Genomic DNA, 72,089 nt, shown 5'->3' with positions numbered 1-72,089 from the left:
GAGTCATCCACACCTAGACAACAGCCAAACGCTGTTTTCCCCTATGTCCTCGGGATGCCAGTTTTGCTTGCTTGTCCTTGGTGTCTGGGGACATCCCTTAAATGCTGAGTGCAGGCTGTGAGCAGGCACTGAGCATCCTTCCCTCAGACGGAGGAGGGTGTGACTCTGTGCTGCTCATTAAACCGCAGATCTCTCAGAGATGTTAGGAACACCTGGACCGCTGACGAGGCATCAGGCAGGTGAGTATTCCAGGCATCTCTCTGTCATCTGCTAGTCTGACAGCTGGAGAACATGGCATGGGGATCATCTAACAACTGCAAGTGAAGCGCTCTTAAGAGCCTCCCTTCAAGCTGCCATGTTGCTGCTACTGATGGAAGGTCAGTCTGCCAGTTGTCCGTCATCTAGCTATAATGCATGTATCTATGTATGTGTGTATGTACATATGTATTATGTATGTATGTATTATGTATGTACGTATGTATCTATCATCATCTATCTACCCACCCACCCATTAATCCATGTACCTACCTACCCATCAATCCATCTCTCCACCCACCCATTTATCCATCTCTCTTGTCCATGCATCCATGCATCCATCCATCCATTTATTCAACCATCCATTCATCTACCTGTCCATCCAACTACCTACCCATCTATCCATCTATCCACCTTCTTATCTATCCATCTACCTACCCAACTATCCATCTATCTATTCACCCATTAATGCATCTATCCATCCATCCATCCATCCATCCATCCATCCATCCATTCACCTATCCACCCATCCATCTCTATTTCTGTATTTTCTTACATCTTTACCATAGGTTAAAAAATCTTACAACAGAGCTGCACCCTACAGCCCCCATCCAAACACAAGCACACCATCTCTGGGAAATGACACCTCAGTGTTACTCTCTCCCTGTGAAAGAATCTTAACGGAACTTATAGTTTGTGCCAAGAACCATGCAACATGTTCATCCAACATGGCGACCGCTAATCCCCATAGGATTTACATAATTGTCACCAGGGAGTTCAGACTGGAGAGGTTGATACGTGGGTATGTGGAGGCATGAGAACACGAATGAACTCACTACGCCGTGGAGCTTTATACTGCGGGGGTAGCCTGAGCTACAGCAGAACCGCCACATGATAACCCTGACTGACATTTGGACCAGATGTTTAGATGTTGTGAGGTGAGATGTTCAGTGGGATGCTGAGCCACATGCCAGGCCTCTGAGAACCCATAACCTGTCTGTTCTTGTCATTTTTCACAACCAGACATATCTCCATCCATTCCCAGATGTTTTCAGGGGACAAAAGCACCTTTACTGAAAATCGAAACTATACTCTAAAGTTAGAAATAAATGGTATCTCCCACAGACACTGGTGCTCTATTTTCTGATATAAGAGATTTTGTTTCCACATTTACTGTGGCTGCCACGGAACTCAGAAACAAGTTTACCTTTCAACAATAACAAACAGGCATGCCAGAAGTCTTAAGCAAAGGCAAGCCTGCATGCCTTCCTTCCTTTTCCTTCCTTCTTGCCTTTCTTTTTTTAAACAAGGTCTCAGGTAGCCCAAGCTGGTTTAAAACTCACAAGGACTCCAAGAAAGACTCAGGCCTCCACCTCCCAGTGCTGGGATCATAAATGTCACCACCATTATTAGTCTATGCCACACTGAAGCTCAAAACCTGGGCTTCCTGCATCTTTAGAGAGCTCTACCCACTGAGAAACATCTTCAAATCCATCCGTCATTTTTTTTTAAATCCAGGTTGTACATTTTCCCCACCCACCCCTCTTTCTTCTTGACTTCTATTTTCCCCAGTATAGAATGTCTCCCTCTATTTAAAGTCATTTGAAATATTTCACACAGGAAGCCAGGTATAAACATTTTATACTGGTTTTAAAGTTGACTTCAAACATAATTATTTGATCAAAGCTGAACCTCTCAAGAAATGTTAAGTCTTCCTGTTTCTTTTTAACTCTTTTCAATGATTCCCTCTGATGTTACAAAACATGAAAGTTGAATTAAGAAACTGAACTTCAGTGAGATTTCCTAGTTTTCCAGAGTCTCGTGTTAAAATGAGTGCAGACAGAGTAGAGAACCAGGGAGAATGAAACAAAAGACCAGAGAGTCCACAGCTCTTCCTGGCTGTCAAGGAAGTGGGGATGGGCCTGGGGCATGTGAGACCCTGTCTCAGAGAACAAGGGAGAGAGATGGAGAGAGACAGAGAGACAGAGGAGAGAGAGGAAGGAGGAGGAAAAGGAGAAGGAGAAAAGGAGGGAGGGAGAAAGGGAGAGAGGGAGGGAAGGAGGGAGGGAGGGAAAATGCATAATTCTTTGGAAATAGTAGGTTTGCTGTTTGATGCATTCCCTTGAAACGAGAAATGTTCATTTTTAAGAAGAACTTTTATGAAGTGTGTTAGGAGAATACATCGGACACACCTCTGAGGTGCCTTCCTGAGAGTCCCCATCCCCCCTTCTCCAAGCTGATGGCCAGGTTCCTTCTGTCACTGGAGAGGAGCCATTTTAAGAATTCGACCACATGCCTTCCTGATGAATTTTCCAGTCTGCCAATTACTGGGGAGATAAAAACTAGGTCCAGAACAAGGGGTGAATCAGAGGCTTATTTGGAAATTTGGGGTTTCTGGCTTTGCTTTGACAGATTTGAGAGGAGAGGCAAACATTTCCTGTAAATACCATCCCTGGGGCAGATCGGTCCTCTCTCATCCTCCCATCAAACAGAAATCTACATTGTGCCTTGAGATGAGCCCCAGAGAAATTATCAATATTCACACATCTGGCACAAATCTGTTGGAAGGAGAGGGGGAAGCATTATGCCATCTGTATCTCCTCAGTCGTTTTGCTGTGTGGCTCTGGTCTCTCGAAGTCATTTTGTCACACAGTCCTGTGAATACAAACTTATTTTCTTGGCTTCTCTGAGGACACTGTTCATGGTGGGGGAGGGGAGGAGATGATGTCACTGCCAGGAAAAAAAAGAAAGCTTGCCTTTCCCAATCCCCCACCTTCCCTAGAGTATGAAGGAGCCAAACTTCATCAAGTTTGGCACAGTTGTAGGCATTAACATGACTGAAGTGTATGCCAGATTTCAAAACAATCCCTAACAGTTTCTGCGAGCCCGTGTAAGCAACTGAAAATTGACATGTTGTGTTGTGCCCAAGTCAGCCAACTGCTGTCACTGCATAATTAGATTTTCCTGCATGAGAGGAAAAGAGTTTCCTTTTTTTAAAAAAAATTATGAAACAAGGCCGAAGTGAACATAAAGCAGGAGTGGGCCCCGAGTGGGCCCCGGAGTCGCAGAGAGGAAGCCTTCTGCTCTGGAAGGACTTTGGCCCGGAGTGCGTGTGATCACGCTAGAAGTTCTCTCATAACCCACACCGGAGACAGTGGTTCTGCATTTGAAGTGCCCGATTCTGAGAGGAATAGCAACAGAGGCCAGATGGAAGAGAACCCATTTGGCTGCCCAAGGAATTGTGGAAACCCAAAATCAAGAAGAGTTTGGGAGCAAACGTATAGGAACGTGCATTAGTTTCCTTCACATATGGGCTCATAGATACAACAGGATATCGCCCCTTCTTCAGCAGCACTAGTAAAAAAAATTAGCACATGTCATTAATTAAAGACAACACCTCGCAGGCTTCCTTGGGCCTTGGTGTGACCATGTAACCAGGCCCCCTCCAATGGGGGTCCCAGAATAAAGATGGAAGTTTCCAAATTCTCCAACCTTGAAAGGATTAAAAAATACAGCCTAACTCTCTAATGACCCCGCTCTTTGTTAGGAACTAGGCAAAAGGGCCTTGAGTACGTGATTCTGGCCCTGTAAGGCAACGGGAAATGAGCTAAGTAGCTGTATCTTTGGATGTCCAAGAAAATAGGAAACTGATTGATCCACAGAATGTTGGCTAGGATAATCCAAACTGATTGGCCTAAAAACTATGGAGTGGTACACATCGATTGGCTCACACTACACAGGCTCTTGATGCTTAGGAATGATTGGTTTGTGATTCGTGGGCTTTGTTGCAAACCCATAAAAAGCTGTCCCGATTCTGCACTCGGGGTTCCACAGTCCTCTACCCCTGCATGGTGTACGACTGTGGACCCCAGAGCCTCTGACATAAAAATCCTCTTGCTATTGCATCAAGACCATTTCTCGAGAGTGATATGGGTGTCGCCTTCCAAGGTGTGGGGCACTGGGACTCTCTTAGTTTTTTTGGGTCTTACAGCCTTAGTGGGAAAGGGGGCGGGGTAATCTCCTTGATTTTTTTTTCTTTCTTTTCAAGGGTGATGATTTAGGCATAGTCACCTCATTCTTTGATTCTAAGATAGATTTATTACAGCTAACAGGATGAAGGAGACCATACGGGTGGCAGAAAGCAACAAGGTAAAAAGCCATGTCCTTGTTAATTTGTGTTGCAGCCCCATGGGCTGCTGGGAAGGAAAAGTCAGGTGATGCTTTGTCTGACCATCCCAGCCAATAGCGAGCCTTGGAAATGACTTTCAGATTCTGAGAAGACATTGAATAATTTTCGAAACTGCAACTTCTTACACCAGGATCGCTTTTCTATACCCAGCAACAGGAAGCTTTATTTGGACTGGCTGATTATTAATGAGCACCGATTGGGTGTTGTAACTGAAAAGTATACAGGCAGGACCCAGCTCGATTTGGGCTTATCATGGACTTGGAAAAATGTACCCAGAATGCTCTTCCTGCCATCTCCCCTGTCTCCAAGCTGGCATGATTCCCAGGTTCTTCACGATGCCAAGGTGGCTGCCGGCCTCTCTAAACCTGTGCCCCATGCCGTTTAATTCTTATATGCTTTAGGTTAACTGCATTAAGGCCCCCTGTTTGTCAACTCATAACCATATCCTAGAAGGTTGAGGACTCTGATAGGCCAGGCCAATGGCTCTAAGAAGAAAGACGGTGGTTCTCAAGAGAACAAACCTACTGCTCACTTAAGATGAACAGAAAGCTAGGGGAGGATGAACAATGAAAGCAAGTGTCCAGAGCCAGGCATCCCACATTCCCAGAGTCCACATCATCTAAATCTCCGCTACTTAGGCATCAACTCCTGCACTTCATTAGAACTACTATTGAATCTCTACAGAATCCACCATGATTTGCAGTTCTAGACTCTTATTCATGCACACACACACACACACACACACACACACACACACACACACACACCTGCAATGCTTTATCAACCTCCCTGCACAGCACTCTCCTCTCAGGAGAAGCTTTTCAGGGGCAAGGCTTCTTCTCAAGGCTGGCTTCACATCACCAGCCTCTTGGAGCCTCCATGTGCCAAAAACTGACTGTGTCGTCTCAGGGAGGAAATGTAGCTTTCGTAGCCCTGGTTATCTTCATCTGATCATGAGATCACTATGGTTGTTCACCAAACTGTTGTGTGGCAGAAGTGCATGGTGTGCTGAACACTCTAACTTCAAAGTGAATTCATGAATACATAACCATAGGTCATTAAGGTCCCAAATGCCGGATCCTCCTTGAAAGACTCCAAGGTCTTCTTGGCAATGTGGCCTGAACCTCCTATCTGTAGGCTTCTGTTTTACTGAAATTGATGCCAGGGTTCCCGGCTCTGAAGCTGTCCCTCTCTGTATCTGTTATCTGTCTTCTTAGTCGGCCAGTTTCAGGATAGGAGCTGTCTGAGCAGACAGCATCAGCCAAGACCAGCTCCCTACTCACATCCTAGCTAAGAGATAATGTACAAAGGGCCAATGGGAACTTCAAATTACATTGTGAGCTCTAGTGGTCTCTAAAAGCTAGAGACGATGTCAATCCTTAAGGGGATGTATACAATGGGCTGGTGTGGCTGCAGGCATTGCACGAGTACTTAAACAAAGCCATTGTTGTATTTGATCTGTATTTTTATTTTGAGAAGGGAATCTCACTATGTAGCCTTGACTGGCCTATAGCTAACAGAGATACACCTGCCTCTGCTGGGATTAAAGGTACATGCCATGACAGCTGCCGTGACTCCTGCCATGACAGCTGCCATGACTCCTGCCATGACACCTGCCTTGACATGTGCCATGATACCTGCCTTGACACGTGCCATGACAGCTGCCATGACACCTGCCATGACACACCTGCCTTGACACCTGCCTTGACAGCTGCCATGACTCCTGCCATGACACCTGCCTTGACACCTGCCATGACAGCTGCCATGACTCCTGCCATGACACCTGCCTTGACACCTGCCATGACAGCTGCCATGACTCCTGCCATGACACCTGCCTTGACACACCTGCCTTGACAGCTGCCATGACTCCTGCCATGACTCCTGCCATGACACCTGCCTTGACACGTGCCATGACACCTGCCATGACAGCTGCCATGACACCTGCTATGACACCTGCCATGACACACCTGCCATGACACCTGCCATGACACCTGCCATGACACACCTGCCTTGACACCTGCCATGACTCCAGCCATGACTCCTGCCATGGCACACCTGCCTTGACACCTGCCATGACTCCTGCCATGACACACCTGCCATGACACCTGCCATGACACACCTGCCATGACTCTTGCCTTGACACCTGCCGTGACACCTGCCATGACACACCTGCCTTGACACCTGCCATGACACACCTGCCTTGACACCTGCCATGACACCTGTCATGACACACCTGCCATGACACCTGCCATGACACCTGCCATGACACACCTGCCTTGACACCTGCCGTGACCTATATTTTAAACCTCTTTTTCACTTTGACTTTCTACCTTACTTACCTCAAGAAAGAATCATTAAATAAACTTAATTGAGCCAGAGTCTCCCTTCTTCTGCATCTGACTGGATCAACCCCAGGTGTGTTGTGCAAATGACATTAGACCACATGGGCACATCAGAGCACATAGAACACTCAGATTCTTACCTTAAGAAAATGTTACCAGTCCATTTCAGAGACTTGCAGAATAGCTTGTATGGACTAAAGATGTTCTTCATGCCAAGTGGATCTCATCTGGTTTCCCATGCACCATCCCTGAGTTCTAGTGACAATGTGACAGTCCCATGATCCAATGATATAGTCTTATGGTTTTCTCTGTTGCCCATCTAAATGCATCACATGGGCAGGTGCACTGCGGGATCAATCTTGGTTTTGTTCATCTGTCCTGCCCTGTCTGGTTCTCCAGGTTCAGCCACACTGGCTTTTGTACAGCATCACAGTCCTGGAATGGAATTCTGGAGGGGCAACATCATGAGCTAGGGCTGAGTGCAGTCTTCATGACTCCACAGTGGACAGCACCAGTCTATTCGGCAAAGGGAGTACCACGGCAAAGCCCAGAGTTAATCTGGATGAACACTAGACTCTGCCTTGCCAAGAGAGATGTGACCAGAATTGATGGCTCCTTGTCATCTATGCCAAAGTGTTTAAACAAACGAATGGCAGAGTCTGGAATCAAAGTCAAGTGTGAACATTCCTGTAATACTTCGACAATATTTACATTATCATCGTCATGATCAACGCCAGAGGGAAAGAGCAGAGATGGGCAATGAGTTACTTTTCAATCACAATTGTAACATTTTTGGAATGAGACCCTGGCTCCACTGATCAAGAGGTAGAAGTCCGTGATGACAGAGGCAGGTGGCAGGGGTAGGTGGCAGAGGCAGGTGGCAGGGGCAGGTGACAGGGGTTGGGAAGCAGGTGGCAGGGGCAGGTGGCAGGGGCAGGTGGCAAGAAGTTGCCCAAAGGTGGACAACAGAGTTGGGAGATTGTTAAGGATCCTCCCTCGAGGGACCTGCTTCGAATGACTACTCTCTCTAGCTGGATCCCACCTTCTAAACCTTCCAAAACCTTCTAAACCCCCCCATTTGCCGAGGACAGGCCATCTCACACATGAGTCTTCCAAAGAGATTCTTTCCCCTACCCATAACCACTGTGTCCCAGGATAGACCCAAGATGGCAGTTACTAGATACACATTTCCTTCTTGTTAGAGATCCTCCCATTTCATAGACATCATCACGCCAACCCTGGGTGGGGGAAGGGGAGATTTTCAGGAAAAATGGGAAGTCCAGCCTTTGGTCTGGGAATGTGGTCAGATGCGTGGGATGGGAGTCTAGGGGGAGAGGGGGTTTGCACTGATAGAATAGAAAATCGGTCTCCAAAGAGGTGCAAAGCAAGTATGGAGGGGCAGCTGGAAGGACAGTTTAATCAAAGTGTCTAACACATGTAAATTCTCCACAGCGAGAAGAGCTTGGGTGTTGGAGGGACAGAAATAAACCTGCTTGACTGGTGCACGTGAATCAAGGAAATTAAAGAATGAGGGACAAGAGGCAGAATGGAGACATCATGGGGCCTTGGATGTCACAGACAGGGGTTAGATTTTACTGTAACTGGAAAAGAAAGACGTTAGGGGTGTGCTGAAGCCAGGACTGGCCTAGTTTACATTTGATTTGGAAAAGAGATGGTAAGACATCATCATCTTCCCTGTTCTGGACCTCACGGAGATTGCCAAAAGGGAAGGGAAGCTGGCATCTGTTGAGGCTAAGTGCTGACTGCAGCCATGGGCACGGAGAGAAAAGTGTTCTCTTCTGTGGTGTGTGTTGGAATAAGGCTAACGTGTTACGAGACAGACGTTAGTAGGGATGGAATACCAGGCGAAGAAATGCTCCCTCCCCCCACCCCACCCTGGGCTCACATCACAGGTCACCAAGCAAGGGCAAGTCTACTTGATGATGAAACCAAATCTTTGTTTTTACCTAATTGCTGAACAACATGTATTGATGTCCTTTTTACTAATTTTCTTTATTAGACATAGATTTTTTTCATACAATATATTCTGATTACAGTTTCTCCTCCCCCAACTCCTCTGAGATCCTCCTGCCCCTCCCCTCCCATCGGAATCCACGCCCTGTCTTTTGTTAGAAAACAAATTTGGCATCTAAATAATAATAAAATAACCTGAAAACAAAATAAAAACAGAATAAAACAAAAAACAAACAGAAGAAAACACATAAGAATTTCAGATAGACAGAGAGACACCTGTGTCTATATAAATGAGAATCCCATAAAAACACAAAACTAGAAAATGCTTGACTACAAGAAGAGGTACACAGTTTTTAATTATGTATGTGTGGAGCTATATGTATGTAAGGGCAGGTGCCTATGGAGGCCATACAATGGCATCAGTCCCCTGGGGTTAGTTAGAAACTGTCTCAAGCCACTTGATGTTGGTGCTGGCAACTGAACTCAGATCCTCTGGAAGAGCAGCTTGGACTTGTAACTTCTGAGGCATCTTTCCAGCTAATGAACAGGAGCTCTTTGTATTCTTTTCAAGTTCGTCTAGAGCAGGCTGGTGGGAATATCATCAGACCTGCTTTGGTGACGTACAAAGGTGGCAGCTGAGCCTGAGATGTGCCTTCTTCCTGGGCCCTGCAAATGCTTCCCGTCCCACCCAGGGTTCCCAGTTGTATTTTCTGATTAGAATATGGCCATTCACCTAGGAACTAAAAGCCAGTCAGTCTTGGTATGGAAGAATAAGGAAATTCATATTGTCCGGGCTGTCTCCCACTGTCCATACAGGCACTCGGCTGACAATAATTCCTGAGGTAGAAAAATCATCATGACAATTTATTCAAATGAAATCTAGATGGTGGGTTTAGCATCTTCATCACTGACCTTCGTCGTGGCTCTGCAGACCATGATCTCTCTAAAATCACCCTTGTGTGCTCAGGCCAGAAGAGCAAGTGTAAGCGTGGGGTCTTTTACACGCACCTCTGCGATTCAGCACGCTCAACCAAGCACATTCAGGACGCAGCCAACATGGCAAAGCAAAAGGCCCACATCCCCGAGCATCTACTAGATTACACCCAGATACTCGGCAACCTGTTGTCTACGTCTTTTTCTCTGCATAAATCTTCCCAAACAATAAATCAGCTTCCTGTCTTGCCGTTATGTAGAAACTCATCACTTCACACATCATAATTATAATCAATGAACGAAACTCAAGTAAGAAACTCTGAACAATGAAACAGTACTTCCTTCCCTTAACACTAGTACGACATTGTATGATCAAAGCCTGGAATAATGCAAACGAGTGACTCTGATGATCTCAAGGTAGTTCTTTTACATTTTGAAGCAGTTTTTTTTTTTTTAAACAGGTCCGACTTCCTTGGGGAGGGGGTTGCAAAAAGCTCGGCTGCCTTTAAGTCTTCTAAGTCTGATTTCTTAAGTGCGCAGATAACTCGAATAACTAAATTGAAAAATGAGAAGAATATCCATGGGGAAAAGGGGGGCTCACCGCAGCCTCCCCGAAGTTCATCAAATGTTGTCACATATTTCTCTAACGTTTTTGACTTGGTTAAGTGCAAATTTAGGTGAACACACTCTTCTTTTCCAGGGTTCACAGCAACAGAAATGTAATATATGTAGTTCCATATTAATGAGTACAGCTCTCCAGCCTTGAGCAATCCAAGACAAATGGCACTCCTCGGAGGCAGAGGGCTGGACAAAATGACCCTACGTCTCCATTACTTCATGATTCAATTGTCGCTCACGTCTTTAACAGCCACTTCAAATTCCTTCGTAGGTGTAAATCCATTCTCTAAATATAAATCCTAGACATGAGTACAGATTAATTTCTTCCATAAATGTGTAGAAAAGTAGATGATCAAACAAATGAGTTTAAAAAAAGCTCACCTTTAGCCTCACCAATTACCTTATTACATCATTCAATGAATAGGTGGATTATATTTCAGATGACTGGTAAAACCCAGCCATGTATGGAAGTCCAAATCTTTACTCCATGTGTACTCTTGACATCAAGGCCTGATTTGTTGATGACAGACTCAGATCTGGTGGTTACATTTTTGCTTACTGAAGTTGATGTCATTCACTTTATGGGGGGAGGGCAGGCTATCTTCACTTGCAGTGTCAAAGTTTTCTACTATGGTCAGCTGGTCATATTGGTCTGGGAAGTCACAGAAGAGTCAACTGCTGTTATAGCTAATCTCAATGGTCAGTTTGACTGCATCTGGAACCAACTAGAAACCAAGATGCTGGGCACACCTGTGAAGGAAGTTCTTAATCAGATTATCTGAAGCAAAAGACCCATCTCAAATCCAGGTCACACCTTCTGGTGGCAGCCCACGTAAAAGGACAATGGGATAAGAAACGTTTGCTGTGTGCCTGCTTCCTCTTGCCCTTGCTAGCAAATCTGTCTGTTCGGTTGCTGCAGCCAGCACAGAATCCAGTTTCTTCTGGATTCCAAAGTAGAATGAAGGTCAGTAGCTCTCCAGGAATTCTCCTGGACTCTAATATAAGACTTGGAGTGCTGAGACACCAGACCTGAATACTGAGCAACTACTGGATTTTAAAAATTTTTTCTTTTCTGTTATGAAACAGCCATTGTTGGCCTACATGGACAATAACCTGTAAGCTGGTCTAATAAACTAATAAACCCATTTTTAATATATATTCATCCTATGCTTCTGCTACTTTAAGGAACCTGGCTAGCCAGATACTCACCTTATGAGTACAAGAAAGCAGAAAGAAAAAGAGGGAGGCGGGTCCCACTACCTTTTACAAGGGCACACCCCCAATTATCTAACTGCATCCTACTGAGCCCTGTCCCATACAGACGCCAGAGGCTGGTGACCATGGTCAAGTCATGGTCTCTTGGGAGTTGTCCCAGTTTTACATTGAAGCAGGTGACCAAATGCAGTTAAATAGGAAGGATGGATTCTGGAATTCTATTTCACAGTAAGGTAACTGTGGCTAAGAACAACTCACTGCATGTTTTATAAAGACCTAGAACACAGTGGTCAAAAGTTCCCAATACAAGCAATAAATGTATAAAGGGCTAGGATGTTAGTTGCTCTGATTTGAGTGTCTCACAAACCATGACACTGTCCACAATCATGCACAATTGCTGTGTCACATGGATGAAAATCCTACTGTCATGCCTTTGAACGAAGGCTCCAGACACACAGAACACAGGAACACCTGTGGCAAGAAAACATTAATTGTGGGATCTAGGCAGTGGTGGTGAAGGGTTCTTGTTTCATCATCGAATGGAGTGGATTCATCCTCGCTGTCAGAACTGAGGGTACTCTCCTCTGAGAAGCAATCTGGACTTTTGAGTCCCGTGGGGAAGTCAGTCATCTTGTATTCTGAAGCCCCCCCCCTTTGTGCCCTAAAGAAATTTGATGATATTCAGAGACTCGTACCAGATCAAAGTGTTGAGAAGAAGTGGTCGTTGAATGCTCAGCCCTAGGAAGCACATCTGTACTACTTCTTCCAAGCTCCCAGGAACATCACAGAAACGGCACAGAAAGAGCCTATGACAGGGAGGAGTGCTGAGAAACTGAATGCAATGTGGCTGCTCCCATCATGAACCCCAGAGTGATGGTGACCTGAGCCAGACCTGCACCAGCAGAAGACATGGAAGTAGAAAGGCACCGATTAGGAGGTAGAAGGGGGAGAGCACGTGCAAGAGAAGAAGAAATGAGAGCGGGTGAGAGAGGAGCGTGCCATCCATTGCAGTGCATGCATGTATAGAATGGGCAAACATTCAAATATAAATTAGTCATGTTCGTCTTATCATAATGATCAATGGTGCCCAAAGCTCCTGTACTGGAGAAAGATGTACTGAGCAGTGCTTTACTTATGGAGAATCATGGAGAAGAAGGGGACAGGACAATAGAGTCTGAAGTGCTTCTTAAGCGCGGCATGGCATTGTGAACTCTTGGCCAACTTAAATGCTGGAGGAATAGGAAGTGTCTTAGTTACTTCTCTATTACTGTGAAGAGACACTCTGACCAAGGCAACTTATAAAAGAAACCATTTAATTTAGGGCTCATGGTTACAGAGGATGGTAGAATCCATGATCATCATGGTGGGGAGCATGGCAGCAGTCAGACAAGTGTGATGCAGGAGCAATGGCTGAGAACTCACATTTTATTTACAAGAGAGAAAGGAAATAGAGGAAGGAAGGGAGGGACAAAGGAAGGGAGGGAGGGAGAGGGAGGAATAGCATGGACTTTGAAACCTCAAACCCACTCCCAGTGATACACCTTCTCCAATAAGGCCACACCTCCTCATCCTTCCCAAACAGTTCTACCAACGGAGGACCAAGTATTCAAACATATAAACCTAGGAGGCCATCCTCATCCAAGCCCTCATAGAAAGAAAGAGATAATGCCCATGAGGAGTGGGGCGGCAAGGGTGTGTGACAAAGGAAATTAAGAGGGAAGGTAAGACAGAGTCACAGGGACTCTGCAACAACCTGAGGGAGGACTCAGTGTGGGATCTTTGCCAAGGTGGACTCATTAGAAATGAAGGTAAGATTTGTGTTTGCCAGATTTTTTTCAAAGGGGGTGATATGAGAGCTCAGGCTGGAAAAATACTTAAGTGACTTTAGCAGTAGTACGGTTTGCCATCCAGCTATATCGTTAGCTCACAGACGTGTGGAAGGAGCCAGGGTTTGTGCAGGAGCCAAGAAATACAGATGGTGTAAAAACCCATTCAATTCTCCACTTAAGCAAGATCAGCTGGCTCTCCATTCAGGAATGTCACCATAATCAGGGGACAGAAGCAGATGACCACTGAGAGGAGCATGGCGTATGTGTAAAGGAGTTGGGAAGGCAGGTCAAGGGAGGAACTGCTGTCCCTGAGAGGAGCATGGCATATGTGTAAAGGAGTTGGGAAGTAAGGTCAAGGGAGGAACTGATGTCACTGAGAGGAGCATGGCGCATGTGTAAAGGAGTTGGGAAGGCAGGTTCTTGAGACAAACTATGTTCTCAGTAAAGTGCTCATCCTTTCTTAGTTTAAGGCTGAAGGGCAGGGGCAGAAACCAAGAGTGAAACAGGCAATTACATAAACAGGCCATCTAGTAAGTTATTTATGAGAGCAGGAAAGTGGAGACAAAGCCAGGAACTTTCACCTCAAAGAAGAGCTACTGGCTAGTCATAAGACTGAAAGATTATCTTTGAAGATCTATTTATTAAATACCTGGTATCAACAGGCACATAAGTCCAAGCTACAGGGTCAACAAGTTTCACCACTCTTTACTTCTATCTCCAGCAAATATACACCTTTTTAATTGTTTGTTGGGAAGGTCTTGCTGTATAGCTCCGGATGTTGTGGTACTTGCTTTGTAGTCTTAGACTGAGGTAATCCTCCTGCCTCAGCCTTTCAAGTGTAGGATTGCAGGTGCACAGCAACATACCTAGGAAACGCACACCTTATGCAAAAAAAAAAGAGAGAGAGAGAGAGAGAGAGATGGTGTAGATGTTGGGAGTGCTTTCTTTTCTCTTTCTACTTCTATACAACATCTCTGGTACCACTTAGGCGAGGACCTGGTGAAGGTGAGAATACATATGTCATTTGGGATGTGTGTATTGTCATATCAGCTATGTTGCAATTAATTTAGAACATCAAAAGATATGGGGGGGTGTTAGAAAACAATCTCCTCCTTGGGGAAGAGGTCAGTGAACCTTCTTCCCCCAGTTCCATCAAAAGTCCCAGAAGCCTGCTCTCACCTCTGTTAGCCACAGCCCCACCCACCGAATCCACATACCTCCACGACAAAAGATCAAGAACGTGTCAGACACACATGGTGGCAGTGCTGCTGACTTCTCAATAGAGGGAGAAGGGGACCTAAATTAGACTTCTATAAAAAGAATATTGCATATTTATTTTCACAATAACACCCAGGGGGGAAAAAGCGTGAGTCAAGACGCAAGCAATTGGGTGGATAAATAAAGCTTGTCTTTGTTCTCATCAATTAGGTTATTACATCAGTTGGGAAACCGGTGAATTATAATACAGATGTTTAATGAAACACTGCTGAGCCTATAAGTCAAACCACTATTTTGTGGTGTGATTTTGGCTGCATAGTTTTGTGTGTGTTAAACCGTATTTATTAGCTGATACCCATTATTATTTTGAGCAAGGTATAATTCAGTTGTCAAGCTCCATCGCAGGCAAGGAGATTTAATCAGTAAGAGCCGCTTTGCTACCGAGTATAAAACAATGTGGGTTTCTTGAGCAGTCACAGCAGTGTGAAAAAATGGGATTAATTAGTATTGTACAAGAACAGGCAGCGTGCTCATTAAAACCTTGTGAGGTGGCTCTTGATAAACTGCCATTTGATAGGGCTGCCTTAATGTGACACGACAAAGACTTTATTTCCAAATTCTTCCTGATGGTATCTCACTTCTAAGTCACCTGAAATGACCTACCTTGGTGTTGGGAACACAAAGATCAAGATGACTGCCTGGAACCAGGGAGCCACAGGGACTGGGGGAGCAGAACAGGGGTGGGGGAGCTTCAAAGACAGTTTCTTCAGAGCCCTCCCTCAAGCATTGATCAATACCTGCAAATGGGACTGCACCAGAGGTGGCCGATTTGCATTCACACCCAGCTGACTGGTCAGAAAGTGATCTGACAGGGGGCAACCCACCTCAGCGAAGGTCCCCCATACAAACCCAGTTTGCTCCATTCTGTGTGTGGGTGTGCTTGGAAACCACACAAGATGCTGTGCTGTCTCTGGAGAGAAGGAAGGGGGCAGAGACTCTGAGGGACATTCAGTTTCTGAGGACCCACTGTGAGCAATCAGTACACAGTCTAGGCATGTCCTGAACATCCCTTAGATCCTAAAATGAATGTATTAGCTTATGAGATGGATTAGTGGAAAAATCACTTGCAGCTACGTCTGAAGGCCCGAGTTCCATTCCTGGGACTCCTGGGACGTGATGTGAGATGCACGTGAGGGAGGAGAGAGCTGGCTCCTCCAAGATGTCCTCGTCTTCCCACATGTACCATGAATGTTGTGATACTCGTGTACATGTGCACACACACACACACACACACACACTAATGATAATTAATAGTAATAAATTCTTAAAATAATGTTTCAAATAAATAGCAATTACTTTGTTTTGTCTGATTAGAAAAAAACACATCTGAAAAAAAAATCCCTTAGAAAGATGACTCTGCTTTGGGTGGACATATTTTGGATGTACCCTCCTTGGGCACGTGATTTCACCATCTTTCAAGGGTGGGATAGTTTAGATTTCTTCCCCACACTGCAGTGGTGACAGGTGCCCTCAGATTAATGTCTTTACAGATGCCTTCTCACTAGTTGGCCAAATCTAGTTTCCTCATAGGCTTTTTTTTCTCTCACCTGCATGGTCCCACTGACCTTGGAAGCTTTACCTAAAAGGACACACAAAGAGACTGCACACACGTTGGCTTACTGGAGTGCAGGTAAGGGTGAGGTTTCTAGGAGTAGAAAATGCTACATCTAAATCTCAAAGTCCCTGCTCTTCATCCACCCAACTGTTTTATTACAAAAGAAATCCAAGCTTCTTCTATCCCCGCAGCATATTAAATCAATGCTTTCTCCCATGAAGCCCCGGTAAGTACTCGGCTCACAATTATAGGTAGTTTGCCATTAAACTCGGGTTATTCCACTACCGTTTGCAGATTCCAGGCGCCTGGCCAGTCTGGCTACCTGGGCCATTCAGACGGGATTAAGCACACGGCATTAAGAGATATGCAATAACACTTCATTTAAACCTAACATCTCATTGTGATGATCTGAGGCACGTGATGAATGCGGCGTGACAACCATTGAATTAACAGAAAATGGAATTCATCTCTCAAAATTTCACACAAAACAAAGTCATGGAGACAGACAAAAATAAAGGGAGAAAGACAGACAGCAAAAGTGCCTTCAATACTTCAGCTCCTGTTGGAATGATACTGTCTGTCTCTGGTTACCTGGTTACCTGTGGTCTTTGTTTGAACAGAGTCCCTACTATTTTTTTTTCTTTTTTGTGTGTTCCTCCATTATGCAAAGTGGTGAATTTGTTCCCATTTTGTTTCTTTGATTTTAGCAAGTGAATTGCACAGAGGTAATGTGCTGTAAGTGGGGCTTTGAGCATTTCCATTTATGCACGACATGGTAATAGGAAATTTTCTGCCCCTCTTGGCTTGATGAGAACCTTCCTCAGAGCCCTACAACTCCTTCGGTGGTAGCCACCTACTTGATTTATAATCTAACAGTGGCGGAAGAGGTTAGCTGGGTAATTTAAGTCACTAGATTTCGCTAATGAACTAGGGCCAGGGAGAAAGTGCATTAGATTGTAAAGTCTCCGTTTCGCCTTCTCTATCCCTCACATACTTTATTGCTAAAATTCTACATTATTTATGTAAAAGGGGAAATGGTTCTTTCCCAGGAAGATGAGCTAGCAAAGCTGCTTCACCTGGATTGTCTCCTACAAGTCAAGGGGAGTCAGACCCTCTCAGGGTAACCTGAGAGGATGAGTAGCCGTAGCCAATAGGAAGACAAGATGCTCAGTCAAATTTGCATATCAGATGAGCAATCCACAATGCCATCTTTGGGAAGAACATCTCTTCAATGCTATGTATCGATTGTCTAAAATTCAGCTGTGAGAGAGTAACTGGCATCCTAAGATAGAAGGCAGGCACATTTGACCCTGTGGTGCCAGGAGAAAACCCCCAGCAAAGCTTAGGAAAATTAACTGCAGAAAGAAGCCTTCTGACTCTTTGTCCATCGGTGGATTTTTATTTAGCATATTGCTGTGGGCTTCACTGGGCTTTGATTTAAACTATTGGTCAGTTCTCTCCGACGTGGATAAACAAGTCCTCAGTGGTGTTTCTTCACAGTAACCACAAAGAGAGCACTCCATTTTATGTAAAGAAAATACACAGGAGGTAAAACCTGAGAGCTTTCTGAAGACATCATCGTCTTGGTTGCAAAGATTGCTTTGTTTCTCCACTGACTGCAGCTTCAAAAACACTGATTGCATAGGTAAACACCCAAGAGAGCTGAAAACAGGCGTGTCAACAAATATACCGACGGGCTTGGCCACACCAGTGTTGCTGTTGTAGGTCTGCAAGTTGGGCAGGAGCCTCCAGGGACACAATTTTTGGGGTGAGCTCTTGGTGATCAGCTGCATTGTAGTCGTCCATAGTCCAGTAGGTGACCCCAATACACCCTCTAGTTCACAAAACCAGACTTGGGCAGAATCATTTCTTGGGCCTGTTGTCACGGCCCCCTTTGGGTTGATTGACCTATCTACATCTCAGGAAATGTGAACACACACAGGGTCTGTAACCAGCTATATGACATGGGCAGTTCCTCAGTCCCTGGCCACAACAGTCTCTGTGCTTCTAGAACATGGATGTAGGCTGAGTATCCCTTACCCTAAATGCATATAGTCGACCATGTTTGAGTTCAGACTTTGTGTGTAGACATAATAAAGATGGTACCCACTTTTAAACAATCCATTCACATTTCTCACTTGCCTCCTGTGTATATAATATCTAGATGGCACTTTAATACAATATTATTAATTTTGGGTGGAAACAAAGTTTTACAATGTAGCAGTGCCAAGTGGTGATGTCCTATTTATTGATTACTCAAAGTTTCTGGTCTGGGAGTTCTGGGAATTTTAGATATTCAGGCTGAGAATGCTGAAGATTTGAAAATGTCTACATGCAAAGGAAGCTGGGGCTTAGGCTAACTAGTTCAAGCCGCATGAAGAGAGGTGCTGTGCAGATCTGTGGGAATTAATGTTGGGACAGACAGTGCTGCTGAGAATCTCCACTGAGTGATTCTTCACACTGACTTGACAGGTCAACACCCCATGTCTTCACCACAGACATCCATCCAGAACTTTCTTAGAAACTAAAACCCCACCTATCTTGTGATTCAACCAACCCATATCTTAATCTTTATCCTGAAGAAATTAAAACATACTTAGAAAGCCACTGTACAAGAAGATTCCTGGGGGCTTTAGTCACACAAGGAAAAAAAAGTAAAAAAAACCTAGGTTCTCATCATTGCTAGTAGATATCAATTGTTTGTTCATAACTGGAATAGTACTCAGACATGAAAATGGATTAAACATATGCAAGTCAATGCAAGTGCATTTGAAAGCACTGTGTTTGTTTGGCCAAAGGTTCAAACTCTTGAAGAGGGCATCTTACAGGTTCTGTTTTTAAGAATGTCAAAACAGACAAACATGAAGATATACATTAGAAAAGAGTTTTTATGATTAGAAAAGAGTTACCAGATGCTAAGTCTCTGAGAACCATAAGTCCTGGGGTGTACTTATATTTTTATTTTTCCCTTCAAATAACCTGGTAAAAACTCCATGACCCTCTCCCCCAGACCCCACCCCAACCCACTCAAAGGCTGTAGTTGGCCCCTCCATACTAGCTTTCTATTCTGTGCTTGGATGTTGTGTTTTTCATGTATAGATGTACACCTCCCCCAGAGTCACTGAACAACATGCCCTGGACTCTGCCTTCTACACACATCTTGAAAACTTGTGGAATATCGAGGCCAAGTTACTGATCCTATAAATGTTGGCTAACACAGTTTTGCCTTCACATAAATGGCATACTTATTAATTTTCAATAATAAAAAATTATCATTGTTGCACATAACCAAACAAATTCAACCCATAGATAAATCTTAAGGTCTCCTTTCTGATTCACTCACCACCACCCCCATTACAATCTACCCCCACACACTACACCCTTCCCACAAAAAAAAAAAAGAATTTTTCATTCATGATGGCAGCATTACAAGCCGGCAAACTCTCCAATGCAGAGGGAGCAATCTCAGAGTTCCGGGAGCCTGGGGCAGCTCTCAGATAAATAGATGGCATCTATACCCGGTCATGCCACTGTGTGCAAGAGCCAGCCCTGCTTCCGAAACAAGATGATAGATAGTGCCTTTGATTAGTGAGTTTCCCGGTTCCCTTGGGGACCACCATTCCTACCAGCAGTCAGTGTTGATGGGAGACTGATAGTGCTTCAGGTCTTTAAACTATTCAGTTAACAATTTGTAACATTTGCAGAGGGATGCTGTATTGAGGATTTCTCCACCGCTCTACCTTACTTTTTATTCTTTACTGTGAACAACACTCTGACATGAAGGATCTTAAAGGAGGGGAGGTTTACAGTGCCTCACAGTCTGAGGGACTATAGTTTACCTTGGTGGTGAAGGAACCCAGCTGGTAGCACTATACCTGCAGCCGGGAAGCAGAGAGAACAGACAGACAGGAAGTAGCAGACAGGAAGCAGAGAGCAGACAGACAGGAAATAACAGACAGGAAGCAGAGAGCTGACAGACAGGAAATAACAGACGGGAAGCAGAGAGCTGACAGAAAGCAGAGAACAGACAGGAAGTGGAGCACATCTATAAATCCTCAAGGCCTGCCCCCAGAAACCTACTTCCTCTGGGTGGACTCCTTCCCCTTCCTCTCCCCCTCCCTCTCCCCCTCCTCAAGGTTTTACAACCTTCTAAAACAGCTCCAGAGGTTGGGGACTGTGTTCAAATGCTTGCACATGAGAATCCACATTCAAACCACAGCCACCACACACACACACACACACACACACACACACTTTGCTTATAGACACATTTGCTTCCCTTTGCACCCACACTGAGGGTACGCGGTAGGGAACCAGCTCTTCAGCTTCGGAGCAAGGTAGGCATGAGAGGGGGAATGAAGAGAGCTCAGTACAGCAGGACAGGAAGTTCTCACCTTCCCAGCCCCAGTGCTGGTGGGAGTTGGAGCATCTTCTTAGGAGAGGCCAGAGGGAGCGTAGTTTCACTTCCACGTACCAAATTAAATAACCACGCCTTAAAACCCCATCAGAACCCCCGAGGTTTCCTTGCCTTGGTTATTATAGTGTGTGTGTGTAGCACAACAGCCTGTTGGGGGGGGTGTCAAAGGATGGCTTATGGAGCCTGTCGCAGGGGTGGGCACAGGTGCACAGGCTCCCGTGGCGAGAGCTTTCGCCTGCTGCGCCATCTCATCAACCTGGAACCTTCAAGTTTCGAGCTGCAGTGAACCCAGCATCCTTAGCTAGAGCATCCTAAGATTTAATTACCCACCTCTTTTTTTCCTCTTTACTTCTCTCAACGGAGGAAGAAAGAAATAGCTTAAAGTAATGAAGCTAATGTAATTTTGTGGAAGATTCTTCTTAATGTCAGCTGTGTCTGGTGTTGCCACGTGCTCAGGAGTGGGGAGAAAGAATGAAGAGTTAGTGACCGCCACTCCCTAGGAGCCTTTAACCCTGTAAGGCAGGTAAGATGGACTGCCCGCCAGCGTTGCATGATGGGTAATGCCTGGTCAGAGGTATGTATGCTCTTTGGATTCCCTGACTCAATCACCACCATAATTGTGAGAAATAGATACAGTCTCCATTTACAATGAGGCCACTGAAACTCATTAAGGACTCTGGTGGACTAAGATGAGACCCCCCCCCCAGACAATGAGAAATGGGAGTGGGTGTAGCTTGCATCAGAACCCAGTTCCAAGGACTCCGGATTCTTTTCTCAGCTGAAACCTCTTCCTTCTGCCCCAAACAGGATTGAGAATATAAGAAACAATGGGCCAGAGGGCAGCGGAACTCCGGACCAGCATTCAAGATGGCAGGAACGGTGTAAGTTAAGAACGACTTTCATGTCACCCCAAAACAGGAATCATTTCGAAGTCTGAAAAGATAGGAGAGGCTGTCATTTCATAAGGAAGTCTCGAATTATCTGGGATGGATTCCTGGAAATGTCAATAAAAAAATTAAATTCTCACAAGGGAACTTCATTCCAATTAAAAGCGCTTCAATTCATTTGCTGTCAAGCATTATCTTTTTACAGATACCCTGATCTGTTCAAATTGATCAGAACATGATGAATATTTCAAAAAAAAATCACTCTTCCTAAGAGAGGGAAGAGTGAGTAGTCAGTGGTAGAATTTGGGGCTCCTATGACAGCATACAGGGAACACTACAAGTTTTCCTGGTAAACAGAGTCAGGCACCGTGTCTCAAATGCATCCGGATGTGTATTTTATATTCCAGAAATTGTCAAGGCGGGAACAGGCAAGGAAGAAAGGCAAAATATTTCCAAAGGAGTATCTGGTCTGGAGCTGTGAACTACACTCATTCTGTCTTCTGTCCTTAGTAACCAAGGGCGAAACAGCTTTCCTGAGCTGCAGGAAGGAGGTAAGGGAGCCCAGAGCGTGAGAAGTGCCCCCCCCCACACACACACACAGGGCATGACCACTGGCAGGATCCTCTTATGGCTGAGGGAATCTCAGAGCCTTCCCCTAGAGAGAGGGATTCAGAACAGGAGGAGGAGATGCTTGCCATGGTTCCTGGTGGCCTCTGTTACTATGACAACCATCCCCTTTGTTTCCCTGAATCCAAAGCTGCTGCCTCATTTAGCGAATGGCATTCAGGTGAGACAGCTGTGTGAAGACATTAGGAGAATGAGGAGCTGGGAAAACAAAACTGCCTCGGTGCACGTGTGTGTGCACACTACGTGGATACACACATACATGAATACATGCACACACATGCATACACACATCTATACATGTGTGCACATGTACATGAACACATACACACATGCATACACACATCTATACATGTGTGCACACATACACGAACACATGCACACATGTGCATACATACATCTATACATGTATATGCACATACATGAACACGTATGTGTGCATACACACACATACACGTGCTGGAAGCATGAAGCCACTAGGATGTTTTTAGTCCTCCTGCTGTTCTGTCTATAAGCAGGTCACAGCTGTGCCTGCAGTGGCATAAATGTTTGGGGTCTGTACCCTTTCTGGAGCTGTCACTTAAGTAGTTGTTTCGTGTGGTCTTTCAAGTTCTACAATGCATTTCTTTGCCTATGGAGAGTCCAACTCCACTACCTGGCTTCCCTGACCACTCTCTCTCATTCTATCCCCAAATTTCAGGGCCATGACCACAATTCACATTATCTCATTGATTATCTATTCTTTGATCAAGACATCCCCACCAAGATACAAAGCTCCAGGAGAGCAGAGAGGCTGTGTTCTTGTGCAGTATTATCAAATGCAGTGTCTGTGCAATAAATGCATATGATGACAGCTTTGAAAACATGACTTATGGAGGGGAGACACTGAGCTCTGGTCCTGTGCCTTAGAATCTCTTAAATCAACAGCAAACAAGAGTCACATTAAACTCGAAGATCGTGAAGCTGCAGAGTTAGCTCAGTAGATTCTGCACAAGTGTTAGAACCCAAGCTCAATCCCTAAAAGCCATGTAGAAAAACTGGGCATAACTCAACACTGTAGAATCAGACACCTCTGATCCCGAGACTCACTGGTCAGCCAGTTTGTCCTATCCAGGAAGACCCAGGTCCCACTGAGGAAATGTTTCATAAAATGATATGGCCAGCATGAAGAATAATACCTGAGGTTGACCTTTGGCTTTTCCACACCCATACACACACCCACAGATAGAGGCATGTATGTGCTTGTACACACATGTACCCCCACACACATATGCACACACACACATACCACACACACACACAGCATACACACAAAGCATAGCTCATGTCTCAACTCTATGTCGCTCTCCCTATCCTGCCTCATTTCAGGCTCCTCCTACGTCTTCTCCTGCATTTAATGACCAGGGAATGCAGGGTGTGGGACAGCATCAAGATGTCCTTCAAGGAATGGGGACTGTTGAGTGCTTAGGGAAAACTACACCAGGAAGCCTTTACCAGTCTGAGACATCGTGAAAGGGGGAACCCTGGGTCTTCAATATTCTAAATGCCGAGTGGGTGGGTCCCAGGAGGAAATGTCTATCCCACCGAGAGAGGGCCCTTACTGTGTGCTCTTCTCCTTGGGCTGCTGGTGCGTGGGTGGCGGGGGGAGCATGAAGAGCAGTGTGCCAAGAGAACTCGCTGGGAAAGCTCGCCTCCTGGAGAGCCTTAGCGGGCAGCAGCCTTCCTGTAGCTGTAGCTACTTGCCCGGGGTTACGATTTGCCATTCGCCAAGTCTGCCCTGGGAGAGGCCATGGCATTCATTCCCATGGTTCCGTGGGTGTCGGGCACTGGCTGTGTGTGTGTGTGTGTGTGTGTGTGTATCTATATGTGTGTCTCTGTGTGTGATGTGTGGATGTGTGTCTATATGTGTATCTTGGCATGGCTGTGCTCACTCAGGTCATAGATGCTTATTGTAGGGGTTCTCCCTCTGTCTCTGTGTCTCGGTGTCTCTGAGTCTCGCCTCTCTGTCTCTGTTTCTGTGTGTCTCTGTCTCTTTCTCTCTGTCTCTCTGTCTCTCTCACTGTCTGTCTGTCTGTCTGTCTGTCTGTCTGTCTCTCTCTCTCTCTCCACATCCCCCCATTTGGCTTCTTAATTTCCCCCAGTGCAACATGATTCCTAGAACAGCAGTAACTCTGCATGGTCTCCACAACCCAACTGAGAGGAGAAAGAAAAGCACTGCAGGCCCTAGTCCAGTTTCACCACTGGGCCATCCTGATGTAAAAACAAACAAACAAACAAACTCCAGAACCAGGAGCCCCCCTTCTTCCAACACACACACACCCACACACACCCACACCCACACACCCACACACACACACACACACACACTGCATCTCTGCCAGGGTTGCTTGCAAAGAACCTGTTGCTAACACAAGCTTTCATGTTTGAAAGGGCTCTCCGGGGTGGGGGCAGCCTCTGGATGGCTTTCACTAGTGCAGCCCCACCCTCATTGGCTCCAGGGTCAGCCAAAGACCAAGATGCCCAGAGGCCTGCTCAAGCTGACTATTTTGTGTGAGTCTCACAAAGTGTCGCAGAAGGGCCTGCATCCCCCTTGGATGCAATTCTAACCCAGAATTTCATCTCTCAGATTCTTCAGAGCCCAGAGCACTGAACCCTAAGAGCAGGTTCTGAGGCAGAGGAATTATGCTTTTCCTTAGGAACAGGATGGTGCTCTAGGCAACCTTAGATCATCCACTACAGGCCCAGAGTAAAACTAGGCATCCACTGGGCCTTTGGCTGTGTGTGTGTGTGTGTGTGTGTGTGTGTGTGTGCACGCGCGCGCGTGCGCTCGCGCGAGTGTGTCTGGGTGTGATGTGTGTATGTGTGTCTATATGTGTGTCTGTGTGTGTATGTATGAACACGCGAGTGCACACATGCCCTGCCTTCTCACTCTTTCTCAAGCCTTATTCCAGGAACTTAGTTCATAACTCCTCTTGGGGAAGCCAGGAACAAGTCCTTTCTTCTAGACCCAGTTTGCCCTCTACCTGTAAACGTCCCATAAATCTTGTGTGCTTCACCCCGGGCTTCTGTGCCTGCCTGGTGGCAGCTCCCCAGAGTAAGTCCCTGTTCTGGCCTCCTTTGACTGGGACCTGTGTGGCTTTGGGACCAACCTAACAGGGTGATGGGAAGTGAAGAAATGACAGACAGACAGACAGACAGACAGACAGACAGACAAACAGAACCCTTGTACCAAGTGGGTCGTATGCTCCCTGGAGACACAGTAAGGAGCCAGCTCCTTCATTTATACCAGCAGCATAAGCTAAGAGAGTCAGCTGATCTCAGTAGCCGGTCTCTGCAGGAGCAGTCTCAGGCTGCTGTCACCTGGGATAAGGGAGCAGCGTTAGGCACTTTCTCCACAAAATGGTTTTAGCTTACAGTCAACCTCTCATTAACTTCTGTACTCAGGGCAGAAACGCCTTTGTCATTTCCTGAGCCTGTCCCAGGGAAGGCTTTATTATTCCCAAGGGTGTGAGTCACTAGTAGCCTCTATTTGGCTGTTTTCCTGTCCTCAATGCTAATTCATACAAGGGTACAACCCGCTCCCCAGAAACCAAGCCATCAAAAACTACCCAGATTACTCAAAATAATCCACAAATTGTTTCATTTGTTTGTTTTATATTTTTCCAGATAGCATTTAGCTATGTAGTCTAGGCTGACCTCAAATTCTTGATCCTTCTGCCTCAGTCAGTCCTCACTTACAGACTTCTAGGGATTGCACTTGATGTGTTAGTTATGTCTCTGCTGCTGTAACAAAACATCATGGTCAGAGCAACCTGTGGAAGGAAGAAGTGTCTGGAGCTTATGATTCCAGAGGGACGCGAGTCTACGAAAGTGGAGCCAGGCAACAAGCAGCAGATGCAGGGCCAAAGGCCAACTCCAGTGACGCGCTTCCCCCAGCAAAGTCACTCTTAACAAAACATCACAAACAGTACCTCCAGTCGGGGAGCAGCTCTTCCAACCCTGAGACGGTGAAGAACATCTCCAGTCAGACCAGCACACTTGACTTTTGGTTCTTCGCTTCTTAAAATTAAATTGCTTGATGGTCTTTCTCAAAGGTTCCATAGAGAGCATGGGCTTTCTTAGTTATTCAAGGTAATGAACAAGCACAAACGGAGCATTAATCGAGCCGTTCCTGCATGTAAGCCTTTATTCTCTTGGGATACACCAGTAGGCAACACCAGGTATTCCCAGTGGTACATCACAGTATAGACTACATTTCTCACAAATCTCAAATGCTACTAGAAAGACACCAAAAGAAAAAAAAATCTTGAACAATGAGAAAAAGAAAGAAAAGAAGGGAGGGAAGAAGGGAGGAAGATTAGATTATACATCAAAATTTCAAACACTGAGTTCTCTTAAAAAGAAAATATTGGTAACTGTGACCCGTAGTCCATTTCTGTCAATAAAGTTTTATTAGTCCACCTCTGTACATATTTGTTTACACATCATCTATAGCTGCTCTGGGGCTTTAACATGATTCAACAGACATCTTGCAGACCCAAAAGCCTAAACCATCTTCCCTGTGGCTCTGGTCAGAATGTCTGTTGACCTTTATAAAGTAACATTGTAACCATACTGAAGTATCCTTCTCGAGACCTGAATGTATAGCCAAGGAAGGACTCATGCAAACGGTCCCATTCCCTCTAAAAGCTGTGTACTCGGGAACCAGGCACGGAGAGCAAAATGCTTCAGAAAAACAGAACAATGTCATAGTTCTGCTAGGTTCTATTTGTTTATAGAGGGAAAATGCTTTTTAGGCATGATAAACAAGTTGCTGGGCTATTACATGAAGGAAAAGACTAACAGTGAAGGAAACAACCCCCAAACTTTCATCTTGTTCCTTGTGCAAGGTGCTAAAAGCATTTTTGAACCTCGTTTGTATTCTCATTGTGCAGATGGGCAGGGTGAGCTCTGCTCTGTTCAGTAAACAACATGACAAAGAAGGATTGTGTGGCGTGGTCCTAGACATGTGGTCCTGGTCAGGGGTGAAAGCCACACCCCTCCTCCAGGAAGGGCTGCCCTTGGCCTGCCTGGGATACATTCATCCTCCTTGATGATGAGTTAGCCCCAGACCTTTCTCTTCCCATCATGCCTTTGTGCTAAGTCAACACTTGAGCATGGCTGAGCTATCTTTTTCTAGAAACAACATGGCGGAATCCGTTTGAGGAACAGAGGGATCAAAGAGAACGACAGGGCGGGCAGTGCTCTCTTCCCCCGAGAAAACTCCTGTTGCCGATGCCACACAGAACATGAAGCCCTCTGCTTTCCTAGATGGGCATGATGCTGGAACGGAAGATGAGAACCCCCCTCCAGCGTGGACCACTCCCCAGGAAAATGTTCAAATGCACCTTGTCTTTTGTGGGATGTCTCATGCCAATCTCGCTTTCTCTTGCTCTTCCCACTTGAACTCTACCCTCTGAGACGCCATAGCCAGCCAACTTTGCCCCCTGTTAAATCCCTCCAGCTCCAGGCTCAGGTTCTCTGATGATACTTGTGGTGGTCCTGGGTGGAGAGATTAGTTCTGCTTCTGCTGTGGATGCCTGGCCACTGCCTTTTGTAACTTTACTTTGTATTCCTTCCTGTTCGATACTTCTCAAAGTACTGAGACTTTAAAGGGGTGCAATAAATCCCGGATCGGGTTTTAATGACCACAGTAAGCCTGCTTGTAATATGTCAGTGAGCTGAACCCGAAAGCCAATGGGGACTAGGCCATTTCTGCCTTAGTAATTGTCTCCACAGAAAGATTTATAATGTCATTATCTGAATCTATAAGAAATAACTCATGGCGCTGAAATACCCTAAAAAAATATTACAATTCTCTTAAAATCTAGTCATTCATAAATGCTAAATCATAAAACTTTTTTCAAGATGTTTTATGTTAAAAGTAAAAACTAGTAAAAATATAAATGCTCACTTCTTAATCAGACTCCTCATTCTTTATGTGTATGTTTATAGCTTTTCCATTTTCTGGGATATATTTACAAACCTTACACTGAGCTACCCTATTCCTCGGGGATCACAAGCAGCTACGGTGTCTGAAAAGGCCATTTCTCCTCACCCTCTCATCCCTGCACGATTACCATATAGCAAGGGATATTTAGCCTGGCAATAAAATTTGCCTCAGTGATGAGAGTCCCCTTTTACCTAAATTCTCTATGGGGAAAAAAATAAACAAAAATCAACACACACTAAACTTCCTGCTAAATGTACCACAGGGCTGTTTTTAGACGTTTCTGTAAACTCCTTTTCCCCACAAAGACCAGCCACTCTTTCCAAATAGCGGGAAGCCGCCTCCCGCTTTATCCAAGTTTCATAAGCCCTGGGATTGCCACATCTCCCGGTCTGACTCCTATGCCGTGAGGTTGAGCAACCTGCGTGCTTTCTGCAGCTAAAATCCTCTTGGGGATCCAGAGTCCATTACACTCTTAACACGCCCCTCAAGATGTTTTTCATAATTCGGAAGGCTTTTTTTTTTTTTTTGGTTTTGTTGTTTGTTTCTTTCATTCCTTAAACACATTAATTTGCCATAAGCCAAAGCCTGGTATTTGGGCTCCGTCTACCCATCCTCCCTTCCTCCACCAGCCTCAGAGCTCACATTTGCTCTCTGGTTTGCACACCTGGGATTGCAGCTGAGCTTCTGGGGATGGAGCACAGAGTTGTCTGAAAGGGTTTGGAAAAAAAAAACTAATAGTCTATTCCTCTTCCTCTTCCTCTTCCTCCTCCTTTTCTTCCTCCTCGTCCTCTTCCTCCTCCTTTTCCTCCTCCTCTTCCTCTTCTTCCTCCCCTTCCTCCTCCCATTTCTCTTTCTCCTCCTCTTTCTCCTCCTCTTCCTCCTCCTCTTCCTCTTCCCCTTTCTCTTCATCCTCCTCTTCCTTTTCCCCTTCCTCTTCCTTTTCCTCTTCCTCCTCCCCTTCCTCTTACTTTTCCTCTTCCTCCTCCCCTTCCTTTTCTTCCTCCTCTTCATCTTCCTCCTCCCCTTCCTCTTACTTTTCCTCTTCCTCTTCCTCCTCCCCTTCCTTTTCTTTCTCCTCTTCCTCTTCCTCCTCCCCTTCCTCTTCCACCTCCTCTTCTCCTTTTTCTCCTCCTCTTCCCCTTCCCCTTCCTCTTCCTCTTCCTCCTCCCTTCCTCTTTCTCTTCCCCTTCCTCTTCCTCCTCCTCTTCCTCTTCCTCCTCCTCTTCCACTTCCTCCTTCTCCTTATCCTCCTCCTTCAGCTGCCTCTCCATGTTTTCCCTCCCATACTTTCTCCTTCCTCTCTAGAGTTTGCCACCTCATCATGTTGACCGACTTTCCCCAGGTCTTCGCTTTTACTTTCCATGTGACAGCTCTGCAAATAGTAACATCCAAGTACTTTGTTTCAATACATGTAAAACTGTGTTCACCATCCTTTCAGGAATATACCTGGTGAGCCATAGACCCACCCATCATTCCCTACAAGCCAGAGACTCTGGAAGAAGCACCGTGTCTCTACTCTCCTTGTCTTGCTGCCCACATCCAAAGGATCACCAAGAAACCTGCCTCTCAGCGACCTTCAATGTGATTGTTATTTCTATGGCTATTACCCTAAGACCCACAGTGCTGCTTCACCTGCAGGGCAGCAGCTGCCTCCCAGTGATGACCCCCATGGAAATCTAATAATTCATGCTGACTTGCTAGTGAAGTGTATAAATAGGCTAATTCTAAGCAGTGCTAAGAACTATGCAGAACACACCCCAACTGTGTCATGACACTTCCAGGAGGTGGAAGGAGCTGAGATCCTCGTGTAGACAATGGAGGATGTCAAGAATCAAAGTCAGAGGTTGAGCAAAACCAGGAGCTTGTGTCAGAAACAAGATCCAGCTCTGACTTGGACCAGGTCATTCTTCAGTGGGAGGTGTCAGGAGACGAAAAGGATAAGGAAGATAGAGCCGGGGTTGGGGGTCTTGCACAAGCTATGTCTTGTGCCAAGCATGTTCCTGGTCTTAGAGAAGGAGCTACATTCCTTCTTCATAGTCAGGGAAAGCCTCAGCAGATCTGGCCCTCAACTGGTATTCAAGAGAGAAAACTGATTTAGGAACAAAGACACCTACACTCAGAAAGGGGCTATATCACCCAAGGTCCTATGATGACTGAAGACACTCATGTAACTTGTACAATACCACGCTGGGTGTCTGTGAGAGGGGCTCCATGTGATTAGCACTGATATCTAGGGACCCAGTGGAGGAAAACATCTTTGCCAATGTGTGTCAGCATTAGGAAGGCCACCAGTGGTGCAGGCAAACGATGCTCGAGGCTTGTCACTCCTCTCTCTCCCAAACATGCCGCCCGTGCTCCGGCTTTCAGAGATCAGAACCCCAGATTTCTGGACTCAAGGACCCACAGCTTCCACTCACCTCATTCAAAATCCCTTACAATGGCACCACCAGTGTGCCTGGGGTCTGAAGCTACAGGTGTCAGATGATAGATCTTCACGGCTTCTGCAATTATGTAGGTCAATTTTCACCGTAAACAAATGAATACACCTCTGTATATAGCTCTGTGTCAGTCATGTGTCTTTTCTATTTGCCTCATCTAGAGAGGGAAGCAACAGACCAAAGCAAGTGGTGCTGGCCAAGTTTATGGTGAACCTATGAGCTGACTGAAATTACTAAAAGGCAACTTGTGTAACCTGGGCATCCACTCCACGGATTAATGAGTCTCCCTCTTCCAACAGTTGTTACCCACTTCCACAGTCTCAGGGAAGTAAGTGGGCTTGTGAAGGCTATGGGCCCTTCCCTCTTTTCCTCAGGGAATTGGTCCAACTTTGTGAGGCACATGCCACTGCTCTGATTTCAGAACAACAACAGCTATGCTCAGATGCTGAATTCCATCAGAGCGTCTACACTACCATAATATTCCATACAGAACCTAATTCTTACACACATGTTGTCTTACTCAGGGTTTCTATTCCTGCACAAACATCATGACCAAGAAGCAAGTTGGGGAGGAAAGGGTTTATTCAGCTCACACTTCCACAGTGCTGTTTGTCACCAAAGGAGGTCAGGACTGAACTCAAGCAGGTCAGGAAGCAGGAGCTGATGCAGAGGCCTTGGAGGGATGTTCCTTACTGGCTTGCTTCCCCTGCCTTGCTCAGTCTTCTTTCTTATAGAACCCAAGAGCACCAGCCCAGGGATGGCACCACCCACAAGGGGCCCCTTCCCCCTTGATCACTAATTGAGAAAATGCCTTGCAACTGGATCTCATGGTGGCATTTCCTCAAGGGAAGCTCTTTTCTCTGTGATAACTCCAGCCTGTGTCTAGTGGACACACCCAACCAGCCAGTACACACGTGTTATAGCTATAAAGATGGTGTCAGTGTCCTCTACTTTGGCTCTATCCCTGTCTTACACACACTAAACCCTATAGCATAAAATGCAGAGGTTCAATTCCTCAGAAAGGTATCTAATGGTTTAAAATGAAGGGACTCCACTATCACGTGACTTTTCTTTCAGGGAAGTCTGTCTGCCATAGGGAGCTCGCATGAGAGGCTCGGGTGAGAGCTGTGACTGAAGGCCCAGGCCGGCAGGAAGTTGTATAATTTGGCATAAAGGCACCAACAACTCCTTGCTGCCTGTGGAATAGAGTTCAAATTCCACGTGGGACGTTTCAATCTAAATCACAGTCCCATCCTTGCATGCTGCACTCTGAAGCTCACCTCTGCCTGTGTGGCCACCGTCCTCACGCTGACGCCTCACACACACACACACACACACACACACACACACACACACACCTACACACACACACATACATACACATACACATACACACACATACATACACATACACACATACACACATACACACACATACACACACATACACACACACATACACACACATACACACATACACATACATACATACATACACATACACATACACACATACATACACATACACACATACATACACATACATGCGCATACACACATACACGCACACACATACACATGCATAAACACACATACATGGAAATACACACACATAAACACATACACACATACACACATACACACACACATGCGTGTGCACGCGTACACTGAGCCACCAGAAGCACCTGTCATCCAAATGTTAATGTTCCCACTTCTCTTAAGATACATTGCTGTTCTCCAATCCCATCTTTTACACGAAGACATCTGAATGTACTTGACTACAGAGATGTCTTCTTCACGAGCAGTGGACTGAATATTAAAAACATTTTTAAAAGACCCTTCTTATGTTCTGCGTTTACTGTGTCCTCCTGTCACCCTCCTGATTTAAGCCTCCTTCACAGTTTCTCTCCTTACAATATTCTATTTCCCTTTTCTTGGAAGATCCCACCCCCAGTCCCTGACTAGCTCTGTAACCTCTGCCATCTTTTGGATTGTGGCACCCATACCTAACGCTAAGCATCCACATGCAAGAGGAGGCAGGTGATGCTTGTCTCTTTGTGTCTGGGCTACCTCACTCATGCTCGGTTCTAGTGCCTCTCATTACCAGAAAACTTGGTACCATGTGATGCACACGCATGCGCACACACACACACACACACCACACACACAGAGTGAATAAATACGTGTACATATTTTGAAAAATCAGCCTTACCTCTTGCATTTATTGCTTCCTGTGCTGCTTTCCCTCTCTGTATTAAGATTCTTTATCTATTTATTAAGATTATTTCACGTTCCAAGTGTGTGCATATGTCCCATTTCCCTAAACGCAGGGTAAAGTCTCTGAGGGAAGAGTCTGCCCTTATGTTTCTGTGGCTCCTCAGAGACGCCTGGCACCACACCATCCCCACAGCATGGAGCTCTCTTGGTGCCGATCTGCAACAGAGGTCACACGTGTGTTTCTCAGAACCTGGAGAGACACCCAGCTGCTTCATGGGGGAGGATTCAGAACTCAGATCTCTTAAAGGACGCCGTGTGCTGCTGCTTCCTCGACAGCATCCTTCTCGGAGGGCCTGCTGTGTTGGAGGAGAAGCAGACACAGGACAGGTCCTGAAAGTCTCGGGTAGTGGAAGTGAGAGCTTTCGATTCTACCCCTCCCAGAAGGACAGCCCCCAAGATGACCACCAGGAAAATGGCCACAGACTTGCTCTGCCCGCGCCCCCCCCCCCAGATAAAGAAGGTGCTCATTCAAGAGAAGTTTAAAGGTAAATAAGGAAATTGGACTTGAGGCTGAAGACAGTCATAGGGAGGTAGACAACAGACATTAACACGGTATTGGCACTGATGGGGGACCCTCTGTCACAAGCACTCATTGGGTTTGGAGAAAGCTGATTGTACTTGCTGTGTGTCTTGTAAGTAGGAAATTCTACTGACAGAACAAGACTGCCTTGGGATAGCAGGAAGATGGAGGAGCCTGCTGCCTTGAACCACACCCTGGACATGGCCACTTTCTGATGGAAGCTTCCTGTTTGTCAGGTTGAAATTCCACCAGGATAACCATGGAGACCCACTGACACAGAGAATGCAGAACAGGTGGCCACAGGGAAAATGACGTCAGCTTTGAGTTCATGTGTCTGTGTAGCACAGGCTTGTACACGTGTTGACCCCACGGGGAAGTCTCAGGGTCCCTTAGGCTCGGTCCACTTGGTCTTTGAGATGGGGGTCTCTCATTGGGCTAGAACTTGCTGACTAGGCTAGGCCGGCAGGCCACTGAGTCCTAAGCATCCACCTGCCTCTGCATTCCTCATGATCGAGCCCCGCCATGCCCAACTTCTAATTACATGGATCTGCGGTTTAAGCTCAGGTCTTTGATCGCAAAACAAGCACTTTACTGACTGAGCCTTGTCCACAGCCATTAGGTAAGACTTCCCAAAGGAAGACAACTGAGGAGGATGTATGGATGGAGCCAGAGACCTCTGTCCAGGATGAGGAAGAAGCTAGACCCTCTCTGTAATCCTGCATGGTGTGAAACAGGGTCTCTTAAACCATGAGCTGTTGACACTGAGGACAGGAGTCTAGTCACTGCCTTGTCGTTTGTAAGGTATTAGTACACTGCTCACAGATGGCTGTGGCTGCTTCTCACACATTCAACCTGAGATGTACCCACCCACTGCTAAGAGTCCCCCGAGTCTGGGGATGGAGGAGGCAAAAATCATCATAACTGAAACCCACTGGCTGGTATTATAGTAGAATTGAGTGTAACAGTCTATCCCTCACTGGCTCATCCAGAAAGGTGAGGATTAGCGAAGGGTCAGCAAGAACACTCGGTGGGTGAAACCAGTTGCCACCAAACCCGATGACCTAGGAGGCCCCGTACGGTAGAAGGAGAGAACTGACTCTCACGAACTCCCTCTGGCCTCCACACACTCATTGTAGGGCCCAAAATAAATAAATAAAATATAAAAAGAGAACGGAGGTTTAAAAAAAAAGAATTGGGAGAAAATGTTTAACGGTAAGGCACATAAATCACGAGCACAGTTTGGAGTCATCGGGTATCGCAGTTATTACTATTTCTATTACTATTTATTGACCATTGCCTGGGCAGCTATTCTTCCTGCTGAAGAGTGGAGGATCTGTTTGTTGGCTAATTTATTTATTTTTTCCTATTGAGGCAGGGTTTGACTAGGAAGTCCAGGCTGAGCTGGAACTCCCTCTATAGACCAGGCTGGCCTCGATCCAGTGACTTCCTGTCTCATCTTCCCAAGGGCAGGGATTTAAGATTTGTGCCACCACATTGCCTCTGCTTCTTGAATGCTAGTTTACAAATTCTTTTAAACAATTTAAAGAAAAATCTGTTTGTCTCCAAGCGATAAAGAAGACTCAATTATCTCCTACCATGTAGGTTCCTGCAGATGAGTTTAAGGCCCCCAATTCCCTGCACCTCATCCTACAAAGAACTTGAGTATAAATGTAATAATCCGACAGCTGCCCGATTTCATTTCCATATAACTATTTACCTTGACAAGGGGGAGGGGGCTTGCTTTCTTTTTTCCTCTCACCATCAAGTAGAGTTTCAGCTGAAACAGCAGAACACCGTGCCCGCCATGATGTCACTCTGATCACTGTTAGGCACCCGAGGCGACAGAAGTTTTAGCTTTAAAAAATTACATTCTCATTTTTCAGTTTTGGGAAAATCACATCAAGTCCACCAAGGCTGACCCTCTGTGTGGGTGGACCTGGGCAGTCCCGAACCTGCCTGTCAGGGCTGCTGGCTGTGTGGTGATCTCAGCAGGAGAGTGCAAAGGTTGGCTGGAGTCTCGGGTCTATGCCTGATTTTGTTATACTCTGCTTTTTGAAAACTTTTTTTCATATATTTATTTTGTGTGTATAGGCACGCATGCATATTCATGGCATGTCCCTCATGTAACAATCATACAAGCATTCACACACACACACACACACACACACACACACAGAGCATGTTCCTCATGTGGCAGTCATACCAGCATACACACACACACACACACACACACCATGTTCCTCATGTGGCAGTCATACCAGCACACACACAAACACACACACACACACCATGTTCCTCATGTGGCAGTCATACCAGCACACTCTCTCTCTCTCTCTCTCACACACACACACACACACACACAGAGCATGTTCCTCATGTGGCAGTCATACCAGCACACACACAAACACACACACACACACCATGTTCCTCATGTGGCAGTCATACCAGCACACTCTCTCTCTCTCTCTCACACACACACACACACACACACACAGAGCATGTTCCTCATGTGGCATTCATACCAGCACACACACACACACAGCATGTTCCTCATGTGGCAGTCATACCAGCACACTCACACACACACACACACACACACACACACACACAGAGCATGTTCCTCATGTGGCATTCATACCAGCACACACACACACACACACAGAGCATGTTCCTCATGTGGCACACACATACACATACACACACACACACACACACACACACACAGAGCATGTTCCTCATGTGGCACACACATACACATACACACACACACACACACACACACACACACATACACACACCATGTCCCTCTTGTGACAGTCAGAGGACAACTTTCCTGAGTCTGTTCTCTCTTTTCACCATGTGAGCCCCCAGTACAGAACTCAGATCCTTGGGTTGCCTGCAGACCACTTCTTGTTGAGCCATCTTGCCCGCCCATTCTCTATGACTGGGTAGGAGCTGTGGCTGGAGGAAGCGGAAGTGCTTCTCTGCCCTCCTGAGTGAGTCCTCCCTCTCGCAAGTCAGGGCTGCAGTTAAGCTTGCAACAAAACGATGTGGGCCAACTGACCATTTCCATGTAAAGCTCATCAGTTGTGGAGGAATCTTAAAAGGTACATGCCCCTAAAATTCATGTGTTCAGTAGAGTAAAGATGGACAGTTAAAGATGGCCAGACAATGAGGAGATATATATCATCTATTATAGTATATGTAGTGTGTGCATGTATACTTTATATGCATATATGACATGTATATTATATCGCCTGTAGTCTTGGCTGCTGAACAAGAGCACCCGCCAAGGGCAACATGTAAACACAGAGGCACAACTGACGTCCAGTAAAGCGTTATTTATAAGAACACAGTCAGCTGCCTCTGGCTCAAAGCCCTGGCTTTCTGACCCCAGGTTGAGGTAATACTCTGATGAATGGCTTCTTTTCCATCTTGTTGGCTTTCATCCTGTGTGTCTGTCCTCTGAGGCCATCTAGAACCCCTTCTTGTTGACGGCCCTTGGGGAAATGATAAATACATACAGGCCTGTTCATTTTCCTATGACTCGACAGGATGATAGAGAAGCCGGCTCATTTGAACAAAATGATTCCTGTGTTTTCACAGACTAAATAAGCCCGGTATGAACAGCACATTTGATTTAATTTTTCTCCTTCAAAAATAAAAAGCAGCCCTATTAAGAACCCCCATCACTCAACGCTGAGAGGAAGCTCCTTCAAGTCCTCAGCCCTGCAGTAATTACTGGCGAAGAACCCCTGATGAGAGATCCTTGAGAAATGGGAAATGTACCCAAAGAACTAATAAAAACCCAGTCAATTGCTGTTAGAGATCTCCAAATAGGATGCAGGGGATGGGGAGAGAAGAGCAAGGAGGCTGCATACACAATGAGAAAGCCAGAGAAGATGGGTCCTGAGGATGGAGTCTGTGGGCAGAGAGCCTGAAGCCGCAAGGCCGGAGCTGAGGCGGCTCCTGGAACCTGATTTGGGATACCATACAATAGTCATTCGCCATCAAATAAAGAATATGGCCCTGGCAGCCAGAGTCCAGGAGAGCAGGAAGGCATGGCTGGGGGAAATGCTAAGATCCCGGAGCCAGCCAGGTGCTGAAATAAATAGATTATGTGTTAAAATTGAGCACATTTGGAGGGATGAAGGGCTCGTAAGCCCCTCCACCCTTGAGCTCAGGAGCTGTGCGGGGTGAATGTCTTCCGGGGGAGAATCAATTTCCTACAAGGGCGTGGTCCCTGTATGTCGACCACACTCCAGCGAGTGGCTTCCTATACCCAAGAGTGTGTGAGCAGCAGACTGCAGTCTGGACTGTACTTTCTATAAAGAAATAAAGTATCGGAGGGGAGGGGGGGTAGTGGTGGGTCTGGGAGGAGTTAGGGGGAGGAGTAGGAAGAGTGTGATTAAATGCAGTGTGGGAATATGTGGAATTCCCAAAGAATTGATCAAAGCATTGTATTTTTAAAAATGACTATGGAAATAGAAGGAGGGGGGGAGACTGCAGTGAAGGGAGGGGAGGAGAAGAAGGAGGAGGGGAAGGAGGGGGAAAGGGAAGGGTAGACAGGAAGAAAGAAAAGGAAGGAAACAGTGGAAGGAGGGATGAAAGGGAAGAGAAGGGAGACAAAGGGGAAGGAAGGAGGAGACAACAGGGGCAGCAGCTTTTCCAGCTTGCTCGGGAGAATGGTGGGTTCTGATTCCAACATGTCCGACGTCTAGCACAATGCCTGGCACTGTTCAGGTGCCGCCAATGAAAAGAGGCAGGAAGGCAGGTGGCTGAGTAGCCTGTCCAGTTGGGGTGTTCAACAAAGAACAATGGAGCCCCAAGGTGCTGGGGACCGAATGCAGCAGACACAGGTGGACCCACCCTCTTCCTGCAAGACAGATGGTGGCCTCAGGCCTGCCCCCGAGTGGGGTAACAGTACCCTCCACATCAGAAAAGAAACCTCCAGGTGACATCATGATGCCACCTGACCTTCGGAGAGCGGCGCAAACCCTAGCATTCTCCCAAGTGTGTTGGTAGTTGGGCCCGTGGCTTGTCCCATATCTCAGCTTATATATGAAACCAGAAAGCCATTGCGTCTCTCAGAAGAGCGGCTGGGAGATGAACTGTCTTCACTCCCCATGGCATGCTTGTCCCTTCTACAGTTGGGTGGGTCATACACTTTGGTAATGGCTGTAGATCCAGTCTAGGCAGGATATGGTGTTCCCTGGGGCTGACTCATGAAAAGAAGCCTTTCTCCCTGCCAGTGCTACTCCAGTTGCCCCCAGATGATCCAGGCTCAGAAGCAGCGGGGATCCCCCAGTCAACATTAAGGCGCCAGCTGCAGAAGAGACCCTCCCTACCCACCTGACTGAGGTGCAGGTGGAGGATTTGTCTTCCTTCTGTTGCAGGGCTGGCCTGTCACACTGACAGGTACTGCCTTGGCATATCTAACCAGCTCACTAGGGTTGCATGGGACAGAAAGCCCAGCCCAAAGCTTAGGCAGTGTGACCTGGAAAGAGGCCCTCGCCATCCCTTAGCTTTATTGTGTTCCTCTTCCAAAGGGAACCAAGCCACCGTAAATATTGTAGCCGCAGCACCTTCAGTTTCCACACTGCGGTAAATATTGGAGCTATGGGAGCCTTAGATCTGTTCCTTCCCTCCTACACACACCCGTTAGCTTTTTAAAGTCTTAAAAATTTGCTTGTTTTGATCACAGCTTCAGAGGGTTCAAGGAGGTTGTCACGACGCATTGCTTCACCTGGGTGGACTCTAAATATCATGAAGGAGGGAGGAGGGGAAGGTCGGGGCAACTCCCCACCGCAGACAGGAAGCACCACCGAGGCAGAGTGCCCAGGACAGGAAGTAGCTCTCAGTGCCATTTTTCCCTACAGCTAGACCCCCACCTACTAAAGTTTCCTGAATTTTTAGAAGTCACACAGCTAATGGGGAACCAAGCTTTCCATACCTCAGCCTTTTGCGGGGAGTCTTTGCCCCCAAACCATGGCACCTCCCAAGGAAACTCCCTGGGGAACTAAGAATCTGTGTGATGCCCACAAATGTCACAGGATTTACTCTCACCTGGCCAGTTTTAGCTCATTCGGAATGAGAGTTCATCCCGGGAGGGAAGGGATGGGGGAGGAATGGGGCGTCAGTTTAGGGCTGGGACCATGTGCTATGGCCCCGAAGGGGAGAGTAGCCATCTCTGGAGCATGTGCACTGGGGAAGGAAATAGCCCCCAGGTTGTAGCATTCTGGCTGCTGGAAGAACAGCAAAGCACTGTGGAGGCAGAGGGATCCCCAGCGACTGTAAGGGGGCACAGTTGTGTTGTGTGCCGCTGCAGCTCAAAACCATGATTCTAGAACGCACATTTATAGAGTAGGCAACCCCCGTGATTAGACAGTGTTCTATTTTTCAAGGCTGTGTTAAGCATTAACATTTTTACAAAATCACCAACCTAAACTCCAATGTTCCTGTTTGTTCAAGCATAGCAGGTAATTTTCATCACTCGGATTTATTTTATTTATTTATTTTTGTAACAGCTGCAAGTCTACTTGAGACATCAGAGGGGTTGATCTGCAGAAACATTTTATCACCTTGCTCTGCCTGCCCGCGCGTAGCTGTGTGACCGCGGGCGATTGGCTTCTCCTCTCTGGGCCTGGGATCCTTAGTCGAATGGGGGCACTGTGCCTATCAGGAGGCTGCTGTGGAATTAGAGGGTCCTGTATGGAGAGGACGCGGCCAGCTGCTTACAGTGTGGGCGCTTCCTAAGAAGGGGCCGTCACATTCCCTTCATGTGCTTGTTGCTCTGCCGGGTGGGGTTAGTTGGTGTCAGTTGCTGGTTCTGTAAGTATTCGCAGAATAGCAGAAATAATTAGTGGATGAAAAGAATGGGATGAGGAGAAGAAAGGGAAACCTGGGCGAAGGAAGGGATGGGAGTGGATTCATTCGCTCGTCCAACAAATGTATCGAGGTTCCACTCCCTACCAGCAGCAGGAAGGCAGAGCACTGATGGCGCTGGCTTAGCACCTCACTTCCAAGGCTATGACACAGCAAGGGAGAGAAATGACAGACAGTGACACAAAGGGACGAAGCCATGTGCATGCCCTGACATACATATCAAGAACACGACAATCAGTGTACTTAGCACACAGAGCGGTCAAGGGAACCTCTCTAATGACTGACAGATGAGCGAAGTTCTGAAGTTTGAAGATGGAGGCCTCTGTAGGGGCCGCTGGGATGGTTCAGTGGGTAGAGGCGTCTGCCAGCTGCTGATGGCATGGTTTTATCCTGGGACCCACATGGCTGAAGGGAAGAAGAGACTCAAGTAAGCTGCCCTCTGACCTTCCCATGCGCACGCTCACATGCATATTCACACACACACTCCAAATAGAAGGATAAATGCAATTAAGTTTTTTTTACAAATATTATATTATAGCCATCATTATTAACAGCACCATGAATATTCACCCCAAATATAATCAACTGCCCAATAATGTTCAAAATATAGTAATGATAACAAAAAATGTATGGTGAAACTAAATAATTTTAAAGTGTTTCCAGAATGTTCAAAATATAGTAATGATAACCCCAAAAATGTAAAATTACCAGTACATAATTTTAAAGTGTTTCCGGAATTTTGAACCACATTAATAATTACCTTGGACAAACATTAAACTCAGTAATATTTATTCCTTTGGTAAACACTTGTTAAGTATCAATGTAAATGCATTCACCCAGTTGAAACTAATAAAGAGACATGTCCAGGCCCATGAAGAGGAGTTAAGCCTTTACAGAATAAAAAAGAATGGATGTAGGTGCCGGCCATGCTAATGTCTGTACCTGTTGCCAACTTTCTAAGAGTTTCTTTCAAGGGCATTGCCTTCCTGGTATTAAAGTCTTTACCTCTGTTGGTGTGGGATTGTGAAGGGGTATCATCCTTGCGGTTGTATGCTCTTCTAACCCCTGGTGCCAGAACATAAGCTCCCAATGGCCCGCGCTGCCCCATCTGCAGGTTCCTGGTGTCTCTGCTGCTTCGCGGACCTGGCCCCAGCTAGGCGCTCTCGGAATTGCTGTTGAGCAAGTGAATTAATGCACGGATAAATGTGTTTGCGTTTCCCCAAACGTGTTTGCATTGCAGACTTGTAATTTCACACTGGGTTCAGTCAATGTTTTTTAACACAGTGACACTTATAATCAAGGCTTGGAGTCTTACTTATGCTAACAAATGCTGATTCTGCCTAATAGACAGTATTACTTTTGCTAGCTCTGAGTGCTAGTGTGTCATTCAGTCTTTATGACATATATTTCTGAATAAATAAATGGGGTCCCGTGAGGAGCCATGCCTATTGTAAAACTGATCACTCGTGTTCTGATTTATTAGGGGATGGTTATGAGATCAGAGCCCATTTAGACAGCAAAGGATCATGATAAATCTACTAGTTTGGGGGGAGCGTATATTGAACAGGAACTGTCTCTCGGGACTCACTTTTCAAACATTTGGCCCCCACTTGGTGATGATGATACCTTCAGGGGGTGCAGCCTCACTGGAGAAAGAATGTCACTGGGGGCCACCTTGAGTTTGTATTCTGGCCCCTGCTTCCTGTTCTTTCTGTCTCTCTGTGTCTCTCTGTCTCTCTGTGTCTCTCTCTGTAGCTCTCTCTGTCCCTCTCTGTGTGTCTCTGTCTATCCTGTCTCTGTCTTCTCTGCATCTCTTTCTCTGTATCTCTGTATCTCTCTCTCTCTGTCTCTCTCCCCCTCTTTCTCCCTCCGTCCTGTGTACAGATAAACTGTGACCAGCGTGTCTGTGGTCCTGCCCTCCTTTTGTGATGGACTCTATCCCTCTGGATCAGTAAGCCCAAAATAAACCATGCCTTCCTCAAGCTGCTTTTGCTCACGATGCTCTTTCCCTGCAACAGACACACGGTCTAGACCAGTCAGACTAATAATGAAGAGTAGAGGCGCTGGCAGCCATGAATCCACGCACTTCTCGTTCACGCCCTTGCCCCCCTACATGTGAGTGAGAGAGACATCGCCGGACTTTGTTCCTTGTTCACATCTCTGTCAGACAAGCTCCTCTACTGGGGAGGTTACCAGTCAGGGAAAGTAGAGGTATTGATGAATTGGGCTCTTCACCAGAAGGTGAATTACATTTTCCATGCAAAACCATTCACGGGCCTTTAAGAGACACTCAACAATACCGACCTGGGTCTTCCATTATGTCTCCTTTGATCATACATCTATGCTTTTTATATGCAGTTATCTACCCACTCATCCACTGCACACCCGGCATCCATGATTTTACCATCGGGAGGTCATCATTCATGGGAGTATCCTTACCTTTAAAGATGGAAAGGACCTTGAAATGACTTCCTGGAAGCCATGATATGTGATAACAGCTGCCAAGAAAGCCAGTGCCCCAGTACAAGAGTTTTGGGGAACTGTATTCTGATAGCAACCCAGAGGATTCTTTTTTTTATGAGGATTCTTCCCCCAAGGCTCTAGGTGGGAGTCCATCCCACCCAGCAGCTTGGTTTCAACCCATGAGGCGTTAGACCCGTGGCACTCTCCTAGGCCTGCGCCCTGCAGATGCGAGGAAGTAAGGGGGTGCTCATTTAAACCACGAAGCTCATAGGTGTCAGCTACGCCAGACAGGCCGTCTGAAGATGCTTTGGGGGAGCTAGGGATAGCAGTAACGACGTGGCATTTTTGTCACCCAAAATTCTTATATAAGAACAAATGAATGTAGTCACTAAACAGCACAAAGAAAGTCTCATGGACACACACACACACACAAAAAAAAAAACAAATGGATGAGTCCTTGCCACAAACTCCGTATTTCAAGTGGACCCATGTGAACAAAAGCTTGGGCTCTTAGTGGAACCAGTGGCATACAAAGATAGTCCTTGGGATGTCTGCAGACTTGAGAAGAAGATGAACCCTAAAAGACTCATAGGACCTCACTGGAAGACACAGGGGCAAGATCGAAGTCATAGACAAAAACCAGGAACCCTAAGGCCTCTCAAAGACCCATGAAAACAGGAGGCCAGGGTAGTTCTTTAAAATTACATTATTCATTTAGTTATTCTATTTGTTTTATTTTGAGTGAGTTTGTATGTGTCTGTGCATATGGTCACAGGCATACCATGCTGTGCATATGGAAGTTGGAGAATGACTTGAGATAGATGGCCCTTGCCTTCTGTCATGTGGGACCCAGGTCTTGAATTCATGGTTGTCAGACTTGGTGGTAAGTGCCTTTACCTACTGAGGTAGGTGTCTCACTAGTCCTGGTGTTAGTTCTAGAAGAGGCAGGGGCTATCTGGGCCACAGAAGTGGCAGTGATAACTACCAAAGTGTTGTGTAGAACTGACCCAGAAGGAGGAGAAATCACAAGTGTAGTTAAAGGCAGTAGCAGGAAGTTTAGCATAAGGGCCCCAGATACCTCTGAGAGCAAGCTATCATATTTATGCACATGATATGAGAAGTGAGAGACTAGAGTTACTCTCCCTAGCCTCCTTCTGGAGGTTCAGAGATAGCAATTCCACATACAGATGACACCAGAAAAGTATTGAGACCAGAACCCCTGCAACATTACAGGAGAGAAAGCGGAGACCCAAGAAGCAATGTCATGCATGTATATGTATATGTGTAGGTGTAGGTGTAGGTGTATGTGTATATGTATTGGATGTATATGGTATGGTGTATATGGTATGTATGGTGTATATGGTACATGTGATATATATGGTGTATGTGGTATATGTGGTATATATGATGTATATATGTGTGTGTGTGTATGTGTGTGCATATGTAGGTATATGTTGTATATGTATATGTATATTCATATATATAAATGTACGCATGTATAAACATGCTTATGATATGTTAATAATACGCTTATTAAGATAAAAGCGTATGGAATGGTGAGCATCAGACAGATCAAAACTGTGGCTGTTGTGTCATGCGATAGAATGATCCAAAATCTGGAAACACATCACATATCAGAATTAAACCCCTCAGAGGTGAGGGAAGGAATGGGATGTTTAGAAGTCAAAAGTACTACAAAAAGTGAAATCCAAAGTAAGGAAAAGCACATGATTAAAATAACGTAGAGTTAGCACAACACATGATGATCTTAACATGAATAAGTTATCTAAATGAACATTTTAAAAATGAAGAGGTTGGACAGGAAGGTCTTTACAAAAATCCACAGCCAATCAAAACACAGAGTTGTGGAGCCCATGATGGCTGACAACTACACACGCCTCTGGATCTTAGGTTCAGGGAACATGGCGGAGGAGGCGGAGGAGAGAAGGAAAGGCTGTGAGAGCCAGAGGAACAGGGAGTCTGCTGAGAGACTGTGTCAGGAAAATAATATTATATAGAATGGGTACATTTGTCCCTAGTATAATTAAGCAAGGTATGGCTATATATTTAAGAATATATATGTATACACATATACACAGATGCACGTAACAGCAGTTAATGGGAAAAGAAGCCGCAGATTTCAAAGAGAGCAGAAAGGAGTGTCTGGTGCCCGAAGGGAGGAAAAGGAAGGTGTGAATGATGTCATTCTACGATCACCTCAACAAATAGTGTTTTAAAATGAAAATGAAAAACAGCCCTAAGAGGCTGGGGCTGGACAGACAATCCGGCAGTTAAGAACCCTTGCTGCTCCTCAGACCACAGTTCACCACGTCAAGTGGTTCACAACTCCTGCAGCTCCAGGAGGTCTGACGCCCTCTTTCTGGCCTCCCTAAGCAATGCACTCAGACATGATGATATACATGAACACAGACACACGGATACATAATACAATGTCATTAAAGTAAGAAAAAATAAAATGAGGATAAAACCCAAGGCAGATGAAAGTGTTAAAAAGTTGAATAGAGAAGATCAGTGTGGAAGACTCAGAGTTGGTTATAAAACAAGAACGTCCAAAGGAGGAGGCCAACGCCCTCAGCCAGAAAGAACTCAATAGGATTTAAGAAAATGTATAATTTAAGAAAGCTTTCCTAGCATTTAACTCTCTGTGAAACGCAGTGCATGCCAGAAGGAAGCAGGACTTTATACTTGACACATTCAAGGAAAGAAAATGTGAGCCAAGGAATTTATCATTGGATTTTTGTTTTGAGAAAGGGTCTCAAAGACCCCAGGAGAGAACACAGGCTTATCTCCAACTCATATGGAGCTGAGAATGATCTTCAACTACTAATCTTCTTATCTCCATCTTCCCATCACATATATGCACATATGCAAAAATGATACATGCACAAGCCTTACACACAAACATATACATATAGGAATACATATGCATATGCACAGACAAATGCATATCCACATCTACATGACACACATACATACATACATGTATACACATAGACACATACATGTTCACACTAGACATAGACTCCACAATCACACACATACAAATGTCTACACACATACATACATAATACATACATAGTCACATAACACAAAAACATACCTGCATATATATATATATATACATATATTCACAAATACATACTCACATATATATTCATATTCATACACACATAGATGCATACATTTAAACATTAATACATACACATCAACATGCACATATATGCACACACATCCATTCATATATATATATATATATATATATATATATATATATATATATATATATATACATACACATATACTCATACACACACCCTCTCCGAACACCTTGTGTTTTCAAAATAAAGCAACACACATTGAAATCTGCAATCAAAGGATGTGTGGATATGGTTAAGATGTGGGAAAAAATCCAAGACACAAAAAGGATATATTACTTATAATATAAAGTAGTTATAACCCAACTACACTAATGTTTGTGATAGACCAGAAAAAAACCATCCATCTTTTTCCTCTAGTCCTCAAACTTCTGTATGAAAGCCCCCATAAGACATAAAGGAAATCACAGCATGGAACTTGAAAGCAGAACGTAATTATATGATAGGTGCTTGTGAGCAGTAAACTTGCACATATCTATCTCCTTAAAAATAGATTGCATAAAGAAAATCTCTGATTTCATTGAAAACAATAATTATGTCAGTTACACTAAGAAAAGGATTATAATATTGGAATCCTGAAGACTCGGTAACTTGCAATCCAGTGTTCTGCAAATTCATTGCCAACTGTCACAGGCAGGTATGGGTCCTAGTATGGCAAGTCCGTCATCTGTGTAAATCTGAATATGCAAATGTATGTTCATGGGTTCTTCTCTATCCCTGGTCTTAGATCCAAGTGAATCTAGTTTTAAAAATCCACGGTGGAGGACTGACAGGGACTAGCAATCGGACAGCGCTCAGAACGCTGGGCTCTGAGCCCTTTGATTGTCTAGCAGTGATGTCTTTGCCTAGAGCTTTAGTGAGGCAGACACTACCCTATTAACTGAGAACAGACGCTGCTGTTGAAGACATTACTGAAAATATCTGTAGGACACAGGGCCCTCCTCTGCCTTTACAGATCTCACCGCTGCCTGGGCTGCACCCCCATCTCCCTCGTCCTTAGTGGAAGCACACACCCTGGGACAGTGACAGCATTGGATTCAGAGTTTTATCAAAGACGGGAGGTTCTGAAATGGACAGAGAACCTTCACATTTGACAAAGGAAAGTTGATTTTGTTTCCAACACAAACTGGGAAGTCTGCTTTCCAAAGCACTGATGCAGGATGAGAAAGGCACGCGTCATTCCCTCACAGGCTCATCTGCTCTTCACCTGCTTCCCGATGGTCACCCAGCAGTGAGGCACAGCAGGGCACAGGGCATGGGGTCCACTGGAGGAGAGTGCCCAGCATGAGCTGGCTCGGTGGTTCTGCTGCTGTAATCCATTAAGAGCCTCGTGACTAGACCTCTTACCCATCGAGAAAGCTCTAAGAGGAACATAGCTCATTGGAGGGGCATGGAGATGTTTCGTATATCTTTTGTCCAAAGGATGAGATGCATATTTCTCCTGCACAGCGTGGCTTTAAGCATTAAACATTACAGAAGAAGGTTTTGAAATTTTGTGACTTTTGTATTCTTTTCCTTTTAAATCAATGTGGACTTTACATATATGCCATCTTGTGAAGTAGATCTTTAATTTTGACATAGAGAGTTTTTAATGTTTCATTAAGATCCGTTTATTGTGCATAATAATGGTTGCATTGTTATACGTTCATACATATATGTATTGTACTTCAATCATTCCTATCCTTTATCGCCCTTTCTTGCCCCCTGTTAACCATGTCTCCTTCTGTTATGGAGTACTGTAGGGTTACTGGGCCCCACGTCTGCTCCACCACAGGGCTCAGGCCGCTCAGAGTGGCATGGTGCCAGGCAGGTGTCAGGCTACGGGAAGGCACGGGACACCACTCTGGGGGTAGAGGAGTGCAGTCTAAGGTCCTGGGGACAGCCAGAGCTGGCTTAGGGGTCCCTGGACCTGCAGGGAGGTCGAGGCCATCTGGTTCTCACTCAGGTTCTTGGGCACACAGGTGCCGCTGGATGCAGCGGAAGAGCTGGGAATGGAGTGGGGACCGGCAAACTGGATCTAGCCCAGGGCCGAAGGAGAAAGGGGGCTCCAGCAGGGTCCCTTGGGGAGGAGTCCTTGGCTTGTTGGCATCTGGCTTGGCTTCCTGATCATGGCTGGGGGCACAGAGAGGCCTTCCACGGGAGATTAGATGGTCCGCTCTCTAGGTGAAAACCTTATGCATTGCTCCCCACAGCGGATCCCCATGAAAAGAGGCAGTCCATGGCTTTAAGGCATTTATTGTCATGGCGGAAAGTGGGTGAGTAAAACCACACCCCACTTCTCAGGGCGGGCCTGAGGTTAAATACCTTTTGCAGGGAGGAGTGTCTAAGAAGGGGAGTTTATTGGCTAAGCCTCCAGGCCTTTAGGCACCTCATTAAAATGGAGATCTGTCTTGAGGCAACCTAATCACAGGTCATGTCCTCTACCTGTGGAGGGGCTTGGGGTGTTGCTCTTACATGACTGATGGCCACAAATCTATGGAGGGCTGTGGTCTTGTACCAGGAGCCTAGTGTCCAGGGATCATGTGGAAACACCTGCCATCCCTCAGGGTCACTGGGGTTACCAGCCTGTGCTCAACCAAGAACCAGGCTGCCTTCCACGGTTCTACAGAGTACCCACAAGAGAAGACTATTCAGACACAGGTTCGAGCCAGTAGGAAGTCCTTACTATCCAGCCAGCAACCACACCGGGTGTTTGGGATCCCAGTTTAGCCCTGAGCCTTTTTCAGGGTGCGCTTTTAAGCACAAGAAAACACACCCTAGGTTGACACACTTCAGTTAGCAAGAATAGTTAGATGTTTCCTTTGGTGAATTAGGCTCTGTCTTCACTTTGGCAGGTGGTGCTGTGTGCGTGCTGAGTTTTATTACCTAAATGGTACTTCTGTCAAGGAGCCAGTTGTGCTAAGGTTCTCTCTCTCTCTCTGTCTCTGTCTCTGTCTCGTCTCTCTGTCTCTCTCTCTCTTCATCCCTCTGTCTATCTGTCACTTTTTCTGTCTTTCTGCCTCACTCTGCCTTTCTCTCTATCTCTCTGTCTCTCTGCCTCTGCCTTTCTCTCTGCCTCTCTGCATCTCTCAGCCTTTCTCTCTGTCTCTGTCTCTGTGTGTCTCTCTGTCTTTATCTGTCTCTCTGTCTCTATATCTCTGTCTGTCTCTCTGTGTGTCTTTCTGTCTCTCCCTGTCTTTCTATCTTTCTCAATCGTGTGTGTGTGTGTGTATGTGTGAGTGTGTCTGTGTGTGTGTGTGTGTGTGTGTGTATGTGTAGCCAGTGAGTTTTTATTGATGTTCTCTGTGGGAGTGTTAATGAGAGCTTTCTCATAACAGTATGGGCGCCTTACCAGTGACCACACCACTGAAGAATGTGTGTGTGTCTCTCTCCCATCAACCATCAACATCATATAAGTACTCAGGGGTGGGTATGGCCCCATGAGTCTGCCCATTCCCCACACTGACCCCACTTTATGCAGATCTTACCACAACTGCTTTGAGTTCAAGAACACAACAGTCTTGTCCTGCCTAGAAGTCCCTAATTCACACTTGCCTTATCTCACCTTCCGCCTCTTTTGATCCCACTCACCTGACTTCCATGACGCTCTCTAAGCCTTGCAGGAAGTGATACAGATGTTTCAATTAAGGCTAAGCCCTTACAGCTGTGAATCTCTGCAGCCACTGGTGACTGCTGCAAAAGGAAACTTTCCTCACCAAGTTAACAGTAGTGCTGTCCTGTGTGTACAACCATAGTTTTATAGAAGGCAGTCTGACAGGCAGATTGTCCCTTTAGCAAATCAGCAGCACTGAGTCCATCACCAGGGCCTACAACCTCTCCAGCCAAGGGCTTTTGAAATGGGTACCAGGCCCGTACGCTCTGCAGTGGAACAGACATCAAAGCCAGCCAGAATATAATTGGTTACCAGCAACAACTGTCCTGCCACTATTATGTCAACATGTTCATATTGCCCTACCAGCTGATGTCATTGTGACTCACAGTAGGCAATACATTAAGCAATTTTACCGGGTCCAGGAATCATGATGCCTGACCAAGTCCTAGGCTGGAACTAAGCGTGGGGCTCTAATACCCCTGTTCTAGTCTCTTACACTTTTATAGAACAAGACTGGATCGGGAGTCATTGTCCTTCACCATTCAGTAATAAGGTTGTCAGCTTTTACTGTATCAGGGAAAGAAAACTCCACAGGCAGATGGACTGACAGACAGATGGACTGACAGACCAAATAAATTAGCATATCTTTATTTCCCTTTTTAAGCTCTGCCACACCCCCATGGAGGATGTCTTTCTGTGCTGGCACCTCAGATCTGTCCCAGTGGGACTTCCTACAGCTGTCTGTGTGACCTCTGCAGGGTGGATAAGACGGTTTCTATTGAAGCGTTACAGTGGTGGCTTTTCTCCTGTATTTCCTTTCCCACACTCGCACGAACATTTTGGTAAAATGCATTCCAGCTGGTGGGTTTGCAGCGCAGAGGCTGTGCTCATTTCAAATCTTGGTTTAGATGCAGAATATCAACATGAATTCCGAGAACCATCAGAAACTCGAAAGTTATTTTTCATGACAAGGTCTTAATATGCAGCCCAGGCAACTCACAATGTGTGGTCCAGGTGGACCTGGAACTCAGAGCCCTGCTTCTGCTTTTGCTTCTCCGGTGTTGGGATTGTACACCTGTCCAATCACACCTAGTCAAAAGAATGGTTTTAGATTGGAAACCATATTGGAAAAGAAAATATAACCAGGATTCTATCAATAACGACTTGTTATCCAAGACGCCATGTTTGCAGAATACCTTGGGTGCTTTCCAACATACCACAACGTTACCTTTGTACCTCACAGCGATGCTCAGCCTGTAGCACATCTTCTGATAGAGGGCGAGGTGACACAGGTTTGTGATCCAGGCATGAGGATGTAGAGTTCAGGAAGCTGTGTCACAAGGGCAAACTAAAACAACGCCTCCTGCTTGGAGGTGACTCTTTGTATGGGGGTGGCCAGGAGGGTTGGCAAGATGCAGAAGAGAAGGCTGCTGTGGCTGGCAGCATCTCTCTCTCTCTCCCCATGTTGTGTGCGCATTCATGTGTGCACACGTTCGCATGTGTGCTTCATATTATCTTTCTTACTGACATAACAAAACAGCCCAGGAGGGGATACAGTCATCAGGGTGACCTGCCTGGCCGCAGTCACAAAGCTCAGAGAGGTGGACGCTGGTGCTTAGATTGCCTTCTCCTTTATATTCAGCCTAGCACCTCCAGTCCGTGTATATTTAGAGTGTGTCTTTCCACTTCAATTAACGGAGTCCAGATAATCTCACAGAGACAGGCCCAGAGGCTTGTTTCTATGGTGATTCTACACCTCATCAAGTTGGCAGACAACTGTCTCCCAGTGTCTTGACTTTTTGTTCTGTTTTGGTCCCACTGGTTTGTCAAAACCCAAGTCGTGTTTATAAAGACACAACAAACCTGCGCTGTGGATGGTATCAGGGGTGACAAGTCACCAGACCGAACCAACTCAATGTGTGCGGTAAGGCCGTTTGTGGCCTTGCATGTTTGCTTGGCTTACTTTGTTTGACTTGACTTACTTTCTGCTTATGTAGGGCCCCTGCCAGTCTACCCCCGACACTGTGTCCTTGCAAAGTACCGTTTATCCCAGCACTTGGGAGGCAGAGGCAAGTGGATCTCTGAGTTGGAGGCTAGCCTGGTCTGCATAATGAGTTCAAGGGCAGCCACATCTACTTAGATAAACTTGCCTCAAGGCAACAACAGCAAAGAAGTCTAGTATCTTATTTTTTAGGGGGCAGAGGAGTACATTGAAGGTGATTGTGAGTCTTTAGAAGAGTTCAAAGGTCAGCAGCAGCAGTGCTCTTAGAAATAGGGACCCTCGCCGGGCGGTGGTGGTGCACGTCTTTAATCCCAGCACTTGGGAGGCAGAGGCAGGCGGATTTCTGAGTTCGAAGCCAGCCTGGTCTACAGAGTGAGTCCCACTACAGCCAGGGCTACACAGAGAAAAGAAACCCTGTCTCGAAAAAACCAAAAAGAAAGAAAGAAAGAAAGAAAGAAAGAAAGAAAGAAAGAAAGAAAGAAAGAAAGAAAGAAAGAAAGAAAGAAAGAAAGAAAGAAAGAAAGAAAGAGAAAAGAAAGAAAAGAAGAGAAAGAAAAGAAAGAAACAGGGATCCTTGGGCTCTACCCCAGATGCCTGAATCAAAATGATTCCCTGGACCCCCGCCCCCCCTCCAATGTGCACCTTCGTGTCCAAGAAGCCACCATGAGAAGAGAACATCTCCATTCATCTGAGACACAGAGCAAACTAGTGGTGAAATAGGGAAGGACAATGACACACAGGACCTGTAAACCCTGGTGCTAAAGTCAGGGAACGCCAAGGAGGGCGGGACTGAGAGACCGGCAGGGCTGGTCAGACCGCCTGTGGAAATGCCAGCCTTCACTCAAAGAACACTGTGAGACCACCCCCCACCCCACCCCCGCTGCTCCGCCTTTAATAGCCCATGTATCTTCTGCAGCACATTAGGGAAGGGGCTGAAAGGCAGCCGGAAGCGCTCTGCATTTTGTACAGGTGAGGTCTGAAGAAGCTGGCTGCAGAGCCACGGGGCCTCGTGTAAGCCTTTTAAGAGAATCTCACACAGCTCTGATCTTGAAGAGCCTCCCATGCTCTTCTCTGCTGTTCTTACTGAATTTTTAATAAGAACAATTCCACACAGCTCGAAAGCACTGCTCAATTAAGAAACATTCCTACCAGGCATCTTTGAAATCCTGCAAGCACCTCTTCTTCTGTTTCCTGATGACCCTCAATTTGGTGGTGTCGAGAGGTTGGCGGGGAGAAGGGGAGGGGAAAGGAAGCTTATTTTTTAATTGCAAGTTCGATTTTACACTGTTCTCGATGAGACGGCAAGACAGGTTTTCAGAGACAGACACACGGCTTGGGTTCCGGCTGCCAAGAGACAGTGATACAGTGCCTTAGTAACCAATCATAATTTGGAATTCCAAGGGGGCATTTTTGATAGGATCCTTTATGCCTTAGATGTCCTTCAAGTTTTACCAAGGTCATGAGGAATCATTTGCAAAGAAACAATTGTGCATGAATCATGGAACTTCAACCACTACTGTTTAGAAACCTAACCTGGTAATGTATGGCTTATAACAGAAGAATTATCGCCAAGCGCTTCCTGGGAAAACCTACCTTGCATTAATGTGTCCTTTCTAAAGACCTGTTTCTAGAGATTTAAATCTGGCCACAAATTTTCGCTAGCTGCTCCCAGTTTTCAACTGAGGATTCATGCTTACACCTATATCTGTGTGTCTCATACATCAAACGTGCGCGTGCCTGCTTGTATATATGTATTTATGACAGCCACCCCCAGCAACACAGCCTGTGTTGGTTAATTTTAAAATCACAGAAGCATCGTGGCGGGTACAGTAAACTGTATTCATTATCCTTTTTTATCCCCGACCCATCTATTGTCTAACATGTGAAAAAAAGCATAATAAAATAAGTATACTATAAATGGGATAACCATATACAGGATCATGGGGTAAAACAGTTAAAGTAGAAATAAAGCTAATATTGTCGCTGCTGTGGTTACTGTTCTGTTGCTGTAATAAAGCACTATGTTCAAGGCGACAGATAGAAGGAATGGTTTATTTGGCTCTCCATTGCAGAAGGTTACAAGTCCATCATGGTAGGGAGGCAGGGCAGCAGGTGGTGAGAGAAGGGAGCTAAGAGGTTTGCATCTTCACCTGCCAACATGAAGCAGAGAGTGAGGTGGAAGGGTGGTGAAGTCTCAAAACCCGCCCCCATGATGCACCTCAAAGCCCGCCCCCATGACATATATCAAAGCTCGCCCCCATGATGCACCTCAAAGCCCGCCCCCATGACCCACCTCAAAGCCCGCCCCCATGACCCACCTCAAAGCCCACCCCCATGACATATATCAAAGCTCACCCTCATGATACACCTCAAAGCCCGTCCCCATGACCCACCTCAAAGCCCGCCCCCATGACATACTTCTTTCAGCAAGGTTGCACCACCTGCACAAATATCACCACCAACAGAACTCGAGCCTGTGGAGGACAGTCCTTCTTCAACCCACCATAAGCCTGTATCAAGGTTGTAGCTACATATCCCAGTGAGTTGAACTTTGTAACCCTGATGGCTGAGACCGAGCAGAAAATCGTTACACTTGGGGTCTCTGAAGATGGCATCTCGCAGCCTGTCAAAGGTTAAAATACACAAACCCACCAATAGGAAACCCTTTTTATGAATTCCAAAGGAACTTTTACAGGAATCTTTATTTTATGGGCTTGGAACAACCTAACAGCCAGTCTTCAAATCCAGCTGCTATAGGAAAAAAAATGCAGCCGTGTCTTAGTTACTTTTCTACTGATGTGAGAAGATTCCATGACCAAGACAATTTAAGGAGAAGAGAATACCCTTCCAGAGGAAGTTCCAGAGGGTGCGTTCACGAGCATCCCAAGCATCCCGGTGGGAGCTTGGCAGTAGGCAGGAATGGTGCTGGAGAATTCCCTTACTGAGACACAGCCATGAGGCAGATAGAACTATAACTTGGAATGGTGTGGGCTATTGAAACCTCAAAGCCCACCCTCAGAGACACACCTATTCCAATGAGGACACACTTCTTTCAACAAGGCTACACCCTTCCAATAAGGCCACATCCTTCCAACAAGGCCACACCCAACAAGGCCATTGCCCCCTCCCCAACCCTTCTAAAACAGTTCCACCAACTGGCGACCAGGTATTCAAATATCTGCACCTGTTGGAGCCGTTTTCATTCAAACTGTTACAGTGAGTTTGTGCTTGGAGAATCTCTGCAATAAAAGCTGCAGAAAATTTTCCTGCAAGTAGATAAAGTTGTGCTGTACAAAGCATGGAACTCACTTTACAAAGAGGCCGGAAGTCAGAGCCCTTGGCATAACAAATGTTCAAACACATCCAACACCCCCTGCTAACAGCCAGCATCCCTAGAGGATCTGTCAAGGTTACTCTTCAGCCTGGTTGGACTAACGCTCCATTTGACTTGACCAGAAACTATCTGCCAAGGCTGTTTTTTTCATGGCCAGCTTAACACAGCCTCGTGTTACCTAGGGAGAGCAGACATCGACTGAGGGATGACCCAGAGCACAGTGACCCTAGGCTGTGTGTAGTAGACACTGTTTGGTTGATGATTGGTGTAAAGGGGCTCAGTCTAGTGTCACTGGCACCATTCCTAGGCACGGGGGCCTGGGCTGTACAGGAAGGCCGACAGTGAGTCAGTGAGATGCATTCCTCTGTGGTTTCGGCTTCAGTTCCTACATGAGTTCTTACCCTGATGTCCTTCGGTGACGGACCGTGACCAGAAGTGTAAGCCAAATCAACCTGTTATGGCAACAGGGTGACGCTGGAACGCTGTCCTTACCAAATGGCTGACAGGAGCCAAGGTGCTTGAAAGTGTATTTAAGTCTGAAGCACGTTCTTTTTAACCTTTTAAGGTATAATTTAAATAACATAAAATTTACCAATTGCACTGATTTTTTTCAGTCAATGTGCACAACCATTTAACAATAAACATCATGATTTATATATAAAATATGTGTATAGGTATATATAAACATATACTTTTAAATACAGTAATAATAATATGTGTACAAAAGATTGTTTATATGATATTTTAGCATCTCAAATATATCTTTCCTATCCATTGATAGTGGGACCTTTTTCCGTCACCCACAAACATAGATGTTCCAGTTAGTATCTCTGTTTGCTGTGATAAAACACTAACTAAAATCAGTTTGAGGAGCAAAGGGTTTGTTTGGCTTATGGGTCACTGTTCATCACTGGAGCAAGCACAGGGAGACACCTGGAGGCAGGAGCTGATGCAGAGGCCATGGAGGAACGCTGCTTACTGGCTTTCTCCTCACAGCTTGCCCAGTATGCTTCTCATACAACTCAGGACCATGGTAGGCTGGGCCCCCCCCACAGAGAAAACAACCCACAGGCCAATGCAATGGAGCATCTTCCTTGAAGTTCTTCACAGGTGATTCCAGTTTCTGTCATGCTGATGAAAACCAGGCAGCCCTTATAGCCACCACTGAGCCATCTTCTGTCTGAATGTCTCTGCCTTCTCTGGACGATGTGTATAAATGGAATCTCACAATGTGTGGTCATTTGTGTGTGACTTCTATCACTTAACATGATGGTCTGGGACTTAACCATTGTGATGGTTTGTATGTGCTAGAACCAGGGAGTGGCACTATTAGAAGGTCTGTCCCTGTTGGTGTAGGTGTGGCTTTGTTGGAGTAGGTGTGTCACTGTGGGCGTGGGCTGAAGACCCTCACCCTAGCTGCCTGGACGTCAGTCTCCCACTAGCAGCCTTCAGATGAAGATGTAGACCTCTCAGCTCCTCCGCACCATGCCTGCCTGGAGGCTGCCATGTTCCCGCCTTGATGATAATGGACTGAACCTCTGAACCTGTAAGCCAGCCCCAATTAAATGTTGTCCTTTATAAGAGTTGCCTTGGTCACAGAGTCTGTTCACAGCAGTAAAACCCTAACTAAGACAACCATGTTTTAACATATATCAGCATGTCTTTCCTTTTCTAACCTTGGTTCCTTAACCTGTGTAAACACAACTGACCTATCTACTACTCCCTGGGGACAAACATGTGTCCTGGCAGGTACTTAAAGGCTCTGTGATTTTTCCATCCTCACTTGCTTCCTGACTGTGAGGTGAGTAGGCTTGGGCCCCTAAATGCTTTTCTCATAGCAAACTGCCTCATCACAGGACCAAAGGACAAAAAACTCCAAACTGTGAACCTCCAAACTATGACACACTTACTCCAACCTCCTTCTATTCTTGACATTTTATAGTCTTAGGTGTTTCATTTTAATAAGGGGAAGCCAACTAGCAGGTTGTTTCTATTTTAACCACAAATCAAACTTACACATCTCAGCTGCCTGGAAGTTGCAGGAGGTGCGTAGGTAGAGGGTGGGCGTGGGGAAGGCTTTCAGTTTACTCAGAAAATACAGGTTTTCAAGCACTTGGAGCAACAAAGACTATGAAAAGGTCCAAGTTTCCAAAATCACGAGCGATCAAAAGATAAAGTTATACCTGCACAAAAAATAATTTTCCCCATTTTCCTCTTTTACTGATAGAAGTATTCAAATATTTGAGGCTGATGTTAGCTCGCATTTATAATTTCATTTAATTCCCCAAATAATCCAGAAATCTAGCTGTACATTTGCATCTCCTCAGTAGTGAGGGAATCAAGCTTTTGGGTGACGCCCGACAGGCATGCACCCAGGAGACTGAGTACTTGACCTCTGTGGAACACGGCCTCCACACACACCTCAGCCAAACCTCCTGAAAAGCTATTTCCTGATCTCAGGCAGCTTAGAGATGCCCAGTAAGTGCCACAGAGGCCTGAGCCTCCTGTCACTGCCTGGTAAGCAGCACCTGACACCCACATTTCTTTCAGAGGGTTGAGTCCTTGAAGAACTAGGCCTAGCCCTTGTCTCTTTTTCTGGCAGACATTAACCCAGCTCCCTCTCAAATGTATGACAGGCACTCAGCAAACATGGGTTAGAAGACCACGATCTGGGTAAGTCCTAACGGTTCTTCTGCGATAAGATTGCGAGTTACTTCACACTTCCAAACCGGGATCTACTGTGTCACTTGAGTCAGCCCATTTGATACCTGCGCTCCAGTATTACAAAGTGTTTGGTCAATGAAATGGTTGTAATTTTGGTGTATTTGGGATAAGCAGAGCTCTTTGAGGCAAACTAACTGACCAGTGGGATTGCTTTCCTCAATGGACTTGCGCTATCAAATAATATCGTTAAGCTAAAGAGGGACTGTTTTTCCTAGCTATCAGCTGAGAACGTGTCTGCCTGGTGGTCATAGGAACTTAACTAAGATTATCTTAACAGAATAATTTAAAAAAAATTTATGTGAATGTTTATGTGCCTGTGTGTATGTATGTATGTATGTATGTATGCATGTGTGACACATTTATGTAACTGCCTATAGAGGCTAGAGGAGGCTATCAGACCCCCTGAAACCTGAGTTACAAACAGTTGTGGACTTCCATAGAAGTACTGGGAACCTAAGAGAATCCTCTGTAAGAGCAGTGAGTGTTCTTGAGACTGAACCGTCTCTTCATATCCCAGCGCCATTTTGAATAGGACGCTATGTTAGACTCTGGTTATCCAGGCCAGTACAATGGCCAAAAACTCAGAAACAGGGATTGTGTCTGCCTTGGCTTTCTTCCACTAGCACAGTGGAAGAGATGTCACAGTGACAGGTGGCTTCTGTAGTTTTCCACTTATGGAGGCTGGGATTCAAACTGAGAAAAACAAGACAGGAAGGGGGATAATCACATACACACTGACCCAGAGAGGGGAGAAGGGATCGTGTGTGCTAAACCAGTGGTGAAGGGGTTAATCACACCCACTAACCCAGAGAGGGAATGAGCAATCACACACTCAAGTCCCCAGAGCCTCTGCTATTCATTTGTGTAACACATATTCATTGAGTCTACCAAGTGCCTAGCGGTGGCCTGAGCTCCGAGGACCCAACAGGAAGCCGGAATGATGTTCTCCATGCCTTCCCAGAGTTTGTGGTCATCTGGACAGTCTCCAAAAGCTCACATCTCCTGAGTAACATAATGAAAAGTCTAGGCCAGGCTTCCTGAACTCTGTACCACTGACATGGTGAGGTGCATTGTGGGACAACTGACAGCATCACTAGGCTCTACTCGATGGGTGCTAGGAGCACCTCCCTTCTTCCCCTTCCTCAGTTTGATCATCAAAGATATCTACCGACATTGCCAGGTTTTCCCTGGGAGGTGGGGGTCAGACATCCATTGATGAATACTGATGAAGACATTGTTCTTAAGTGTGTCTCTGACCTTTGTGCCAATCCCATGAGGTGGTCACCATTGTCCACATTTCAAGGAATCTAGAGAGAAACATCCATGGTCACAGACATGGAGTCAATTCTCCACAATTGCAAAGTTGACCCAGAAACACCTCCTGACCCTGTCCACCTGATACCGCACCTCCTGCCCGGCAGGGGAGCATCATGACCACCCTTAGTTGTACAGAATCCAGGGACAGGGGTGACATGAAGAGTGTGGCAGAATCCAAATCCATTATGTACACGTTCTCAGTGAGCATCTGGGACATGGTAAGAAATATGTGAGTTACAACCATTACTGTCACTACTGGGGGCCCGAGCCCATTGCCACCCAAAACCAAATTGAGGTTTATTAGCAAGAGAGAAGCTTGGGCTGGATGTCATGACAAAATGACAAATAACAGCACGTTCGATAATGGCGCATAACGGCACCAAAACCACCCTGTTACCTAAAGCTGAGGGATCAATTTCATGTAACAGCTCTACCAAGATATGGAAATGCAAGTAAAGTAGAAAGGAAGTTAAGACAGGACCCTCTCTTCTACCATTTGAACTGGAAATCCATCCATCATGGGAACTTAACTGCTTACCGTGAGTTTAGATGTGACAATACGTTACAGGCTTAAGGAGCATTAAAAGATGTTGTACGCAGAGGATGCTCAGTATCTCCATCTATCTACCAAGTCAAAGATGGAAGAGGACCCCAGGAAGCAGAAAGCTGCAAACGCCATCACCAATCACCTGCAGATTTTGTCCAAACCATTCTCTTACTTCTAAAGCTAGGTATGGATTCACTCATCCATTTAGATGCGCACATGGGTATATGCATATCTATGCATTTTGTAGTCACACACAGTGTAAAATACAGAGGAGATGGGGCTGTCTTTCCCTTACAGGCACAAGGACCAAGGAGTTCAGATCCTTGGCGCACAAGCAGAATTCCTGATTCACTGGCACACATCCACAATCCTGGCTCTGGGAAGGCAGAGGTAGGGACATCCTGGGAAGGCCAGTCAGTCAAACAAATTGTCAGATTCTAGGTTCAGCAAGAAACTCAAAAAATCAAGGTAGGTAAATGATAGCGGAAGAGAGAAAAGATGGACCTCTTGCTTCTACATGCACATGTGCAAATGAGTACACATACAATGTATGCATGCAACACACACACACACACACACACACACACACACACACACATACACGTCACTGTGGCCCAATCCTCCCCAAACAGGCTCTGTGATCAGCAGGTCCAGTCTGAGAACAGGACGAAAAGAATCACAACCAAGTATGTCACTTATGGTTGGGACCCTGACTCTCCTGTGTTTCTGCTTTTTGCCCCCTCCTCTGGCTTTTGTGTTTTGAGTCTCACTCTGTGAACTCTGAGGCTCCAGGTTCACCACTGGAAGGCTGTGTGACTTCTAGCATATTCCGTCAGCCTCTCTGTGCCTCTCACTCTTGTGATAATTCAATAATTCACTAAAACTGCTCCTTAAAGCCCTGTGCTGGAGTAGACATGGGGTGAGTGCTAGTCCTTAGTGTTGCTGCTTTCTCTGCTCAGCCACTCAGACTAGGATGGGTGGTGGGTGCTGGGTGCTGAGTGCTGGGTGCTGGGTGCTGGGCACTGGACGCTGGTTGGTGGGTGGTAGGCAGTATACACAACTCCACCCCTCACTGGAGTCTGTATAATAAAACATCCTGACTAGCCAGAAAAAATGCCTGGGTCCCCGTGGAAGCCAAAAGGGTTAGAAAGGTACTGTAAGCTACTTTTCTATTGCTCTGATAAGACACCATGACTAGAGGCCACGTAAGGGAGAGTTCACTTGTGCTTTCAGATTCCTTGACAGCAGAATAGAACCATGACAGCAGAAACAGGAAACTGAGTGCCCTCATCTGGAAGACAAACACAAAGCAGACAGAGGGACAAATTACCAACTGAGAATCCTGGAAGAATTTCCTCCCACAGGCCAGACCTAAATCTCTCCAAACAGTGCTACTAACTGGGCACCAAGAGTTCACATACAGAAGCCTGTGGAGGACATTCTTATTCAAAGGACTATGGGAGGGGGGGTGGAGTGTGTGTGTGTGGGGGGGGGGGATTAAAGTCTGTTTTGAATCTTATAAGCTGAAGGCAAGAGGAGAGCTGGCCTCTGCTCCAGAGAGGCTCAGACGCATATGGAGCTGAGAAATGAACAGTGGAGACTGAGTGGAAGAAATGAATGGAAGAAGCAACTTCAGAAGCTGAGTGTTCCCCTTCGCTCATGCAAGCATTCCCTAAGGATTGGACCCTATGAAGCAAACGCATATCCTAAGGCATCTTTGGTGTAGACCGGTATTTGGGTGGGAAACAGGGTGGTCATCTTTGCTGTTAAATTTGTTCCAAGAACTTCCTAACCCTGTCTCTATTTCCTCTGTACAAAACTATAGGAGAATTCCTGGGTTTGCAGGGGGCAATCTGGGTCTGGAATGGCCTTGCTTGACTCTATCATCCCTGTTTAAAAAAAAAAAAAAAAAAAAAAACTTTACAAAGCTACACAGTGCTAAAGATTAAGAAGGCTGTCTCCTGTCACAGATTTCCATATCCTTTTTTTAAAAAAAGATTTATTTATTGTATGTATATGAGAACTCTGTAGCTGTCTGCTATGTGATGGGCATCAGATCCCATTAGAGATGGCTGTGAGCCATCATGTGGTTACTGGGAATTGAACCCAGGACCTCTGGAAGAGCAGCTAGTGCTCTTAACTGGCTGAGCCATCTATCCAGCCCTCCATATCCTTTTTAAATGAGTTGAGACCTTGTATCATAGAAATGAATTTCCAGATGGAGTTGTGCTATTCCTTTGGGCAAAGTCAACACAATGTTTCCATCTAGCAAAAGAGTGCTCCATGGACCAGCAATGTCACGTAGGAACTTGCAACAATGGCAGACGCTCAAGTGTTATCCCAGACCTCCGGAATCCAGGTGATTTGAACGCATGCTCAGAGGGGAGAGGCACAGAGCTGGTGCAAAGCAGTCTCCATCTGGGCCATTCCCCTGATCTGGGTGAAGGTTAAAGCCAGGGCTAAGAAGAGACAGGACAGCTAAGGAGAGCCCTGATCTCTGCTCCACTCAAGTAGGTTCTTAACACTTGCACATTCCTGAGCACATTTCTCTTCAAATGTGGGGTCCTGCCTGTAATTCTAGTGTAAGTATAGACTCAACCCTGTTGAAAAGAATGCATTGCTATTCATGTCCCACTGTGTTGAGTCAGGACTGGGCAGGAGTCTAGAGAAACCTAACAGGACTCCTTGTGTTTGCAGTGGGAAATTCAAAAGACCGAAAGGAATGGTCTAGAGTTGAACTCCTAGTGAGCGGGTGATCAGAGAAGAGAATCCATGGGTCACCAAGTTCCCACTAAAGCGGCTGTAATCCCCACCCCTGCCATAGTCCAGCTTTATCTACTGTGACGCCTGAGGTCTAGGAAGTCAACAGCGAACCCATGCTTTCTAATCCATTTGTCAGCAAATCATTACCCACGGCCATCACTTGTGAATAAACTCGATTGCATAAGCAAACGGTGTACGTAAAAATCCATTCTCTTCTGCTTGGTGAGGGAAACAATGCAAAACATTTTTTTTAAAGAACAAAGGCAGAGACTTTGTATGTGCAATACTGAAAGTGTGGATTAGAATCAGGGCAAAAACTTCCAAATTACATTTGGTCAGACTTAAAAGACAGTGTTAGGGAGATGAAGACAAATGTAACTTGGAAAAGAATTTGTAACCAGTACATAGCAGCAAATCACACAAAGAATACCCAAAGCCTAATGAGAAGAAGATCACAGATGGTTGCCAACAGTGGAGAAAGGATTTGAACAGATGCGCCAGGAGAGGTCACGTGGAAAGCACTGGGCTCACGTCACCGATGATGGCCGTGAGAGAGATTAGAGGGGAGACACTGCTGTCAGGCTTCCAATTTTGGAGTATGTTCTCATGCTGCATTGTTTGTGTGTACATGCATGTGTGTGTGTATGTGTGTGTGTGTGCATGAATTTATATGTCTGTCTATGTGTGTCTATGTGTGTGAATGTCTGTGTGTATCTGTGTATACATGTCTATGTATGTCTGTGTGTGTGTGTGTATTTGTGTCTATGTGTGTCTTAGTGTGTATAGCTGGAGTGCCTTCCTTGTGCCTTCCCCGCCTTTTGTTTCTTAAAGACAGCCCTGCTCAGTAAACCTAGAGCCCACCAAATCACCTAGACTAATGGTGAGACTGCTTGATCTTTCTCTGACAGCCTTGGACCAGTCTTGGAATTAACAGACAACATATGCCCAGCTTTTTATATGATGTTTTTCCACGGTTCTAAACTCAGGCCCTTGCAGGCACATGACAGGCACTTTAACCAATGAAGCCATCTCCATGGTTCTCACAATTCTACAGTATCTGAAATGGTAAGTCCAGGCTCTGAAGACAGTGGGAAAAAATCACTCGTACCAGGCTGAGGGAGTGTAAAATGGTCCATGCGTCTTAGTAAACAAATTTCATCTTAGAGAAACATTAAACCTACATTTTCTAGTCCAGATGAGCCTTTCTAGGAGGGATGGAAACACATGTATAGAAAAAGACTTCGTTGAGAATATTCCCAAGAACTCTGTGTCTAAAAGCCTCAATTGGAGATGGCTCAGACATTCAGCCACACGTGAGTGTGTAGGTATCATATGGAATATCTACATGATGTAAGAATACTTAGCTGTGAAGATAAAGGAAGTATGGATGTCCACAGCAGATTGTGCAGAGTGATGGAAGCCAAGCAAGTAAGGGTAGTAGGTGAATAGAGTTACACAAAAGTCTGTAAAATGCAAACTAAGTCACAGTTACCTGGCTAAACAGCAGCTGCATGGGACTGGGGGGGGGGGGGCGGGCTTGAGCAGAAATGAATGGGCGTAAGCATTCACCTTGGAAACTTCCAGAAGTGACAAATGTATATGTTATTCTCAGAGTGGAGATGGTTTCATGGACACTCTCCTATAGCAATATGCATCAAATTATGCACTTCATAAATACAATTAATGGCATGTCAATTGGACCTTAGGTCGGTCTGGTTTTAAGAACAGTAGCACAGAAGCATCAGGTTTCTCATGACGTTCCGGGCTTTTCCTTAGTCAAGCACAGACACTTCACAGGAGTGCATCCTTCTCCCTAGAATGCCCCCCACTCCATGCCCTCAAAAGACATGTTCCTTGTATCCTGTATATGTTTGTTCAGGTATCTCCTGCTCTGCCCATAAGCTTGTCTGCATTCCAGACCTCCCTTTTTCCTTCTTCAGCTTTAATCTATTGGTTCAACTCATCACCCGATGTATGACATATCCCACCTGTTTGTCTAGTCCGTCAACCACTCCTGCCCACTAGAACGTAAGCTCCGTGACCACATGGATTGATTGATTCCTGGAATAATAGTTGCCAGGTGGAGAAAGTAAAGAGTGAACGGGCAGATCCATTCACCGCTCTGGCGTTTACACCTCCTGGGGACATTTGTGACTCTCCTGTAGATTTGACTGCAATTCAAAACTCTTATCAAAGTTGTTTTTGAGTTATCTGTGTCACACAGCAGAAGTGTCAGAAGGCCCCAATTTAAATATGATGTAACAGAATGTTATAGTACCCCATGACTTAATGAATCATTGTAAGAAAAGTCATTGAATTTGGGGAGACTTCACTCAGAACGAGATCCTTTGAGGGAGTCTAGATCCCAGTTTCATGCCTATAAAAATGCAAACGCTCTTACCCTAATATGGGGTAGCATCTCTGGGAAGTTATACAGTCCTTTCAAATGTCTGGTGCTGGGGCACAGACCTGACCCCACATCTTGCCCTGCCCTGCTTACAGATCTCTGGCAATCTCTGGCTTACAGATCTTTTTGCTCTCTAAGACTGCTTCCACAGCTGTCAAAGGAAGGCAGAAATTGTCCCTTTCTCTAAGGAATGTTGTAAGAACAAAGTCAAAGATCCTTGAAAACCGTCAGTCATACAGACAGTACTCGAAAACCCCGTGCGCTGTATCATTCTGTCTTCCCCTTCATTTTAGTCATCTGTAAGTCGGCACTGGTAACGTCTGATGTCCGGAACCTTCTGCCGACTACAGAGAGCTTCAACTTCAGTTTTGACTCTGCTATTTCTGAATCTCGAAAGTGAATGAATTAAAGCAGCTAGCCAGTAAAAATTAATTAGTGAGTGCTTCCAGGTAGAAAGCTTCAAAAAAAAAAAAATCAGGATTGTGTTCCACCCACCCATCTGGGCCTGGAGAGTCAGGAAGTTTAACCAGATTCCACACAGCTCCATTTTCAATGCCGCAGTGAGCAGTACAGACTTAACTGCAATTAAATAGTCCCCGCTGACCACTGAATATACAGTACGTCATGTCAGGCGAGGCAAAACTGTCAGATTAGTGGAAATTCATTTTGGGATTGCTGGGTAATTTCAAGAGCTGACAGCCAAAGAAAAATCTGTGATCCCTCGTGTGTGCCAGCGCCTATCAGTCTTCAGCAGTTGTCTGGGCATGTAGCCGCTCTCCAAACTCCAGCGCTGGCTTCTAGAACACAGCTGGAAAGAGAGTGCCAGGTTGCTCTTTTATATTTTATTTTATTATCTTTTATTTGAGACACGGTCTTGTTGCATAGCCTAGGCTGCCCTGAAAGTCACAATCCTTCTGCCTTGGCCTTCTGAGTGCTGTATAATGCCGTGGCACCAGGATTGGATTCTGGGTCATTCGACCCCTAAACGAGAGCTCTCAGTGAGGGCTGACGGCAGTTCACAGAAAGCACAGAGAGATGCTAACAGACATTTTGGGTTACTTCAGTTCAGAGATGCTGCTATTGCTGGGATATGATACCCTCCAAAGTTGAGTATCATCCAGCCCCAAACACCATCAAACCTAAGTCAAGCCATACCTATCTGTGATAGTAATGCTAAATTACGGTTCCTGAACCACAAGCATTTGCCACAATGATTTGTAGCAATGATCTTATATCAAAGATATAAATTACAGAGCTGGAGACAGGTGGGGCCAGCATCCTGTGTGTGTTCCTGTCTATGGATCAGTCCTGTAGGGAATTCTGGCGCAGGTCAGAGGTTAAGAACAACTGGCCTAGTGCCTGTCAGAGCCTGGGAGCTATGCCCTGTGCTTAGCCCAGAATAATGAAGAGTCTGAAACAAAATTAGCCATGGGGAATCTGACTTGTAGGATCACATCTCTCCCAAAGGTCGAGATAACCAGATAGCCTATTTTCTGAAAAAAGGGAAATGTCACTAGCCCCTGTCCACGACTCTATGATGTCCAGAACCAGATGGTTACTATATAACCCCTTCCTCCTAATTGAAATAATCCACCCCAAGGGAAGCCTCTGAAGATTCAGAAAGCAAAAACAATTCACAAGTCCCAGGAAGTTCCTGAAACTTACGAGACGCACAGGGACCCTTAACATTATATAAGGCGTAGGGGCTGATGAGGAGTGGAGACTCTGACCTGAGAAGATGCCTGTAAATTGTGCAGAGAACTTCATAGCTGCAGTTTCCTTGAGTTGTCACCCATCCTGCCACCCTGTGGTGACCTTCCAATGATACAGCTGACTTTACATCACCCCTCCCCCTGCAAGTAACCCCCAAATAAGTAGAATTTGGTGCCATCATTTTTGGTCTGTCATCAATTTCTTGTCTGACAGTGATTAGATATTTGTTCATGTGTCCCCAGGAAGATGATGACATATTGATGACTTTTGAAAATCTCTGGAGTTCCTACCATGACTCTCAGGAGGTCAAGGTATATTGCAGGCAGCATGGAAGTGATATATACTCCCCCCGCCCCCATGTGCCAGAGCCTTGGAGAAATACATGGAAACACATCATCACCTCAACCAGTTTTTGTTAACTAAAGGTTAATAATTCTTATGCAGCAGCAGGACTTCCTACGTGACATGTGCCCCTCCCTGGTAAGTATTCTCCCTGCCTGGTTTCATTCCTTTTCACTTCCCAGGACCATAGGTTTTGTTCTCGACCTTATTTAGAGACAAAGAAAGCCAAGCTGATGATCATGTCAGGGATGTTGTACCTGGGTTGCCAAACTCGAGAAAGTTCGCCAGTTAGCACGAAGAACAGCCGGCAGAGTCCCGGCCATTTGGTTGCTTACATCGGTTTCTCCCCCTTTGGTAATATGAAAGGTTTGAACTAAAGCAGCTATCTTCCCCTCTAAGCAGGAGGCATTACAAGCTGTGAGTGATATTTTTCTGTTTTCTAAGGATCTGCACAATAAATTTTCGTTGATGTTCACATTGGTTTCATTATGTGATATTGATAGAGCATATTGAATTTTTTAGAGTGCTTCTCTATCCGTGATACCTCTTCGACTGACGCCCATTCTGTGAGCTCCAGACAGCAACCACAATAGATTCTTTGATTCTTGGATGCTAAAAAGAGGCATTGGTACCCAGGGCCCATTGGATCCTCCACATCTGCTGGACAGTCTTGTGCCTTTGACCATGACAGTGACATCTTGAGTTGATGATTGATAACCCAAAGACATTTAAAATAGTGTGTGTGTGTGTGTGTGTGTGTGTGTGTGTGTGTGTGTGTGTGAGAGAGAGAGAGAGAGAGAGAGAGAACACTGGAGTGAATAAGCCCCTCAAAGGCCAGAAGAGAGCATCAGATTCCCTGAAACTAGAGTTACTTGTAATTGTAAACTACATAACCTGGTTGCTGGGTGTTGTGGATAGCCCTGGGCTTGTATTTTGATGCTAATTCCACTCCTCAGAGGGGCTGCAGAGAGCAGAGGAGGAGTTGCCTTGTAAACCTTCTCCCCACCTTAACTTTTCAAATAAAGGCTTGAGCCAATGATTGGGCAGAAGGAAGGGGGAGGAGCTGAGAGTTTAGGGGAGGAGCCACGGGGGATCGGCAATGATCTCCAGGACAGAGAGGAGCTTCGAGGGATCAAATGAGAGGCTGCAGAGAGAGAAGCTCATGGAGAAACCGCAAGTTCTATGGGATAATATAGATGGGAATAGAGTAGTGCAGTGGGAGATCTGCCCAATCTAGGCTTTTAGCTTGTTTTGTTGCTGTTTGAGTTGCAATTTCTTTTACCAGGGAATTGGGTTGGAAACAAAGTAGCAACAATTGGGAACCGAACAGGTTCTCTGCCAGATCAGCGCATACTCTTAGCTCTTAACCACTGAGCATTCCATTCCCATAAGCCCACTATTTAGGTGAGCAACCGAGATTCAAAGAGGCGAGATCAAGGTATTGTAAGTCCCAGACCCAATCCAAGCTCTTAGCCCAATATCACGGGCAGGCGTAATGAGAAACCGAGGCACAGCTGGGACTCCCCTCATAGTAGTAACTGAGCTTAAATTTTGACTCCCACTTAGATGCCTGTCTGGTTCCTCTGCTACTGCTCTTGACACACGGATGGAATCGATCCAATCCTTATTCGTGGGCACCAGTAGATAAGAGCATAGAATTAGTGCCTGGTTAGTCCTACCCGACCCTCAAGATGGACATGTAGTTTACCTACCTTCCCCAAGCTTTCCTCTATGGGGATGGGGCAGGGAGCAGGGGCGGGGCGGGAGGGGGCGGGGCGGGAGGCGGATCTCCATGGTGCCTGCTCTCTTTAACAGATGCAGGGGCCTCCTGGGAGATAAGCTCCTTGGTTCTGTCACTCCTGAGTAATGCACCATAGCTCCCTAGTGGGGAGAATGCCAGATTATACAATAGTGTGCCTTGGTTTGCAACCGTCTTAGAATAACAAATCTCCTCTTCTGCTTGCGAGCATTATGCTTTAATAAAACCAAAAAGAGTGGCCACAAATCCCAGCTCGAGCTAAAGGGCATGTCTTGTAAATTCATGTTCCTTACCTCCCTCTCTGTGCCCTGCCCACAGCACACACTTTTCATAACTCACAGTGGCTGGGCAGCTTGTAGCTTTATTTATCTTTTGGCGGAGGTGAGTGGTGGGGGCAGTTTCGGAACTTGGTGGGATAATTCTTCACAGGCGTGCTGGGGTAAGAACAGATGCTATTCTGTATAGTGGCAGATGTTTATCTGTGCTACTGATCTTCATCCACCATCAGTGATTTGGGGCTTGTTCCTAACATTTTGAATCATGTGTTTGCTCCAGGTGAAATGACCCAAAATATCTTTGGGTATCTCCAGGTGACTGGAGCAAGGGGAGAACCCCTGGATGCACAGAAATGTCCCAACTATACTGTGGAGGAGCAGGTAGACAACCTGTTATTAAATTACTTTCCACTTACTCTGTATTCAATGTTTACATATATGTGCGTATATATATATTTATATATATACACCATCACACTTTGATTGAGCATGCATGTGTACACATGTGTGCATACATATGTGCATACACACACACACACACACACACACACACACACACGAGTGCATGACTGACGCAGAGTTCTCACTGAACCATGAATTGTTCAGCTAGCCTGGGTGGCCAGCAGGCTCCAGAGACTCTCCTGTCTCCATCTCTCCAGCTCCAGGTTCTAGGTGCATAGACCACTGCTCTTGGCTTTTTCACGGGGACTCTGAGGCATGGACTCGGGTTCTCACGCTTGCACAGGGAGAACTTCAGCCGCTGAGCTATCTTCCCGGACCATAGTAATTCTTTTTAGCCTCAGAACTTTTCCCTCTCTGTTGTTGGTCCCCTCTCCTCCTTCTAAATAAGGCCCTTTCTGCTTACATGTCATATACACACAAGTATGTACACACATACGTATGTGTATGTACGTACACATATGCATATACATATATGTGCTTGTAGCCACAAAGACCTAGCTAAATATAGATTCTGCATAAGAGTCTCTTTTGTTCCCCACTATTTCAGGTGCCCCCCCATCTGCCTTCTGCTTTTATGCCATTCATGTGTGTCCAGAGTCTGCATAACATGTTTTTCCTCTCTGGAAATCCATCCCAGCAGCGGTCAGCATGTCACGGATCTTACCGCATGTCCTTAGACAGCTGAGAACACCCATTCCTCCCACGGAGCCCTTCTGAGGGTGGTGCCAACATCCCCGCAAGCTGGCAGGGAGCACGGAGACTATGCTGGAGTAGAGGCCAGGCTGGCTGCGGCCTTCGCCTCCCCTGGGCTCACACCACCCTCACGCATTCCAAACTTAGAGGTGCAAAGTGCAGGTGAGAACTGTGCAGCCACCCTGAGGGCGGCAGGTTGGAAATAGCTCACTCCGGGGATGGCGCTGCGAGGAGGATGGATGGATTTCCTGCCTGACTTCAGAGCAGGGCAATATGGTAGAAGTAAAATTAGACATGCTCCGTTCCTGTGGGTTCAGAATCGCAGTTTGCTCCCTACGCTTCCTTTCAGGGATTGAACGTGTCCCCCCAAAGTACTGTTCGCCTCTCCAGAGTCTTTAAAGTTGGAAACCACCGCCAACATTTGAAATCTGAGATAGTGCTTATATAAGCGCAGGTGTCAGGCTTCTTAAGAAATGCTGGCAACTGTGGTTGTTGGGCCTGCGAGGCAATCTGAGCTGCAGCCAGGTTGGGGGACCCCTGCAGGCAGACAGGTTCTCTGCAGCTCACCATGGGCCCGCCCAGCCCAAGTCCCCTTGGGACCTGCCTGGACTCCGCAGGCTTAAAGCTGCCCATGGAATTGAAATCTGTTGTGTTCAGTAATGCTGATGGATCTGGAAATACATCCGATGGCTATGTAATTGGTAAGTGGTAGGCTACCTCTGTGAGCCTACCACTAACTTGACCAGAAATTACCTTGGACAGGCTCGGATTTTTCTCCTCTCTCTTGGCCTCTCATATCCTGCCTATTTTGTATGTGGTTCTATTCCTTCTCTGTGCAGCTTTAAATCATACATTGTTTATTTCTCTTAGGTATGATTTTATTAAAAATGGCATCATGGGAGGTTTGCAGCTTCACTCACCTCTATGCCTCTACGGCCTACCCACATACTCATTCACGGTTCTGGCTTCTTCCATTTCTCCTACCGTCTAGTACTCCCATATCCCTTGCTTCATCTGTCTCTTAAGGGTCAAGTTTAAAGAATCCTGTCTCAACGAGTCTCATAAATTATCATTCCAGAGAAGATGACTCCTGGTTGCCAACTAGGGAACAGTTAGGGTTCTCATCTTCAACACTGGCTACTTGCCAACACTCTACATTTTTCTCATTATGCATGGCTGTCTTTCTAAACTGTTAACTCCCCCAAAGGGAGGCCTGCCTATCAGCACTCAACAGTGGGCTTCACATGTAACAATAAATAAACAAAATAAAAATAGTACAGTGATACCTTTGATCCCAATATTCAAGACATGAACCATCCTAAGACATAGACACAAAACACCAAAGTGCACTGTCTTAGTCAGGGTTTCTATTCCTGCACAAACATCATGACGAAGAAGCAGGTTAGGGAGGGAAGGGTTTATTCAGCTTACACCTCCACATTGCTGTTTATCACCAAAGGAAGTCAGGACTGGAACTCAAGCAGGTCAGGAAGCAGGAGCTGATGCAGAGGCCATGGAGGGATGTTTCTTACTGGCTTGCTTCCCCTGGCTTGCTCAGCCTGCTCTCTTATAGAACCCATGACTACCAGCCCAAGGATGGCACCACCCACAAGGGGCCCTCCCCCCTTGATCACTAATTGAGAAAATGCCTTACAGCTGGATCTCATGGAGGCATTTCCTCAACTGAAGCTCCTTTCTCTGTGATAACTCCAGCTTGTGTCAAGTTGTCACACAAAACCAGGCAGTACATACACATATAAACATATACACAAGCCAAGAAATATGCTTTTCTCAAAATTTGATATTTGTGGGCAAGAAGCCTTCTCTTGCTGATAAATACTGGAAGCGGCACCAAATCAGTCTTCCTGATGGAGCCCAGCATGGAGGTGCCTAGTAAATGAATACCTTGGCTATTATGGAGGCATGACACGGAGTTCTGGGCCGTGGGAAGTCGTCACCTGCTCACCCTTCCCCCATCACTCCTTTTTCTTAGCTGAAATATGCACATGGCTTGTGAACCATCTTAAGTCACACGAAGGAGTTGCCAGGACAGACAAACAGCTAGAGAGATGACAGGTGCTGGGTGTGTGGAGCTGCCATTGTAGTTGCAGGGCATGGAAACAGAACAGTCTTCTCTCTTGCTTAAGTCAAAGTAGTATCCGGTCTGCAACAGCAGCCAAGCCTATTTGTTCGACACCAGGGGAAGCAGAGGGACTTTTGTACTCAAGGGGACATGCCCGATCATTGAGAAGTCTTCTGACTCCACTTTTCTTCTGACACACCCCACCCCAT

Source organism: Apodemus sylvaticus, chromosome 5 (assembly GCF_947179515.1).
Source record: "Apodemus sylvaticus chromosome 5, mApoSyl1.1, whole genome shotgun sequence".
NCBI lineage: Eukaryota > Metazoa > Chordata > Mammalia > Rodentia > Muridae > Apodemus > Apodemus sylvaticus.
The sequence above is the reverse complement of the archived record's forward strand: the minus strand, read 5'-3'. Positions refer to the sequence as shown.